Source organism: Capsicum annuum, chromosome 4, assembly GCF_002878395.1.
Source record: "Capsicum annuum cultivar UCD-10X-F1 chromosome 4, UCD10Xv1.1, whole genome shotgun sequence".
Classification (NCBI taxonomy): domain Eukaryota; kingdom Viridiplantae; phylum Streptophyta; class Magnoliopsida; order Solanales; family Solanaceae; genus Capsicum; species Capsicum annuum.
The window spans coordinates 86,571,233-86,643,321 of NC_061114.1; the positions used below are offsets into that span (position 1 = coordinate 86,571,233).

The 72,089-nt window shown below is 36.8% G+C and overlaps 1 protein-coding gene and 1 long non-coding RNA gene across 4 annotated transcripts; both read left to right on the forward strand.

Moving 5' to 3' along the window:
- Positions 1-6,600: 6,600 nt before the first annotated feature.
- Positions 6,601-9,681, forward strand: LOC107867892. Of its 2 annotated transcripts, none has more exons than XR_001673426.2 (2): positions 6,601-7,450; positions 9,219-9,681. It is a non-coding gene; the product is annotated as an uncharacterized LOC107867892 (long non-coding RNA). The 2 variants fall into 2 exon arrangements; XR_001673427.2 differs by having other exon boundaries at positions 9,224-9,681.
- A 15,305-nt stretch (positions 9,682-24,986) lies between these two features.
- Positions 24,987-52,470, forward strand: LOC107867891 (sister chromatid cohesion protein SCC2). Of its 2 annotated transcripts, none has more exons than XM_016714361.2 (28): positions 24,987-25,651; positions 27,389-27,498; positions 29,546-29,694; positions 29,764-29,857; positions 29,939-30,195; positions 30,522-30,629; positions 30,777-30,888; positions 37,282-37,378; positions 37,469-37,655; positions 37,750-38,178; positions 38,249-38,781; positions 38,865-39,075; positions 39,149-39,199; positions 39,301-39,459; positions 39,556-39,723; positions 42,666-42,965; positions 43,046-43,198; positions 47,614-47,783; positions 47,909-48,017; positions 48,132-48,305; positions 48,379-48,483; positions 48,548-48,781; positions 49,588-49,721; positions 49,803-50,090; positions 50,174-50,534; positions 50,738-50,830; positions 50,924-51,049; positions 51,874-52,470. In XM_016714361.2, exons 1-28 carry the CDS (start codon positions 25,404-25,406, stop codon positions 52,084-52,086), a joined length of 5,373 nt encoding a protein of 1,790 aa, XP_016569847.1. In that variant the 5' UTR covers positions 24,987-25,403; the 3' UTR covers positions 52,087-52,470. The 2 variants fall into 2 exon arrangements, with proteins under 2 accessions (XP_016569847.1, XP_016569848.1); XM_016714362.2 differs by having other exon boundaries at positions 29,567-29,694.
- Positions 52,471-72,089: the final 19,619 nt, after the last annotated feature.

A 72,089-nucleotide genomic window follows, 5' to 3' on the forward strand; every position in this document is an offset into this window, starting at 1 on the left:
ACCGTCGGTAATAACCAACCAAACCCAAGAAACTCCTAATATCTGATAGAGAGATAGGTCTGGGCTAGTTTTTCACTACCTCAGTTTTTTTAGAATCAACTCTAATGCAATCACTAGAAATAATATGGCCAAGAAAAGCTACTGATCTTAGACAAAATTTGCACTTACTGAATTTAGTGAACAACTGATGGGCTCTAAGAGTCTGTAATACTATTCTAAGGTGGTCTGCATGATCATTTTCGTTACGGGAATAGAAAAGAATGTCATCAATGAAGACTATGATAAACATGTCTAAGTATTTCTTGAACACCTGGTTCATCAAGTCCATAAAGGCTATTGGGGCATTCATGAGACCAAAGGACATGACTAGAAACTCAAAGTGAGACCAAAGGACATGACTAGAAACTCAAAGTGACCATATCGAGTTCTAAAAGTTATTTTTGGGATGTCATATTCTCTGACTCTAAGCTGATGATAGCCAGATCTGAGGTCTATCTTAGAAAAGTAACTGGCACCCTGAAGTTGATCGAACAAGTCATCAATTCTAGGAAGAGGATACTTGTTTTTTATGTGACTTTGTTCAACTGACGATAGTCGATACATATTTTAATAAAATTGTATTTCTTATGCACGAACAGAATTGGTGCGCCCCACGAGGAGATATTGGGCCTAATGAATTCCTTATCTAGGAGATTTTTCAGTTGTTCTTTCAACTCTTTGAGTTTGGCTGGAGCCATTCTGTCTGGTAAAATAGAGATAGGTTAGGTATCTGGAAGAAGGTCTATTTTGAAGTTAATTTCACTCTTGGAAGGAACTCCAAGAAGATTTTCAGGGAACACATATAGAAATTCCCTCACCACTGAAACTAACTCCAGAGTTGGAACCTCAAAATTTAAGTCTTTGACTCAGACAAGATGATAAACACACCCTTTGGATATCATTTTTCTCGCTCCAAGGTACGAAACAAGCTGACCCCTAAGTGTTGTAGTACTACCCCTCCATTCAAGGACTGGTTCATTTGGAAACTAATAATGAACTACTCAATTTCTATAATCAACTGAAGCATAGCATAAGTAGAGCCAATCCATGCCGAGAATGATATCAAAATTCGTCATCTCTAACTTCACAAGATTAACTGAAGTGACTTTCTGAGATATTTTGACCGGACAGCTCCTATATACCTGCCTAGCTATAATAGAGACACCTACTAGAGTAGACACTAAAAAGAGCTCTGTTAAGATTTTGGGACTAATTCTGAAGTTGACTGCTACATAAGTGGTTACAAAAGAAAGAAAAACTTTAGGGTTTAATGAAGCATAAACATGTAAATGAAAAACCTGCAACGTACTAGTGACTATGTCGGGAGAATTTTCCTGATCCTGTAGGGACTGAAGTGCATACAATCTATTTAGATGCTGACCACTGGTAGCACTGGAAGCGGTACCCTACCGAGTCGGGCAGCATATAGGAACTGATGATTGATGGGACTTGTCTTATTGGCGCAAATCCCTACCTTACTGAGCAACTACTCGACACTTCCAAATATGATGGCCTAGCTTGCCACACCCAAAGCATACATCTACCAGCTTTACACTTATCCTGATGGTTTCTACTAAATTTCTGGCAAAGATGATTTGTACGAGCACTGCTAATACTACCTTGGGACTTAGAGCCTGGCGCCCTATCCCAATTGTCATTCTAAATTTGGGTACTGGAGCACTAGCTGAAAATGGAGCTGGGACTGAAGATTTCTAACAAAACTGAGGATGATTACCATCTTCTGACCTGGGCTGAGTGAAATTAAAGTTACCTGTCCTAGCCCTCTTATTCTCTATCTTTCTCCTTATTCTTCTGCTCCTGAATCTGTCTAGCATGGACCATAAGCCTAGATATGTTCATCTCCTTAATTAACATCGCAGTCCTACACTCTTTAACCACACTGTCAGATACCTCAAACACGAACTTTCCTATCCTAGACCTACTATCAGCCACCACATGAGGAGCATACCTAGCTAGCTGAATAAACTTAAGGGAATACTCCTTCACACTCGTGTTGCCCTGCCTCAAGTTGAGAAACTCTAACACTTTAGCTTCTCTCAACTCCAACAAAAAGAACCTATCTAAAAAGGCAGTATCAAACTCTTCCCATTCTATAGCCCCTGCATCTGAGCCTCTATCTACCTTCACTGCTTAAACTATATATGAGCTATATATTATAACTGATAATTAGCTAACTCAGCACTCTCACTAGCAGTTACCCCCATAATATTTGTTACCTTCTACACCATGTCTAAGAATTTCTACAGATCTTCTTCAAATTTGGATCCCGAGAATAAAGGAGGATTCATTCGGGTAAAGTCCTGAATCCTAGCTGCGGCAATATTGGCTACTGGGTTGGCTGGAACAATAGCTGGCTGAGCATTCTGATCCGCTACAGAGTGCACTAGAGTAGTGAATGCAGCTCTAAATTTTACATGAGAAACATAGTCGTTCAGAGGATCTTCCTGAACGGGTGGAGGTGCTGGCTAGTTTATATTTCTTCTTCCGTTGTCTTTCTGGGAGGCATGTTCGATAAACAGAAGGAATAGATTAGACAGAGAGTTTAACATGAGCCCATGCTCAGACGCACGACATGAACAATGAAAGAAGGAAATATTTTCTAAAATACCTCATAGCCTCTTGACCATAAGTGTGGCGTGCTTCACATCCATACATAAGACTCTACTTGACACGGCTTTCAGACTTCCTAGGACACTTTAAAACCTTAGACTCTGATATCAATTTTGTAATGCCCCGAGAGTATACTCTAGGCGTCACACAGTGCTTACTGTCCCGAGAGACCACAAACTAACCCATGAGCTGGTACCTGCTGTGAGCACTAAATAATATAATAACATATGTGGAAGAACAACTGATAAGCCATAAGGTTTTAGCAACTAAAAAAAAATACTAAATCATGAATCTAAAAACGTCTGCTGGAAACAACTATCTAAAAACTAATGAAACAATAACAAAAACTGACTGAATATCTGTACTAGTCTGAAAAACCTCTACTGACTGACTGTGGAGCTGATGGGACAAAGCCCCAACTAACTCCAACCAAATAGAAATAACTAAAATTGATAAAGTAATCTAAGCTAAATAAATTATGTCCTCAAAATATGACTTACCACTGCTACGGTTGATAATCTAGAAAGTCTATGTGCGATCCGGGAACTGACCGTCTAAAACTATGATATGATACATCATAGCACAAGAAAAGAGTATGTGTTCAGTACTTTGAATGTACTGGTATGCTAAATGAGGTAGGCTGACATGAATGGTTTTATGTGCAGGAGTAGTAACTGATTGAATGAATAGTATGAAGTACCGAATAGAATGCATGAAATCTGTAAATGTTGAGGATGCATGACCAAACATAAAACATATTCTGAATATAATCTGTAAATTTAAATACTGAGTACTGATATTTGTATGCTATGGTAAAGCAAAACTAAAACTGAATTAGTGAGTTGATTACTGAACTGAAACTGTGGGAGCTATCATCTATCTGACATGTTCCAATGAGCAAGTTGGGGTCCAACCTGTGACCCCAGTTAAAAGGGTGTCAATACCGTTCCATGGGTACTGACATGCTATGTGGATCCACTAATGTACTGTCCCGAACGACTAAAGATGTCAAGCTTAAACTGACGAGTAACTCCTCATATCCTATGTTGGCTATATAGTTCTGGAATACAGGGACTGCTACTAACGACTCTGCCTATCTGACAGGGAAGCCGCCATCCCTGCACTCGCTTGGTGCTAAATCCAACTCCCAACTAAACTGACTCAGAATGTTGAATTGTTCTAAGTTTAACTAATTTTGATGACTGACTAAACTGATAATGCTCATAACATATTCTAAAACTATTCTAAAGATACTGAGACTATGTAAACAGCTTGTTTTTGGGTATTCATAACCCCCAAGACTCAATAGCAATAATAGTAAAATAGTACTAAACTTAGAGGACATAACATGAAAGCATTTATCAAAATTTTCATTCTTGTAGGCGTTTCATCAAACACTTGATATTCATAGTTTAAGCTAAGCATGAGAATAGTTTAAAGCTTAGAGAAATAGCATAATTTCCACACCAACATCACCAATTATGAGTTTAAATCAGTGAATAACAATATTAAAACATGTAGGGTTTAATAACAACAACAATTTCATGTAAACATGGTGTAGAATTACAATTCATGGACATTCATGATTAAAATCATAATTAAAAATCATGATAACTTGTAAAGATCATAACTTTGAATTTAAAATTGGATACTTGGGCTCCATGGGTGAAAGGGACCATGGATGAACACTTAACATACCTGGGTTAATAAATTCATGAGAATTGATTGTGAATTCTTGAGATTTGATCTTGAATTTTTAAAGCTAGGGTTTTTGTTCTTGAGAGAAGATTAGTTTAATTTGAGAGAATTGTGAAATAATGAGCAAATAATGCTCTATTGGGGCTTAAACCCTATGTTTGGACTAAAAAAAAAGACTTAAATACCCTTGGGAATTAAAACACGGATTTGAACTCAAAATCCCAATTTTGACACTCGGCGCGACGTGGTGCAATCGCGTCGGGCCACTGGAAAGCTGACAACTGTGAACTGGAAGATTGCGCGATGCGGCACCGTCGCGGTACCCCACTGAATGCGAATGTAACTATTGGTGCGACGCGACGCTATCGCGATGATCCACTGGAAAAAGAAGAACACGAAATAGCACATAGGCGCGATGCAATGCTTATTGCAATGGCACGCTGGAAAATGACAAACGTGAATTTGGCCATCACCATAAAGCGGCCTTATCGCCTTGGGCCACTATTCTGTTATAAAAATATCATAACTTCTCACCCGAGTATCGGATTTGGGAAAAAATGGTATTATTGGAAAGTTAATTCAATTTCCTACCATTTGGTGGGTCGTAAGCTGAGAAATTTTGAGTAGAACAAAAGATATGCTCATTTGAAATTGATTAAATTAATGTTCTTATACAAAAATTCAATCGGTAAGGATTATTTAATTCGTCTAATAGCTGGAAGTTATTTGAGACCTTAATATAAACAAACTAACTCATAAAACTATCAAAGAACCACAATGAACTATGCATGAGCTTAAAATATGACTCTAGCATTGGTTTTGATTTTCGGGGTACTACAGAAGGTATATTGGGAAGTCACCCCGTTCAAAGTGATATGTTTTATTTAAAATAGGTCATCCGTCATACAATAATACATGTTGGGTCATCGCCCCATTTAAAGTGGCATAGTACATTCAAGATAGGTCATCCACCTTTCAATGAGACACGTTGGGTCATCCTCCATTCAAAGTAGAATAATATATTCGGGATAGGTCATCCACATCTCAATGAGATACATTGGGTTGTCACCTCATTTAAAGTGGCAAAACAAATTCAAGATAGGTCATCCTTTCCATGAGACACGTTGGGCGATCACCTTGTTTAAAGTGGCATGCTATGTTGAAAATAGACCACCCAAATTGGATCATCAACTTCTTCAGCATGACATGTTCAAACAGGAGCGGACAACGTCAAAAAGGACGCAATACAACATGAAACTTTTTCTTAGCAATGAACTACGACATAGACCAAAGAGGAATATCAAACTCTTTGGACGCGAGCTAAAGGATGACTTCCACCGCCATCAAACCATACCCCTATCAAAAGGAATGAGGATGTTTGGGATATTTATAGTTTCAGTTTCACCTCTTGGTATTTCTAAACTCACATCAGAGGTAACTTTCTTTTTTTTTTCAAATCTAGGTGACAACACAGCTAGATATTTAAAAAATATGTCCATGTAGCTCTTAGTTTTGGGTGTAGGGGCCCCCATATAAGTAATTGAGATAATTACAGCCTCTTTTTCGTAACTCGATTTATCTGTCACTAATCCCAAATCAAACATTGTCTAAAATAAAAGACTACCTTTTCTACCATTGATTCAAACTACATGTAGTCTAATTTCCTAAAAATTTGGGATATGTGGAGTGGGCTTTGTGTTTAAAAACTCTGCATTCCACCTCTCCTTATTTTTCTACTCTATAGCTCTCCGATTTCTTCCAAATTCAAAACTATGATAGCCTCTAAGTTCTTTGAAAATCGTGTTCAAAATAAAGCACTACAAACTACAAAGTGATCTGAATTCTCATGAAATCCGATATAGGGGTTTGACCATAATTCTTTGAATTTTATGTGAAAGCTAACTGCCACTAAGAGACAAATTTGTGGTCAGACAAAATTAGGAATGTCAAACTCTATTTGCCCAGTGTTACTTGCATCCACCCTACCTAAAGAGGGAGAGGAGTTGTTGACACCTAATTTTTACCCTCCTCATTCCTAATTTATTTTTGAGCGTTTATTGGTTAAACAACTATGAAATAATTGCTTTTATAAAGTTAAAATGGTTTTAGAATTAATTCCAATCTAACTTGGTCATTTTCAAGTAAGAATATATCTGTTTATTTAATAATATGGAATTGTATATATTTTACTTGAGAAAAATGATTTCAGAAATTAAATTGAGCAAAATCAAGTTTAAATATACAAAATGCCCTGATTTTCCTTAATGACCCCGCCCACTCTCCTTTACTCACTAAAATGCTCCTACACCAATATACCGTAGAGACCCCACCAATATTTTATCTCCTTATAGATATATTCCTGCACCTATTGAAATATTTCCACACAATATATATGCACACACTTATAAATAAACCTCAACTTACCCAGGCACCATCACACGCCCCTAAAAGATGCACAAGCATCATTTACACATCTTACACCCTTATTTTTTTCTCTTGCTTTGAACAATCGAGAACAATAACGTTCGGTGATAAGCAAAACCAGCCCCAAAACGACCTCCAATCTCAACCAAAATGACTCCAAATTTTTCTTAAGATGACAACTCCGTTGGTTTTCCTCTTTTTTTATCCAATTTGTACATGATTAACGAGCTGTCTGATTCTAAAAAATCTAAAAACCTCCAGGTGTCTCTCTCAACGTTCTAATCTCACGATTCATGGCGAATTCATCTAACAATCGTTCAATATGTACGCAGCGTGGATCGTTGAACGATTATTCCTATTTGAATTTTGAAATTTCCCCCAAAAATATTATCCCAATTTCTAACCATTTCCCCCTCTTTTCATCTATTAATACCTCTTTTCCCTCACTAAAAGAGGTTGAATTTCTTTGGAGAAAATTGAAGATTTTGGAGGAGCTCTAATATCACGTAATCAAGAAATTCATCATGAAACCTACTCAAATCTGTTGAAATCATTCAATTCCAGCAAAAAAACATCTGAATATCGGCGCTAAACAATTCATTAGGATTTAACAAAATTATTCTTTAGCTCGTAGTCTCAGTTTGTTGCTCCAAAAAAGGTAAAACCTTCATCTTCTTGCACTTTTCCCATTTGTGATTGGGTGTTACAATGTGAGATTTCAAATCTGATTGTGAATTTTTTGTTATTGTTGAGAAGCTTCAGGATGTCAGAATTAATTGGTTATGTGGAAATTTTTTATTTTTATTTTTTATTTATATTTTTTATTTATTTTAATTTTATTTTTAGCATTTTCAGTGAGGTTTGGGATTGAGAGTTGAAATTTTTGTGTGAGGATGTGTTTAGACAAGGTTGTTTGTGTTTCTTCTTCTCCCTTATATAAAAATTTTCAATATTTCCATGTTCCTTCTCATTGTAAAATGTCTGATGGTATGAAATTTCAGTTCTTTCCGTCTAAACAGTAATGGAGAAATAGATATTTTAGTTTTGTTGTTTGGAGACTAAAGATGTTTGATGAGAAAAATCCCAACAACCTTCTTGGTCCGTAATATCGAGTAAGGTTTATTTGTGGGATGTATGAAGGCAAATCTTTTAGAAATACTTTCTAGTTCTTCCCTAAAAATTGAACTATGGAATGAAAGAGAGTTTCTCAATATTTTCATCCCAAAAGTCCACATTCAATTTGGAGATTGTAAAATTTATGTGACTATATGTGTTAAAACTCAAGTTTTTGGTCCTTTATTGTAACCTGAAACTTGTAGCATCAAGCATGAATTAGTTGTGTGATAAATAGTTATATGGCTAATCAGTTCTGCTCCCAATTTCGCAAGGAACAATGGTTAGTGTCGCAATCAACTGATTGTGTTAAATGTTTGTTATTGCGATTTAAATGTGTTTTCGAATTAAAAGAATCTTCAAAGATCCTTTTGGTTCATATTATCAGTAGAATCTAGTAAAGAGATGTTGAGGCTTTAAGAGAGCTGCCTTTGTTAAATTTGAAACTTGGTGTAAATTGTTAGTATTGGGGAGAAAAGTTGGTCATTGATTCTGGTCGATCTAAAGGAGGAGCTTTGATCAAGTCAGTTTGTCTCCTCCCTCCTAAATGCTCCTAGAATTGAAAAACCCACGTCTCTTTTGATTCATATAATTTAATGTCCTTTTACCCAACCCTTTATATTGGTTAGATACTAGTCTTTGTTGCTGTAACTATTTCAAATCATTTGAACGTTGAATAGTTATTCAATAGCTTCTTTTTAATTTGTTTGATGAGGTAGGTAGTTTATTTTTCTACCATGCTTTAAAGGTTTCTCCTTTCACTCTAATCTACAACTTGTTGGTAAGTTTTATTTTCAAAATTCAATAGCTTCTTTTTAATTTGTTTGATGAGGTAGGTAGTTTATTTTTCTACCATGCTTTAAAGGTTTCTCCTTTCACTCTAATCTACAACTTGTTGGTAAGTTTTCTTTTCAAAATTTAATATAATAGGTTGTTTGTTGCCATATTCCCCACTGATTTGGGCACTATTCAATTTGTGTTTTGGTTTTAATCTTCATGATATTTGAATGAAAAATATAGCATAAGATTGAGTTAGTTGGACTTATTTTATAGATCACATTCTTAATTTGGACACTCTTTATATTTCATCTTAAGGTGATAAGATTTTAGTGTTTTATGTGTGTTGGAAAAGTTACAGTATGGTGTCCCAAGTTGAGGCTGCTATGGTTTAATTTCCATTTTTTTCTCGACTGAAATCGCCTGATTGATACTAATTTTCTTTCTTTTTCCTATTTAAAAAGAATATCCGACTTCTTTACTAAAAGAAATTGATTTCAAACTCACTTCATTCCTCTTGTTTACTGCTTTTCAAGATTAGATTGGAATCTTCACTCCCCTTCCTGAAGATCATTCGCCGAGTCCATTTGGACTCCCGTCTCCTTGAATTTTCCTACTGGTCTCAAGAGGTCCAAATTCTCGAGTCAAGGAACTGACTAATATACAGCTGATTATACAGGACTGAGATTGATATACAACGATAAATAGGTGAAGAAGCAGGAAGTATACAGGCCTGCAGCTGATATACTATGATATACAATCATAGACGAGCCGATATACAAAGTATATACACCCAAAAAAAGCTTTTGATATATTAACTGATATACATCGGGAAAATGGGCTGAAAGTCCATGAAACTCAGGGTCCAAGATCTGGACAGTGAAATGGGCTGAAAGTCACAATCTCTATCTTTTTCTTTGTTTGTAATTATTTAATTCATTTGCTTATATGACCAATTTAACTAATCTCAATAAATTTTCTAAGATGTTGCCATTTTTATTTTATCTTCATTTTTCATTATGTATTCAGATTTCCTTACTTAATTTGTCTTGTTAAAAAAAATTGAGGAAAAAAAGATTTATTTTATTTAATTTTCCTAATAACGACTTTTCTCTTTATGATAATGATTCTGTATCCATTCATGTGACAATTAGTTTCCTTTAAGATAAAAAGAAACTTTTTTGGAAAATAATATATGTATTTCGTTAAACTTGTTTCTTTAAATTATCTTTGTAACTCGAATACAAGATGATTTCCTAATTTCTTTCATTCATTTTGATTTGGTTACATCTTCAAAGTTCATATAATTATATTCTTATCAACTTTTTATCTAGTATATTGTCTTCTTTAAAAAGAAATCTCCTTTCTCACAAACAATTTATTTTCCATATAATGTTATAACAGAAATTTTGTTCAAATATTTTTCTCTCAAATGATTTTTCTTATAGCTTAAGGGGCTAGTTTGACTTGGATGAAATAATGTCATTTTTGAATACTAAAGTGCTTTCCATGAAATTTATCTTATTCTTAGAATTAGCCATTTTTATAAAGTCAGTCACCGTCTATTGGTCAATTGTTTTTACGAACGCTTCTTGAGTGCAAGCTTTTCAAGGCGTTACCAGAATTTTTACTTATTTTTTTTCTAATTTTAAGGGTTTGTTTTGTTTTCAAATATTTAAAATATTTTTTAAGTTTTTACTTGATACTTTATATAGAAAATCAAGTGGTAACTCAGTGATTTCTTAATTTTTTTTTCATTTTTTAAGTCTCAAAATAATTTTTGTTTTTAAAACCATTTTCATTATAATAATTAAGTTCCTTTTTTTAATAAACTAGACAAGTTCAGGTTGTCTTGATAGATAGAACCAGAATGAAGAAAACGCAAGTAATATAAAACAATAACTTCATATTTGAACATGTTGTCCACTGCTGCAAACAATAAAAATTTTAAAAGTGATTTTTATTTGAAAATTTTAAAATGAATATAGTATTATAGACTTTTAGGTTGTGGGCTTTTTTTGACCTTTTGTAGAATATTAATTTGGACTCGTGGCCGATGGAGTATAGACTATGGTCAGTTAACAATAATTTGGTATTCGGTAAATACCAAATACCAAATGGTAGTAATTTCTTTTACCAATTCCGAACCCAAATACCGTAATTTTAAAATTTTACTCCCAATTACCATATCAAATACTGAATTACCAAATACTGAATACCAAATTCTTCGATTCGGTTCGGTAATTTGGTTTCTGGTATTTTATGCCCAGCCCTAATCCCCAAGTTATACCACGTAAAAATTGGCCATTTTGGTCACAATTAAGGTGATTATAAGTTCAAGAAATGTTAGAATTTAAATATACATAAGACAGAATAAAAGTGTAAATCGTGTTAAATATTTAAGATGCACTTAAATATTCTCTAAAACACACTGAAAACATAGGATAAACAACAACATCCCCGTGTAAAGCCATGAAGTAGTTGTCCGACAATGTTATCACTTTCATTAGTTAAAGCTTAGATAGATCTTGAATGATGTCTAGAACGGGATAAAACAACATTGGTCCAGTTATATGGATTCTAATTTTTTAAGAGTTACATAATTTCTGCCTATCATAAAAATTTTATAATTTAATAATATTGATAGGAAAAAAATATCAAATGCATTCTAAAGTTATCCTGAGAAATTGATTTCACACATGATTTTTTTTTATTTTTCATCCGATGTTTGGTACCCATTGGGGAAAGTGCTCTCTATCAAGGATCATGAGGAGTAGCCCCATCCGTTGTACCACATTCTTTATAGGCTACCTATCAATCCCCTACACATATTAAAAGTGAATTTATTTCCCCTTTGAAAGGTGGTATGACAAAGAAAATGAATTTGCCTTCTTAAAGGTGCGTGAAAAGATTTTTTTAATTTAAAATAATAAAATTAAACATGTGTTACTATTTTATTTGTTATTATATGACTAAAGTATTCTTCATCTTCTTCTTTAACATATGTTATTGTCATTAGGACAATTAATTATTTCAGATTTTCTTCATAATTTTGATTTATTTATTTGTGGTTGTCACTTCATCTTTAAAACTTTTTTCGCTTTTTCTTATTTTTGGTATATTCTTTAGTAGCCCTTCGTCTTCTTCACTTTGTTCTCGTAGAAAACTCCGACGGAAAGATGCTCTTCATTTAAATTTTGAAAGAGAAGCTTAAAAACAGAAAGTTCAAAAGTAATGAAGAAAATGGGGACTTATATAAAAAATTTATGACTTTTCTCCATAAAATATATTTTTTTGCCCAAACTCCACTGAAGAAAATCATTGAAAAGACGACTCTTACGAAAACCTGCAAAATCTCTGCATAAAACTCATGATTGCTTTGTCCATAATCATCAAAAATTCATCGAAGAACACGACTACTTCCCTAAAAAATTTACTATTCTGTGCACACAAATGATCACAATTATTATGGATGGATTTTAGTCGTTAATTAGGATTAATTAATGTAAAAATATGATTAAAAGGAAAAATTATGAAAGAAAAAAGAACAAGAATTAAAAAAATAGTAGACTTCTAACATAATATTAATATGACAATAATGAAGCAATGCGTGCAAAACACTTATGCGAGAAGCTTGATTTTAACATTTTGAGGTGGTAATATATTTATTGGACAATAAAATTTTCAAGAACGAAAATAATAATAGAGACAAGAAAATATTACAACAATCAATTTATTGATTTCAATATGTGAGTGTAACAATCTCTATTAATCCTCTGATTTGTCTTTTCAAATATAAATTCAAGGGCTTAAAGCTTGATCTTGAATTTGAACTTGATTTGTTGATTTGAGGGACTTGACCATGACTTGTGCTTGAATTCAAGAGTTTTTGAGCTTGTTCTTGAATATTGCGGTCTTGATCTTGAATTTCGATGAACTTTATTTGAATGCCTGAGCTTTTTAGGGAAATTGTATTGTTTGATCCACGAGCTTTCTCTTGCTTCTTGTTAGAGTTTTGAGGGTCCCTCGTTCTAAATTATGAGACCCCTATTTATAGTTGTGGAAAAGGAAGAGTCATGATGAAGATGGATTTTCTTTGACTAATCAAATTCAAGTGACGTGGTGCTTTTTATGGGCTTTGATTTTATTAGGCCTGCTACATTATTTTGACATGTGGCATGGTCCATTGGTTCCTTCACTTGAATTGGCATGCCACGTCATTTAACACGTGACGTTTATTTAGGCCTGTAGAATATGACAATATCTTGGCCTTAGCAAAGTGGGCTTATCATTTGTAACCCAAATCAATGGGCTAGCCCAATAAAAAAATGGACTTTAATTAAATCCATATGTGTTTGGACTTAAATAATTAATTCAATTATATTAATCCGCAATATTTATTTTGGTCTAATATATTTTGAATTTAATATAATCTAAATTTTGTACGGGTTTAAATCTTCAAAAATGCATCGCCCACAAATGCCCCCTACTTCAAGACTTGTCGAGACATTTAATATTTTGGAGACTAGTCTTGAAGTATGATTATTTAAACATGTTTCCTTCATGCTTCAACGATTTTCATACATATGAATACCTCATTCAAAAAAACTAAAGTCAAACCATATTGATATTGCCTCTCAAAACTCTCTTATTTTTTTTCACGAATCTCTATACTTGAGACCCGTTAGTAAGGCATGATATCCAATTTCAAACAGATTTTGGAAAACTTTTCCATTGCCTTACTTAATCAGGAATAAAACTCTTCCGATTTGAACTTAAATTGGAGAAATGAAGAACCTCCAATTTGAATTTGTATGGGAGAAGGAAACAACCTCCAATTTGAATTTTGTATAAGAGAAGAAAATCAACCTCCAATGTGAATTTGTATGGGAGAAGAAGATAACCTCCAATTTGATTTTGTATGGGAGAAGGAAACAATCTTCAATTTGAATTTGTATGTGAGAGGGAAACAATCTCCAATTTGAATTTGGAAATAGAAGTTATTCCAATCTGAACTTATATTGGAGAAGGAAACATCCATCCTACAACTCTATAAAAGAAGGTAGTTTTTCCACTTTCTCAATATCAATTTTGGGGTTTTCAAGCCATCAACAATATTAAGGTAATTTCTTTCCCTCCTACTTTTCTCTTATTTTCGTTATTTTTTTCAGCACGACATTTTTGTGGTGAAAAATTCATATCTAATTGTAGGAATATTGAAATCATGAATCGTTTGATATTCCAGAAACTAGACTTCGAGATCTATAACATATCAAAAATTTAGTTTTAAATTCCTTCAATACAATTCTCGATAATTTTTTGAAGTTAGCCCAGAATTTTATCATGCTGAAAATTTTAGATCTACGTGTCTTTACTAAAACTTTCATATCTTGAAGTGGGAAGGATGAAATCACATGCTGCTTGATTATTGTGAAACTAAACACAAAGATCTATAACATATCCAAAATTTATAATTTAATAAAATCAAGATATTTCTAGCTGTTATCCGAAATTAACATCGAGTTTTGATGCATCAACAATTCAGATTTATGCAACATCACAAAAAAAATTATATCTCAATTATGATCTGTTTGATCCTATAGATACCGAAAACATGCATGTATAACATATCCAAAATTTGGATTTTAACACTTTTGGATTGTTCTAGATGATTTTTTGAAGTCGATCTTTATATGTTGTCCGATAAAGAATTCCAAATTTGCACTACCTCACCAAATAATTTATATCTTGATGTGGGACCATCACCATCAAAGGGAGTTTTGATTGCTTCAAACTCAATTTTGAGGGCTTTATTCTCATCAAGGCATCTTGTCTCAATCCAAGTTGGTGATATATAACTTTTAAGATCACAGAGCTCTGACAGTAACATTCTTTCTATTTGTGTTTTTTTACTTTCTTTCTTGTTCCCCCTCCTCTTTTTGCAGGGTTGAAGCAAATAGAAATATGAAACAATTGGCCGGCTTAAGGTGGCAAGAGTTTAACTTCGCCTCTGTCACCTTAAGACCGAAAGACTTATGTAATAATTGGCTGGCTTAAGGTGGAGAGAGTTTAACTTCGCCTCTGTCACCTTAAAACCGAAAGGCTTATGCGATAATTGGCCGACTTAAGGAGGCGAGAGTTTAACTTCGCCTCTGTCACCTTAAGACTGAAAGACTTTGCTTGAAGAGTGTGGACACCGGCTTAAGGTGCGAGATTTTAACTTTGCCTCCGTCAACTTAAGACCGAAAGACTTTGCTTGAAGATGGAATGATTTTCTTTAAGTATGGGCCCTTTACTAATGCATTTATTCAATGGTCTTCTTTAAGTATGGGCCCTTTACTAATGCATTTATGTAATAGTCTTCTCTAAGTATGGACCCTTTCATAGATGCACTTATGCAATGATCTTCTTTAAGTACGGGCCCTTTACTAATGCATTTATGCAATGATCTTCTTTAAGTATGGGCCTGTTACTAATGCATTTATGCAATGGTCTTCTCTAAGTATGAGCCCTTTTATCGATGCATATATGCAACGGTCTTCTTTAAGTATGGGCTCTTTTCACCGATGCACTTATGCAATGGTCTTCTTTAAGTATGGGCCCTTTTAAGGATAAACTTAAGGTGCAAAGAGACAAATCTTGTCCACCTTAAGTCATGGAAATTTTAATATACTTTAAGGATAAACTCGTTAGAGGCCAGCTTAAGGTGCAAAGGGACAAATCTTGACCACCTTAAGGCATGGAAATTTCGATATCCTTTTAAGGATAAACCCGTGACAGGCCAACTTAAGGTGCAAATGGACAAATTTTGTCCACCTTAAGGCATGAAAATTTTGAGATCCTTTTAAGAATAAACCCGTGAGGGGCCAGTTTAAGGTGCAAAGGGACAAATTTTGTCCACCTTAAGGCATGGAAATTTTTAGGTCCTTTTAAGGATAAACCCGCGAGAGGCCTTGATTTGAAGACTTGGAAATTTTGTCAACTTTCACTCCTAAATTTGGCATTTTAAGCAGTTCAACTTCCAAATTTGGGAATTTTGGAGACTTCATCTTATGTGAATGAAGCTCATATTTCATTGGAGTTTGCCCCCATTGAGCCACCAATACGTAGAGTGAGTCCGAAATTTAATTAGAATATTTTCATACTTGGTATCGATATGATAGATACTGCAGGAACATATTTTTTTTGACACTCATGCAACTGAACTCAGAATGAAATTCCAAGCACCTACATACCTCAATGAAGAGGATCAAGTCACAACGTAGTTCTAGGTGAGTGTTTTTTGTGTGTGTGTCCTAACTTTGCCTAGGCCACCTCTTTTGAGGTTTTCAATCTAGTGAACTTTCATTTTTTTTTAGTCATACACAGTTTATACTCTTGCGAGCCAGGAGTGGACATGCAGTTTATACTCGTGCCTTAAGGAGTGTACATGTAGTTTATACTCGTGCCATAAAAAGTGTACATGCAGTTTATACTCGTGTCTTAAGGAGTGTACATGCAGTTTATACTCGTGCCTTAAGGAGTGTACATGTAGCTTATACTCGTGCCTTAAGGAGTGTACATGCAACTTATACTCGTTCCTTAAGGAGTGTACGTGCAGTTTATACTCGTGCCTTAAGAAGTGTACATGCAGTTTATACTCGTGCCTTAAGGAGTGTACATGCAGTTTATACTCGTACCTTAAGGAGTGTCATCTTTCTTCAAGGATAGTACTTCTTCAAGAACTTGGCATTGATGGGGCCAACCCTCACTCCATCTGCATTGACAAATTTGTAAGCACCATTTGAATATGTCTCTTGTACGATATATGGTGCATCCCACTTTGTGGTGAATTTGCCCCCAGACTTATGAGAAGTGATAATGGGCCTTCTTACTACAAGAACTTGATCTCCAACTTGGAAGCACCTCAAGCAAACCCTTCTATTGAAAGAACGAGATAACCAGGCTTGATAACATTTAAGATTTTATTGAGCCTCCAGCCTCTTCTCATCAAGAGCTTCTAACTCCGCAAAATGCAACTTAGCATTTTCTTCATCAATGATCCCTTCTTGAATAGTCAGTCTCAAAGAAGGTATTTGACGCTTAAGTGGTAGGACTGCTTCAACTCCAAAAGCAAGTGAGTATGGGGTTGCTTGCGTCGGCGTACGGTAAGTTATCCTATACGCCTATAAAGCTTCGTCCATTCGCTCATGACAGTCTTATTTGGATTTAGAGACGACTTTCTTCAACAAGTTACATAAAGTATTATTGAAGGTTTCAGCTAGACCGTTGGCGGCAACATGGTACATTGAAGACTTGCGTTGCTTGAAGCCAAAGAGATCAAAAATCTTATTCATCAGTTTGTTGTCAAATGGCTTGCCATTATTAGTTATTATATATTGAGAGATTCCAAAGCGGTAGACGATATTCACTCGGATGAAGTTTGCAACATTTTCTTTCTTTACTTCCTTAAGAGCAACAGCTTCGGCCCACTTTGAGAAGTAATCTGTCGAGGTCAAGATGTATAAGTGTCCACCAGAAAATTTTGGTAATGGACCAACAACATCCATTCCCTAAGCATTGAACGGGCAAGATGATACAGATAGGTGTAGTACTTCAGGAGGTTGATGAATGAAATTCGCATGGAATTGACAAGCTTTACATCTTCTAGCATATCCAAGCAATCTTTCACCATTGTTGGCCAATAGTATCCCATCTTTTTAATGTGAAAATGAAGCTTCGGTCCAGATTGATGTGATCCATACACTCTCGAGTGTGCTTATTTCAAAGCTTGAATTGCTTCTTCCTTTCCTAGACATCGTAAGAGTACTCCTTCAAATGATCTTATGTACAGTTTATCCTTATAGTAAAGGAAGCGAGGTGCACGACAACGAATGTCTTTTCTTCTCCTTGGTTCCTTTGGAAGTATCCCATAACATAATTAATCAATGATAAGTTGTCGCCAATCTTCTTTTTTCAACTTCAGATACGACAACAAGGTATTCAACTTTATTTTCTTCATCTTCAGTTGCTGGCGGTACTTCCCATTCTTGGGCGGATAGTGACTTGCGTCTGATTTGGAAAAGTCAGGGTTGAGGCCAAAGCAGCTAGGGCATCAGCTTGCTTATTTTCTTTCCATGGCATATGTTGGAGGGTTACTTCTCCAAGCCACCCCATCAACTTCTGTGCATAATTATGATGTGGTCATAGCTCAAGATTTTTGACTTCATAGCTTTTCAAAAACTTCTTGATCACTAACTGAAAGTCACCAAAGACTTGTAATTGCAGTTGTTTCATGTCAAATGCCATCTCAAGTCCACGTATTAAAACTTGATATTTAGCAATATTATTAGAGCAATGATTTGTTAGGGTAAAAGAGTATGGGATGACCTCTTCTTGTGGAGTTACGAACACCACACCGACAATAGCTCTATCTCGATGTGCGACACCATCAAAGTACATCTTTCATGGGGGTCTTGCTTCAATAACTATTACATCTTCATCAGGAAGTTCATCGCTCAGTTCCCAATCATCAGGTATCGGGTGGTCCGCTAAGAAGTCAGCCAATGCTTGTCCCTTTACATCCTTTTGGGGAACGTACACAATCTTAAACTGCTGAAATTAGAGGTACCATCTTGCAAGTCGATCACTAAAGACTGGTTTTAACATTACAGACTTGATGGAATTTGGCCTAGACACAAGACGGACAACATGAGCTTGAAAGTAGTGTTTCATCTTTTGAATTGAGAAGGTCAATGCCAAACATAACTTTTTAAATGGAGAATACTTTAGCTCGTTCGGCGTCATCATTCTGCTCAAACAATAAAGAGAGTTTTCTTTGCCTTCACTATTCTATTGAGCTAGTAGTGCTCTAACTGACCTTTCTTGTGTCGCGATGTAGAGTATGAATGGTTTTCCAGGTATGGGTGCCGCAAGGACTGGTGGCTTCATTAAGTATGATTTAATACTCTCAAAGGCATTAATACAAGATTGGTCCCATTCAAAGAGAGTATCCTTCTTCATGAGACGACTAAATGGTTGACATTTCCCGGTCAGGTTTGAGATGAACCTCCTTAATATGCTAGACTTCCTTGAAGGTTTTTTAACTCATGAATATTTTGAGGCTCGGGCATCTTTAAAATTGCATCGACCTTGGCTTGATCGATTTCAATTCCTCGGTATCGCACAATGAAGCCAAGAAACTTTCCATAAGTAACTCCAAAGGCATACTTCAATGGATTCATCCTAAGTTGATATCTTCAAAGTAACTCGAATACCATTCTTAGGTCTTTTAAGTGGTCGTCTCTCTTTCTTGACTTCACCACTAAATCATCCACGTAGCATTCAACATTTTTATGGAGCAGGTCATCAAAGATGTTCTGCACAGCCCTTTGATAAGTGGCGCCAACGTTTTTCAAACTAAAAAGTATCACCTTATAGCAATAAATACATTTGGGCGTATGGAATGCAACGAGTTCTTTATCCTTTAGCGCCATATAAATTTGATTATAGCCGGATGAACCATCCATGAAGGACATTGCCTCATAACCAGTGGTGACATCAATCATCAACTCTGGTATGGGGATTGGAAAGTCATCCTTAGGGCAAACGTTATTGAGATCCCAAAAGTTGACACAAACTCGAATTTGGCCATTCTTCTTCTGCACTGGAACAATACTTGAAATCCATGTGGGATATTTGAATTCACGAATAAAGCCAGCTTTAATGAGTTTGTTAACTTTATTCTCAATCAAAGGAACTAACTCTGGCCTAAAGTGTCTCTGGACTTGCTTAATAGGACGGGCACCATTCTTGACCGCCAACTGATGGACTGCTACTTTTGGATCTAAGTTAGACATTTCCTTATAGCTCCAAGTGAAGATATCCATATATTCCTTGAGTATGTCCATATAAGCAATTTTCTTCTCAATTTCTAAAAATGCACTCAGGTAAGTTGGTCTTAGGTCTTCATTGGTTCCAAGATTAACTTTCTTCAAAGGATCTATTATAGACTTTATTCCTTCTTCTAGTTGTGATGGATCATCTCCAGTATCTTCCTCCTCTTGAGGATCATCATCGTTGATGGATATATGATAACACCAAAAAACATCTTCTATCTCTTTATCAACCTTCATTTGAGATGAGACATCTTTCTTGTTCTAGGTCATAACATGATATGAGGAGCCAACACTCTCTCCATCTTCTTCACATTGCTTGGTATAAACCACAGTATGCGCATTTGCTTTTAGCACCTTGTTGCATAAAACTACCAGTTCCGTCTGTCTCTTTATTCTAAAAGGAATCAAACTTTGGAAGTCCTTCTGTATTTTAAGTGAAGAGTGTATCATCATGCTTTGACGACTTCTCTCACGTTTGTTGTTTTTCTTCTTATTTAGAAGTCCCAACCTTTCAAACACAAAAGTTCTTGCAGTTGATTCTCCAAGTCAGTCAAAGACAGAAGGCCTTTTGTTAGATGCAGTAGACTCTTCTTCTACAGTGATGTAGCTACTAACTGTCCTTATTATGGAGATGCGAATTGAAGGTGGCTTTGTGTATCCTAGGCCTTCACGTGCCTTCCTGGTTGTACCTTTCAATGAAAGTTTGCCCAACCTTGATGGCTCATTAGGATTGTATCCAGCTTTTATAAATAGCTTGTATGCATTGTTGGGTCGAAGCTTTCTTTCGTACGCTTCATAGGGAGTGTCATATCTTGTGGCAAATTTTGAGCCACAAACTCTTTAAGTAGTCTTGAGGATGGATTTATTGCATCAATCTTCCTGATAGGTAAAGTTAGCCCCTTCAGCACATTATCTTGGGAATACAATGGGTGATCTTTCTCTTTTTTTACCTTCGATACGTAGCAAAAAACAGGAGTTGCCTTTTTTTCGTATGAGCAACACTTTCTTTATTTGAAGTGGAGAGAGGCTTCTTGGTGGCGACTTTTTCGATAGTCATAACGAACTTCTTAGATGTAAGATCATCATACTTGGTCTTGGTGACATCTTCAACCCTTTTCTCATTCACAACATAATTCTTTAAGTAGAATTTTGCATCGGCAAAATGTGACTCAACTTCAGTGAATAGCTTATCATCAGCTACTATCTTTCTTTCCACTCCACCTTCGAGGAACTTCAAGCATTTATAATAGAAGGACGAGATAATTTTGTCTCGTGCACCCAAGGCCTACCCAACAATATATTATATGAAGTTTTGGCATCAATCACATACATCAATGCATTTGATTGAAAATCATACATACGAATCCACAACTTGATAGATCCCATGGCCCTATGGCCCCATTGGTTGAAGCCTTGGATTATTATATGACTCTCATCCAGTTCATCAGTAGTGATGCCAAGTTCCTTCATCATGTAGATAGGCAGGATGTTGACTCCAGATCCCTCATCTATCAAGATTCTATTGATCTTCTTTCCTAGAATTTGACCTATCATGTATATGGGATGGTTATGTAGGGCCTCACTAAGCAGAAGATCGTTATTTGTGAATGTGGTTTTTGTATCACATATATGTGCCTCTTCGTTAAGAGTTTCAGCAAGCTTTTCGGAAGGTAAAGGACTTCCATAGGTAGATTCTCACCCTTTTCCCTCTCTTTTGCAATATTAAAATGCCTCAAGGTTGACTCGAGCAGTCTTCGCACAAAACCAACTTGGTAAGAATTCCTCCAACGTTACTGGACACCATGGTTTTTGAAGGTGAAGCTCTGTGACGGTCGTTCTTTTTAGAAGTGCAACCAGCTTCTGTTTCCTTGGTTTCTTCACCATTCTCCTTCTGGTTGGCTGCTCAGCCGACTCCTTTCGCAAACTTGTCCTCCTGTATCTGCACCTGGTCACCGGAGTCCAACCTTCATCATCGTCTTTGTCAACTGAAGACCGGTCAGGCTCTAATATTTTCTCATTATGCTTTTCGACACATATTTGGACTAGATTGAGCGAGCCAAATGTGATAGATATTTGATGAGAACTGGTAGTCTCATCGTCGAAGAAGATCTTCTTTTCCCTTGCCAGTTGCATGACTTTATTTTTAAAGACAAAACACTTTTTCAGAGGGTGACTTATGAGCCTATGATATTTGCAATAATTATGGTCATTGGTCCTCCCAGCTTCGTTGGAATGCTTCATCTCTGGGAGTTCAATGAGCTTATGCTCAAGGAGTTCATAAAAAATCTCAACAACATCAGAATCAAGGAAGGGATATTCCTTTTCTTGTATCTCATTTAAATTTTTTTTATTTGGACGTGCTCCAGAAGTTGTCTTCACATTTTACTTATTGCTCACCTTTGTGGTGACTTTTACAAAAGACACATCAACATTCATGGACTCCTTGTTATCATTTTTGGGGACAAACTTGCCCCATCTTTTGGGGTCTTGTTTATTCTTTCACCTTCGAGGGCCATGGATAGGCGTTGATCCTTTTTCAGCGAAAAACATGCTCAACTCCATATCGTGAGCACGGGTAGCTAGATCTTCAAAGGATTTAGGCTTAATGCCTTGCAAGATATAGAGAAGTTCCTAGTGCATTCCTTGGACGCACATCTCTATTGCAGAAGCTTCGCTGAGCCTATCTTTGGAGTTTAGGCTAGCATTTCTTCATCGATTAATGAAGTCAATGACTGGTTCATCCTTTCTTTGCTGAGTATTCATGAGCTTTACCATGTTAACTATATGCCTTGTTCTATAAAAGTGATTTAGGAACTCGTGCTCCAATTGCTCCTAGTTATCGATGAAATTAGGCTCAAGGTTCGTATACCAAGCAAAGGCGTTTCCCTTTAGGAAACGAACAAACTTTTTGACAAGATAGTCACCATAAGTTCCACCATAATTACATGTCTCAACAAAGTGTGCGACATATTGTCTTGGGTTCTCTTTGCCCTTAAATTGTTGAAATTTGGGCGGTTGATAGCCGACAGACATTTGGCTATTAATACTTGCCGTGTAAGGCTTGGCATAAGCAAGGGAAGACTTAACGACAACATCATACTTGTCTTTGAGGGTCCCTTCAATGAATTCTCTCAATTGCCCAATCGGGATCATTCCCTCATAAGAAATTTGCACCTCTTTAATCGATGGTGTTTGTTTCATAGGATTTTCTATCTTATGAACCTCTGGAGATTTTCCAAGTGCATGGCTATACTCTCTATCTATCAGACCTTCCACCCTATCCACTATCTTATCAATTCGAGCATCTTGATTCTGAACATATTTGGTTAGGCCATCATTTGCCTTTGCCAAATTCACTAGCTGCTCCTCCGTAGACGAGGCATCAGTTGCCATCGCTTGCATAATCACTAGAGATGTTGGAGAGTAGCACGGATTATCGCATAAGTTGATCTTTCAAGTGCTTAACTTATGCGGTGTAGTCGAAGATGATGAGTTGTTTGAATGATCATCGCTCTTTGCGACAGAGTATTTGGAACCGGAATGCTCAAGTAGAGCTAGAGTCTTCTTAAGAGATTCCGCCACATTGCTTCCTCCTTCCGAAGCACTTGCATTGGACTTCTTTCCTTTTAGGATTGAAGAAAAAAATTTGAAGTTGGTGCGGACGACACTGAATGTGTTTGTTGTCTTAGCAAGCCTGCCTTGCTTCTTGTGACAGCTACTAAGCTTCCGAAAGTAACACCCGGGATGTTTTCTACTTCAGCAGAGAACTTTGAGTCAACAGCCTTGGAAGCAATTGATTGAGAGTTGACCTTCTTGGAAGTCATTTCAGTATTGTTGAACTTTATAGTTGGAAAAGTTGATATGAAAGGTAGAGACTATCCTACTGGGCGTGCCAATTTGTTTGCAACATAATTTAATTCATGGAAAATAAACTTCAACCACAAATAAAAATATGAAGAAACAACAATTTTATTGATAAACGATGTGGGTACAAATCTGTTCCTCCCTTTATTCTTCTCTCATGATTTTCTCCTTAATTCGAGGGCCGTCAATGATGTATTTCCCAAACGTTGAAATTTTTGGATTTGAGATCCACAAAAGAGGATTTGTGGATCTTCTTGATGTATTTGACTATCAAAAAAAGAAGATTTTGATCCTTTTGTGATATTGCATGAGTTTATGGAATTATTGAGAGATATTTGATTTATTTATGAATATCTCATGAATTTGTGGAGATGCCTCTTTAAATGGATATTTGCCCACTTTATATAGGCGTAATTTAGGGTTTAAAGTAGAGTAGCTACCAAACTAAATTTAGGATAAATAGCCCCAAGAACTCTAACCAAAATTGAACTCTTTTTGTAGAGTCCACAAAATTTCAATGTCTACAAATACCCCTACTTCAAGACTTGTCGGAGTGTAGATTTGATGAAACTCAAAAACGAGTCTTGAAGTACCGCTTCCATCTTTATGATCCTGCGGCTACAGATTTGCATATTTAATTTATGAGAGAAGAGATGAAGGGTAGATTTGGTCCTACCGGGTGTGCCAAAATTTGTTGGACAATAAAATTTTTAAGATCGAAAATAATAATCGAGACAAGAAAATATTGCAACAATCAATTTATTGATTTTAATATGTGAGTGTTATAATCTCTATTAATCCCCTGATTCGCCTTTTCAAATATAAATTCAAGGGCTTAAAGCTTGATCTTGAATTTGAACTTGATTTGTTGATTTGAGGGACTTAATCTTGACTTGTGCTTGAATTCAAGGGCTTTTAAGGTTGTTCTTAATATTGCGATCTTGATCTTGAATTTCGACGAACTTGATTTGAATGCTTGAGCTTTTTAGAGAAATTGCGGCGTTTGATCTACGAGCTTTCTCTTGTTTCTTGTTAGAGTTCTGGGGGTCCCTCTTTCTAAATTATGAGACCGCTATTTATAGTTGTGAAAAAGAAAGAGTCCTGATGAAAATGGACTTCCTTTGACCAATCAAATTCAAGTAACGTGTCGCCTTTTATGGGTTTTGATTTTATTGGGCCTGCTGCATTATTTTGACATGTGACATGGTCCTATTGGCTCCTTCACTTGACTTGACATGCCACGTCATTTGACACGTGACATTTATTTGGGTTTATAGAATATGACAATAACTTGAATTTAGCGAAGTGGGTTCATCATTTGTAGCCTAAATCAATGGGCTAGCCAAATAAAAAAAATGGACTTTAATTAAATGCATATATATTTGAACTTAAATAATTAATCCAATTATATTAATTTATAATATTTATTTGGGACTAATATATTTTAAATTTAATATAATTCAAATTTTGTACGAATTTAAATCTTCAAAATTTCATAGTCCACAATATTCAACTTTAAGATCCATTTGATGTCGTCTCTTAATATTGATGACTAATGTTCATTGTTCACCATGTAACAAGTGTGAGTTTAATTATTTTTCAGAGCACACCTTACTTCTACTATGCATTTTGCTTGCTGTAACGGATATTATTTCGGCCTTTTGCCAACAAGTACAATACACAAGTTCCCTTGAGGAAGAAATCGGACACAACACACAACAATGTTCAGGTACGGCTGAAGGGCATTTCAGTAACTTGCCAACCTGGACTCCTTTCTTCCTTTATACTTTGAGCTGAAAAAATTCCCAAAATTTTCTACTACACTCTTTCCCCGCCATTTGTTTATCCGATTAGGGATTTACTTCCCTCAAATTTGAAAAAAAGCTTTGATTCATTCTCTCAAAATCCAATTTTCAGTACTCCATGAGTGTTAATTAACAGTCTAGAAAGCGATTTTGCGAAGCTCCGTGATTGATTTCAATGGCAGCGAATTCAAGTGGCGGCGGCAGTGGTGTTCCTCAAGGCATAAGTTTATCGAATACCGTGCACGGTGAAATTGCGCCGTCTTTGCCATTGCCTTCACTTCCTGTGTTCTGCGGCGCACTCGATCAGGACCTTCGGTTGTTCGACGAGCGGAGTGAAGAATGTAGATCGTTGAATCGGAGTGATGTACTTAGCCACGCTAGTAAAATTGCTGACCTGCTTCAGAATACTGACGTTTCTTATTTGTGAGTAATTTTTCATGAATTTTTGTTAAGTTCATTTTGTTTTTTCTAGTTTGAGAATTTTAGTTGTATTAGTATTTGGAACATTTGACTTGGTCGAATTACTCACTAGAATTGTTATAGACCACGTATACATTTTTGTTGAAAAACCGTGGTATTTGGCCAGAAACTCGATTAATTCCACCTTCTGCCTCCTTCCATCAACACGTAGCAACGGGTATGAGGTAACTCTATTCACCAGGGCTAGGATAAATGAGAAGAAATCAACTGGTGTTGTTGACTTTGCTGGTACCTGAGAGCTCATGGTTCTCAACCACTTCCAGCTAGACCACATATACTTTTGTCGTGAAGATATTTTTGCATAAATTTTACTCATGCTCGAGAATTCTTCCATTTCTCTGGCTTGAAGACTTATTTTTAGGTTTTGTTAAATTGACTCGGCAGAATTACACGTTAGATATCGTCGCTGTATTTTTTTTCTTTGGCCCGATATAGTCCTAGCGTATTCAAGTTGATTATATTCTCTGGGTTGATCAATTGCGGGCTTTTAGGTTTTTCTACATTGACTTGATAGAATTACACGCGTTTTGCAGACGATGGATATATAATAAATTGATTGCCTATCACGTACAGTCTCAGTTTGTGTGTTAAATGATAATCAAAGTGCGGATAAATCTTTTTAATCTTCGTTGTTAGTAGCTGTAAAATGATCATTGTTACACCCCTCTAGAATTAATCATCTAAATCTCCAAGTTTGAATGACTCCACCTTTTTAAGGGATTAAGTAATTTAGCTTCTTCATCTATCTTTTTGAGAGTTTCACACTTTCACATCGTAACTTACAGGGTTGCAATTAGCAAGTGATGTCAATTTTTGTGTTAAATCGATCATTTTACAATCAGAGGAAATAGGAAGTGGGGCTAACATAAATGATTAATTTAACAAATGGACCTCATGGTTAACTTCTTGATATGATTTTCTTCTACATTAATTCGCAAAATGAAAAACAAATGCCTTGTATGTTCTCTCACTTAACAGGAAATACTTCGACCCTCACTTTAGGATTCATGCATAGCAGGAAAGTTATTTGGCATGTTGGTGGTTTGTATATTTGTAAGCTTTTTCTATCTGAAGTATCAATATGGTTTTCCCTATCAATTGATATTTGTGAACAAATGATTCTAGTAAATTTTCCAAGATTGAGCAACCTCTTCTTCTTCTTTTCAAGTTTGGAAATAGTTTGGGTTGGTCAACTCAAAGTGGGTATATTTGTGAATATTTTTCTCTATTTTCCTGTCCGCTTGTTCTGTCCAGAAAGATTTCACGACCAGGCTAAGAAGTGGGAGAACTAGTTGCAGATGAGGTGTAGTTCATTTTTTTAGACCCTCTTTTTGTGGTGGATGCAATGGAATACTTTATTTACTGATTAAAAACTGCATTGTTTTAGCTGAACTGAAAATGTGAGATGTCCAAAAACTTGAAGATCCTTGACCTGGGAAAACTGAAAATGAGAGATTATATGTGAACTCAAAATTGCAGTTGCTTACTTGTTATTAGAAATTCAGAAGCACAGGGTATTTTCTAGAACGTGCCCAACCATTTAGCAGAAAAGAAGATAATGAATAGGAAGACATCATTGCAGTTGAATATGTTAGGCCTTCATCCTACTTAAAAGTAGACCATAGAAGGAAAAAAACTTTCCACTCTGCGTATTTTTGACTTATCAATTCTTTTTTGCAGGAGCCTTAGAGCTGATGCAAGTCCTCAACCTTGTGGCTTTGTGGGGCACCTTGATCTGCATAACGAAGTGCTTAGATGTAACTCTGAAGCCTTTGATCTAACAAATGCAGGTAAACAAGGTCTATAAAGCTGATTTCAGTATTTTCTATCTTATGTGTTAGATTTTTATGTGTCCAATTGGACCAACTGAATTTTGTGCAGAAGTACACGTCGTTTATGTTACAAGCATCCTTCTTCTAATCTGGTTTGTGGCAGCAACTAATATTTACCCATAGTTTCTTCATTATTTTACAAGGGATAAATCTTTGTTTCTGGGCAAGTTGTTTTAGATGATATGAGATTGTACTTGAAGGGCGTCCCGTTGCATTTGGTGACGACAATGTTTGAAATGCTAAGTTGAAATCAATTGAATACTTCTTGCGTCCTTGTTGATAATGATAGCTTAACTCCCATCTGAAGTTATGACGTTTCCATTGAATGTTAGTAGCTCATGAGAGATTGGTTTATTTTGAACGTTGTTCTTTAGGTACTTCTAAACTAAATGTATTGTTAGAGAATACACCTGTCCTTATTGGCTATGTAAGGGTTTCCAAAAGGGTTGAGCATGTCCTGCGCTAGCACCCATTGCCGTGAGGTTTTAGTTGGATGCTCAGATTCTTTTCTTCTGTAGAACCAGTTTTCACAATTGTTTTCTCCCTTCTTGTTCTATCACTCTAGGCTTCTCTGTCTCAACTCATTGATGGTCTACTTTGAAATTCTATCACTCGCAAAGACAAACCAACATGTTATTGACATTGGTCCAGGTCCACTCATTATCTTGTTGAGGCTAATCCATCTTCCTCTACTCCAGATCCTCTCCTGTTAAACCTACTCTTTTCTACTTCAAAAACAACGAAAAAGCAAAAATATCAAAACAAAGCTGTCTAAACGGAAAAATTTAACAAAAAGAAGGCCAAAAGAAAAAGAATCTTTGGTCCATGTGTAAACCATAATACGTGGTTCTTGTGCAGGAGGCTGTAAGAGGATAGACTTGTGCCTCATTGGTTGTAACTGTTTCCAAACTGATTCATGCAGATCCACCCATTGCCTTAAATTTTGGGCTCTGTTGTTCAATTTCTTTCCCAGTAACAAGATTTTTGACTTCTAATATTTACTCGTGGGATTTACTTTTTGTTCTGATCAGTAAGCAAGAGATTTCATTAACAGAAACAGGACCCTGACACCAAGATGGTGATTTACAAGAGTAGTAGACCCCTACCAAGAACAAGGAAGGGGAAAATGTCTGTAGAAAGTAGTTTCTAATCCTGTAATGAAGTAATGAAATCTAGCATGTTATATTGGTCATGCACATCATAAGAGTTTACACGATAGTGCCAGCATACATAAACATCTAAATTTCAACTCCAGTAGTGAAGTTGCTTTGCCCTCGAAGCTTCTGGAATTCCTTTCTTTCCATAGTACCCAACCTGTGCAAGTTGGTATTGTCTTCCATAATACTCTGTCATTTGTGTCTTCCTTTGAGCCGCAGCATAGCAGTAGCTCGTTTACAGTGTGAGGCATCAGAAAATTCACTTTGAACAGGCTTAGGAACATGTCCCAAAGTTGATTCGTGACCCAACAGTGCAGGCAAAAATGGCTTCCGTTTTCTTCCTGATTGCTGCATAAGTAGCGCCTTTTGCACAATGTGATTCCCCTTCTTTCATGAGGCAAGCGTCATATGCCAATTCCCACAAAAAATGCCACTTTGTGTGGTGGTGCTTTTGATTTCCAAATTTTCATCCAAGCCAATTCTGGTAATTGTTACTTTTTCTACTTAGCCATATGTAGCAAGACTTAACAGAGAAAGCTCCCTGTATTTGTCCCTCCAACAGAGAGAATCTGTAGTTTCACGATTCAGAGACACTTCCTCCAAAATATGAAGCAGCTTGGCCATCCTAGGTATTACTAATCAAAGCATTGTCTTCTGAAGTTTACATTCCAATTGCAGTTGTTCCACCACTGGTAAACAGATATTTCCAGCTTCCAAAGTAAAGCTATTCATGCGATTTACTTTAGAATATGTAAATGCCTTGGGTTCTGTCAAAACGTTTCTCTGGTTATGCATTTGAGTGATATGTTTTATTAAGTATTTGATGTTAGTTGGATTTACTTATACAGCACATTGTTCAAGTTTCTCAGGCCCCATTAAGGAGACTGCACAGAGTCGCAATGTTGATTCAAATCCCCTTGGGAGTGTACCTGCTGTCCAACTTGCACAACAAGGCACTGCAGAGATCCAAAATTATCAGCATGACCATGTTATTAGTGTAAGTTCGAAAACGACCAATCCCATGGCTAAGTCATTTTGTTTACTAAAATTAAGCAATTGATTGCAGGATGTTACTGCATCTTCTAGAAAACCAAAGGTCAAGAAGAAAGGAAGGGAGAACACCTTACGATCAACTGGTTCTGATGCTTCTGAATGTCAAGGTTCCTTTTCGGTCCCTGCACTTATTTTTTCTTGCCTCTAGATGGCTATTCAATGAAACTGGGAATATTTCCTGTCATCAGATGCAGTTGCAGCAGCTTTTTGTGAGATGTTGGAAGATTTTTGTGGAAGGGCAGAAATTTTTAGTGATGAACGGGATGATAGAGAATTTTTACCAATGTCTGCGGCAGATATTAAGGTTGTCTTGAAGGAGATCACATCTATCCGAGCAAAGAAAGCACTGCAATTGGTTCCAGTTGATAATCTAGTGAAATTACTCAGGGTTTTAGATTACCAGATTCATCGAGCAGAAGGTTTATCAATTAATGATTGTGAACATGTTAGTAATTATGCACTTCATGTTGTTCTTTTAAACTTTCGGTACAGATAATTGTCTATTTAGTTTCTCACTTTATTGTAGAATTTCCTGTCTCCAGTTAAAGATTGTAAGTATCGTCTTTGGCTCCCACTTTTTTCTTGTAACTCTCTCAGAAACAACTGTTTCTGACCTTTTTCTGTTCATTATCTATGGAAGGATCGTGGGTCATGCTACTGTGGAAATCTTTGCTCTTGTCAACATGCCACATTTTTTAATTTGTTAATGATTGTAATAACATTTTCATGGCCATAGTCAATAGTAATGTTTTGGTTTCCCATGTTATGCAGATGGATACAGAGGTTGTGTCATCGATTTTCTGTGCTTTAGAGTCCATTCATGCAGCTTTAGCGGTAATGGCTTATAATGGGATGCCTAAGCAATTATATAAAGAAGAAGTATGCTCTGAACTCTTTTTATTTTTTCCTTTTACTGAATATATCTTGTAAATTACAAATACAAATTTCATTTGATTCTTTTGTTGGCATCTTTTCTTGTCTCTTTTGAGATTTAACTTTCCAGCTGACCATGGTCTTTGGTACCAGATTATTGAAAGAATCACAGAGTTCTCTCGGCACCAAGTTATGGATGTTATCTTTGGTAGTGATCCCGTATACCGTGCGCTGCACAAACCAACCGAGATAGGGATTCCTGAAGGTAGAATTCTGAGTACTAGATTATTGATTATCAGTATACCAGGACCTCATTTGAACATTTACTGAAGTCATTAGAAAATTGACTTTTCTATGACTGAAGTCAGGCAAAAGGAACGAGTCAGATTGAATTAAAATATGTCATGTAGAGAAATTCTATAGCTTGCAGAATTTATAGGAAGTAAATTTAAAAAATGTTTACCTTTACCCAAGATGTTCTTGTGAACAAAATACTAAATGTAGGAAAGTTAAAGTCTTTGCACGTGTAATGGTCTCTAAGGATTGTAAACTTCTTGGTAGTGTGTAGAATTGAATTGTCTGTCCGTGTGTTTCTTGGAGATTGTTGAAAAAATCTTTCTGCAGAGCTGAAAACAGGTTGAGAACCCTATAAAATAGTTTTGAATCACTACTAACTAAAAAAAGATGGAGAGTATTTTAAATTAGAGCACCCAAGAGTGTGGCCTAGTGGTTCAATGAAGTTGGGTTGAGCACCATGAGGTCTCAAGTTCAATTTCCAACAGAGACAAACATTAAGTGATTTCTTCCCATCTGTTCTAGCCTTGGTGGACTGAGTTACCTAGTACCTGTGGCTGGTGGGAGATGACAAGTATCCCGTGGAATTAGTCGAGGTTGCGCACAAGCTGGCCCGGACATCACGGTTATTAAATAAAAGTATTTTAAATTAGATCTAACCATCAATCCTTAGTGGCTGAATTATTTTTTTTATCTCTTTCAGCCTATATTCTGAACTTCTATTCTGCCCATAGCTATTGCCGGTCTATTTTTCTCATCACATTTCCTTTCCAATCTTCGCTATCTCTATTCACTATCCTTCTATTATTTTGCACGTAATGGAGATCTGTATATTAATGCCTCAGATCTTAGGTTATTAAGTGCATCTGTTTATACTTTATATTAAGACTAGTTTTGGACACGTGCGTTCCATGTGATTTCTTATAGAAGTAGATCTGCTAGAATGATAAAAATTCGATGCAAACATGCAACAATTACAAATAGATATTTAAAAGTGTGTCATGAAACACCAACTGAAGGGTGTATTTTAATGTTTAAAATTAATTCCTTTTAAGCAACAAACTGTAAATTTTGAACTTTGGCGTAGTTAGCAACTTTCAGTAAAGTCACAAATGGCTAACTTGCCCAAATAAAAATATGGACGTATGACAATCAGAAACTAATAGAAAATTTATTCAAGAAGTCTATAGAGACAAAACAAAAAAATAAAAAAGAAGGAAAAAACACAACATACCATCCTTCGTAAGACTTTAATCATAACAATATCGATGGAAAAAAATACAAAATCAGTTCATAATTATCTGAGTTTTTGTCAACACTTTCTTCCATAACCAATCAAAATTCAAGAGCCTTCATCGAGACAAACTAAAGCATGTTACAAATAGTACATCAAAGATATAAATGCTTCACTACTTTAGCTAAAAAATGAAAAGGATAACCTTGGGCAAAGGTCTCATGAAACAAAAAAGATGTAGTTATATAGATAAAAATGGTGCCTTGCACATTCCATTGTACTCAACGTTCAACTATATTGTAGGTTTTATTAAATGATGCCTTGCACATTCCATAGGAGACTACCATCCCATGCTCCTATTAGAGCAAGCAACAATGCGGAAGAACAATAAAGGAGAAATATTGCTTTAGTGTAAACTCATGTGAAAATGAAGAAAAGAGTTGGGAAGAGAAAAAGTTTCGGATATGCTCCCAATTTAACAATATGTGAAATGAGAATAAGAAGCTTTTGGTTCTTATTTGGCAACGAAAAGATTATGAGAATTTCATAATTAGAGAATAATAATTATTGACATAAAATGTGATAAGATATAATTATTGTTCATGCACCGAAGGATCATCTCATCTTTCCAAATTACTAATGTATGTTCATAATCAATGCTGAGTAGGTTTTAAGTCCTGGCTTGTTTGTTCAAAAACTTTTCCTAATTAATGACACAATTATTAGATAAGGGAAGGGGAAGGAACTAAAATGTTTGAAATGTGTTTTAACACATTTGTAACGTAAAGGGAAAGGGCCAAAAAAATGCATGCTCTTATCTAATAAAAGTAGTAATATTCATTAGAATTAAAAAGTTGGCTTACATTTTGTACATAAATACTATAGGAATAGTAATATTAAAGCATATGATTACTATTTAATTAATTAAATGTTTTATGACAATTTGATTTAGTGTAGGGGTAAAATTGTAATTCAAGTTTGCAGTTTGGAGCTTCCCACTTTTAGTATAATATGATATGATTTAAACACTTATTTGCTCTGAATAGGGCTTGATTATTAAGATCTTGGAAAAAGTCTTAATACCATTAAGAGGTATTTTTGTCTGAATAATTTTCACCTCCACATTATCCATAATCACTAACCACCACCACTAACTACCTCTGTCATCACGACCGCCACCACCATTGTCAACCACTATTATCATCGGCAACCACTAGCTACCACCACCAACCAACTCTGTCAGCACAACCTCCACTAGCAACCAACACCGTTGCCAACCACTAGTGTCAGTCGCTACCAGGCCTCCCATCTCCATCACTAAATTATATCCACTGCCACCATCACCGCCATCACCGATACTGCCACCTGCACCACTACATCCAGCCACTATCACCTTTATGGCCAATTCCTACTACCAACCACCTCCATCATAACAACTAGCACTATCTCCAATTGCCACTACACATCGTCAACCACCACACATTCTTCAATCACCAACATCAATATCACCCTCTACTAACATCAACCAACTTCACTATCCCAACCACCACCACCACCACCAACTGCCATCACGCTAGTCACGACAATACCAATCATCTCCTTCACGGCTTCACCATCCTCACAACTATCACTACCACCATTACTAGCCATTGACACCAACAGAGGCGGATTCAGGATTTTGAGGTTCCGGGTGCCACGTCCTATGAACAGTAGCACCATATTTACATAGGAGAAAAGACTAATAGCCGTTGCTCCTAAAAATTCTTTTTTCTAAAAAAAGGAGAGATGTTTGACCAAGTTTTTTTAGAAAAAATAAGTGTTTTGGAGAGTAACAAATGCAATTTTCAGAGATTAAAAAAATAGTTTTTTCCCTAGAAAATTACTTTTTAAAAAATATTTTTGAGAAAAATACACTTAAAAATACTTGATTACCCCTAATTGTTGCTCAAAAATGTTTTTAATATTTATTAATTAAAAAGTTATTTCTCATTAAAAATTTTAAAAGTGCTTTTGAAAAAGAAAGTGGTGAAAAATAAGTGGATTAAGAAAACACATATTGATTATTTGTCAAAGTACTTGTCCTGGCTCACTAGTTATTTTAATGCTTATAAAGAAGATGTCTAGGGTTCAAATCTAGGAAGCCACAATGTTTATTGAAACATTTTGAAATGTCTTCTAAAACAATTGTGCAAAATATCGTCCAATGCCGGATTCGAACTCGTGACTTTGGAAGCAAATGCTACGCCCTTTGCCATCTGCACTACATCAAACATGTTATTGCGGGTGCCATGCTTTGAATCACGGCACCCTCAAGCTACTACATAGATTCGGCCCTGGACACCAACCATCCTGACCATCACTAGTGAACAAAAAATGTTTTTTTATATCAAATAATTATTTTATATTATAAAATTTTTATATTTTTCTAATATTTAGATACTTTTATTTGAATTGTATATTTATTATGCTTACAAATAAATAAATTGTGCACATTTTAGATGTTGAAAAGCAAACAATCTTAACGCCACGACCTGTTCTCGAAACTAGCCGTGAGGCACCTGGTGCCTTACTTGACCAAGCGAACCGGCTTGATTATTTTAGCCTGTACCTTCATATCGCATACCCCACATGCATATAATATAAATAACTACTATACCCCGCATGCATATAATATAAATAACTTAACATTTGTTAGAAACTCCAATTCTAACAATTCTCAAAATAATCCAAATAAAGGTCAAAATCTATAAATACTGGAATGTACTTAGAATAATCCCAAGTAATGTGATCAACTAACCAACTAAAAACACATTTATAAAGCCTCTACTGGAGTGCTAAGAGGAATGCACATAACATAGATTCTCGCTAATCACCAAAACAAATGCTGGATAAATGAATAAATGAAATAAATTGTCTAACTGAAAGAGGAGAAACTCCATGGTCAAGGGCGAAGCTGACCAAATCAACTTCTGGAATAAAGCAATCTAGCTCGTAGTTTGCTCGTCTATGAAACATGCGTCTACATTGACATAGGTTAATGTAGGTTCCACAAAGAGGGCATCAGTACACCACTAGAGATACTTAGTGAGTCTCAACATTCTCCTTACTAAAGTCAGACCAGACTTGCAAACATTATTAAAGTTTGCAATAAAATTTTAAGATTTTAACTTTATCAAAGTAATAGCATAAGAGGGTACATTATGGTTTTCATCACTATGAATGAGAAGAGCACACAATTTTGGAGGCTCACAGTTATTGCACGGTACAAGGATGGTGTAGATTTTCTTTTCTTGGTCATGTTTCCAGTGTATATGGTCACCGTTTTGGGCTGGCAAAGTTTATGTTTTGGGGGTTGAATTTCAGAACTTGTTTTTGCACCTATAGATGTGCGGGTGGACTAGTGCACATATTAGTTTCCAATGTAAGTTGTAGTGGTGCGTGGTTATTACATTAGTCTTATAAACACTAAGAGAAAAACATAAAGAACGAGATAGAATCATGCAATGATGGGTAATGCGAGCTTACTCACTCCAATTAAACTCACATTAACATTTAGAAACATTTTATCAAACACTTTATGGGCATGGCTTCGTAAGGAAAGAACTTCAGTAAGAGCAAGTCTTAACTCACTTCAAGATTCTTCCTTTCTATTAAGGTAACTCCCATGCTTGCCAAAAACGATCAGCAACTCAATCTACATAAATAATTGGGGTTCAATTTACATCAAAACAAGCTTAAAGATCTCAACTTACAGTTTTTTTCAATCAACTAATTCCCAATAACTCAGTGACCCAATTGCAGCATTCAACTGCATTAATTCTGTATCTGACAGTACTAATTTAAACAAGGATATAACATACTAGATTACCTCTCTCTCCTTGTTGAGACCCACCGTAAGATAGATATCAATATTACCAAATAATTGGGATTTGGTCTTTTCTTCGCAATACCAGGATTGCTGTATCCTTTTTGCCCCTCATGATCAAGGTCAAATCTGAATTCCAACTCTCCTATAAAGCCAAAATTTTGCAATTTTTTTCCTCACCTTGATATCACTCTTTTTCCCTCCTTCTGCTAGAAAGCTTAGGAAGCTATCACTTTATTTCAATTGTATATTTGAGGACACGTAATGGGCGTAGCCCATTATTAATCAATTCTGTTCTCTTTCCTTTTTGTCCTTTGTTTATTTAATATTTCAAGAACTTTTAATACATACCATGTACATATTATCATATCCATTCTTCATTCGGATCATGAGAGCCTTTATACTCCTTCCACACATTAATTAATTATTAAGCCCGTAATTAATGAAATTGTAAGCCTAGGAGCTTACTGGGCTTAGACTTAATCATTCCAGGTTAAGATCTAGAGACAACATCTTAATCATTCAGATTCAGACACTTTAATGTTAAAGAAAATAAATGAGGTCTAAGAAAGTGAAAGAACTCTACGATGATTTCAGTATCATTCTATTTTGATGAATATTTAATAAAATCCGTCTAAAATTGACGTAGTTTCTTGGAATTAATGCAAACTTAGCTAAAGATAGGGCACAATTGTGGAAAAAGATCCATATAGGCAATATCTACTCGTTGAGAACAGGTTTTAGTATTGTTAGAGGGCCTCTAATATTATTATTTTTATAATCGTTACATGTATTTACGTATATTTAACTTATTCTCTTTTATTTTTATTTGGTGTAATGATGACATGAGATGAACTTAAATGGAATAGTGAGGATTCATGTTCCTGACCCCAACTTGTTTAGGACCGAAGCGTAGTTGTAGCCTAAAATTGCGAAGATGTGAAGGGGTTGACCTGTGAAAAAGTTCTATTGTTTATTGCTTGAGGATGGTTTGGATCACTGGGGTAATAAAACATTTTAGCTTTGTTACTTACAGTACACCCTCCTTATTCTATTCTTCTATGACTCTGTTCTATCTTGTAGCTTTCAAACTGTGATTTCTGATTCCCATTTGTCAGATTGTCTCAAGGGTTCTGTGATGTCTCTGTTAATTGGCTAATCTTGGAAAATCAACGTAGCTTATAATCAAACCCTATTTTTGTATATGTTAGATATAGTCCATCGTCTTTTACTTAGACTCTGTCTATGTTTTCATATTCTTCCAGGTGAAGAAGATGAAGAGTTTGATGGGAAATTTGTTTCACCAAACAGAAAGAAGAGATCTACTAGGAGTGTGAAGCCAAGGAAATCAACATCAAACAAGTAGTGTTGTATATTGTTTCCTTGATAATGAGTTTTTTGTCTCATATGAAATGGTCCTGTCACCTCATGCTGTTATTATCAACTTTGTAGGGTTTCTTCTGCTGTTAGTAATATACTTCAGAAGCTTGATGTGATTCTTGGTTTTCTTAAGGAGTTGTGCACTATAGAGCGCCTACCAGACAGTTGCATTCTCCAACTTATTAGGACCTGTTTCACAACATTTGTGGTTGATAATATCCAGCTTTTGCAAATGAAATCAATAAGCTTAATTAGTGGGGTAATGAAGCTACATTTACTAGAAGTTTGTCCTTTTATCTAAATCAATCATAACTACTTGGAACTTAATTGTGTATATGTTGTTGAGTGTCCAGATATTTTATGTGTACACACAGCATCGTGCTTCCATAATGGATGAGGCACTTCAGATTCTTTTGAAGTTACCTTCTTCTAAGCGCATGCCCAGAACTTATCCTCTACCTGATGAAGAGCAGAGGCAAATTCAGCTCATCACTGCTCTTTTGATTCAACTAGTTCAGAGCAGTTCAAACCTTCCGGATGTTTTGAGGGAGTCATCTGACAGTCCTTCACTAGAAATAGCAATTGATGCCAGTTACCCTACCAAATCCTTTGAGTCGGTCACAGAAGCTTGCTGTCTTTTCTGGAGTCGTGTTCTTCAACGTCTAACAAACACAAAGAATCAAGAGGCGGCTGAGTTGAAGACAATGATTGAGAATCTTGTCATTGATTTGTTAACTACTTTAAATTTGCCTGAATATCCTGCCTCTGCTCCTCTTCTGGAGGTATTAAAGATGCAGTTATATTTCTGAATCGTTTTTATTGGCTACATGTTAAAGATACACTTATTTGCAGGTTCTTTGTGTTTTACTCCTTCAAAATGCTGGGTTGAAATCTAAAGATATTTCTGTTCGTTCAATGGCCATTGACCTTCTTGGCACAATTGCTGCAAGGCTGAAACAAGATGCAGTCCGCTGTAGGGAGGAGAAATTCTGGATAGTAAAGGAGTTGAGAAGCGAGGACATGATTGACCAGAATCTTCCCAAGGATGCATGTTCTGTTTGTTTGGATTTCAGGATTGACAAATCACTTGATCGATGCCATGATTGTCAGAGAATGTTTCACGTTAACTGTACTGGAATCAGGGGTCATGATATGTCTAATCGTGTCTTTCAATGTCAGATGTGTTTCTCCAAGAAGCAACTTCTTGTACTGAAAACACTATCTGAGTCTCAGACCAAGGATGCTGGGCAAAATAACCGTACTAAGTCAGGAAAGACGTCACAAGTTACTGAGGCAATCACAAATTTGGAGATTGTTCAGCAGCTACTACTGAATTATCTCCATGATGCTGCAACTGTTGACGATTTACATTTATTTACTCGCTGGTTAGTGCTTCTCTGGAATTGATACTCTAATGCTGTTAGTATTTTTCTATTTTTGATAACCTTGCCAAGAAATGCAATTGCAGGTTCTATCTATGTCTTTGGTATAAAGATGACCCTAATTCAGAGCAGAAGTTCATGTATACTGTTGCACGATTAAAGTCACAAGCAATTGTGCGCGACTCTGGTTCACTTTCGTCACTAATGACAAGAGAGTCGGCAAAAAAGATAACTCTAGCGTTGGGACAGAATAGTTCTTTCTCTAGAGGATTTGACAAGATTCTGCAAGTGCTTCTGGTTGGTGAAATAGCATTTCTCACTTTTTTCTCGAGAACATAAATTTTTATACTCATTATAAGATGCTTCACAGGCAAGTTTGAGGGAGAACTCTCCAATCATTCGTGCAAAGGCATTGCGAGCAGTAAGTGGGTTGGATATGCATTCTAAAATTTATATTTCTTCTGTTCGAACATCTGGAGTACTTAATTTCTGCTCCTCTTGTTTGTGTCGTAATGAGAGCAGGTTAGTAGCATTGTTGAGGCTGATCCAGAGGTTTTGGGTGATAAGCTTGTCCAAACAGCAGTGGAAGGGAGGTTTTGTGACTCTGCTATATCTGCCCGAGAAGCTGCGTTGGAACTTGTAGGCAGGCATATTGCTTCATATCCTGATGTTGGTCTAAAGGTATTGAATTTAGATCTATGTGATCCCACATGCTCTTTTGACACCTTGTTCAGGATGGCTATATTTTTCCTCCTAATGCTACTTTTGGTTGCACAGTACTTTGAGAAGTTGGCAGAAAGAATAAAGGATACTGGAGTAAGCGTGCGAAAGCGTGCTATCAAAATCATACGGGACATGTGCACTTCAAATGCTAACTTCTCAGAGTTTACTGCTGCTTGCGTTGAAATTATTTCCCGAGTAAATGATGAGGAATCCAGTGTACAGGTAGTAGTCAAATCAATTTCCTTACCGTTTTAACATTTTAGCTGATTCTTATTTTGTCTTCTCCTTGATTAAATAGTGATACAAGCAGCATGACCATAACAATATCTACCCTAGATGAATGTAGAACTTGTAAGGTTCATGTGATGATCGACCATGATCATCGTTGCACTTTAGACTTGACAAGTGGCTGAGTTGGCCCATAAATGGTCGACTTAGAGCAAGGCACACAGTTCTTGGTGCAATTCATAGGCCAGTCCCAAGACAGTCATTCTGCAAGGGAAAGGGGCCCGGTCCAGCCTACAAAGCCTCCACTTGGGTGTACTGGGTAGTAGGCAGTGATTTTTAAAATAATTTTGAACTTTGTATTTATTTAACAAGATTTAAGTATTTAAATTATTTTTGAGTGAAAACTGAAGAAATGTAATATTGAAGATTTACTTTGGAAAAATACAGTTGAAATATTAAAAAATCTTTAATATAAAAACAGATGAAGGTTAAGTATAAGCTTGGGATACATAGTGTGAAATTAGAGCCTCAAAGATTAGTACTACCTGTTCCATTTTATATGACAACCTTTTGTTTATAGTTCTTTAAGAAAAGAATGACACCTTTCCATCTCTTGAAATTGTTTAGCTTTAAATTTTCATTTTACTCTTAATGAGTTTCCATTTATATTTTACAGCCTTAGAAATGTCATATCACAGAGTCAATATCGTAAATTCTAATGTTTTTTTGGGCATTCGATAGAAATCTTCATTTATTTTTTGAACTTTGTGCTTAGTTGAACATCATCCATATAAAATGAAATGGAGGGGCTGATTCAAAAATTTCAACTTAAAAATTACACCTTGAAACTTATGTTAAAACCATAATATGTTGTAGCTGTTTGGTTGGATCTGCTTATGGGCTGTCTAGTTTTATGGGTTATAGAAGTGCTGAATTGGTCCCAACCCATCATTAGGCATAGCCAAACTTACTATTGTGAACCTGCTTAGTTGGGTTTGCTTTTTTGCAGACTCGTGCATGCGAGTTCCCGAGCTTTATCTGGTGATCTTTCCAGGTTTACTATAGATTCACAATTTTACCTTAAATATCGTTGAATCCAGAAAAAATGTTTCTATAAGCCAAATCTACGGGACTTGCTGTTTATGCTCTACATCTTGTAGCCTTTGTAGTTTTGTGAGCTCGTGAACCACTACCCAAGAACGAATGTGGATAGTGACAGAAGATGGTGTGTAGTGTATGAACTTTTGTACAGAAGTAGTGGGGCCTAATAGTTTGATATGTACCCAAACTTACATGACTCTTAGAGTGTCACTCCGAAGTGCAACAGCCTCAACTTTTTTACTACCTTAGAAAATACTCCTCTGTCTCAGTTTGCTGGCGACTGTATTTTTTAATTGACCTAGAAAGATTAGCCCAAAAAGATTAGTAATTGATGGGCTGACCGGCTGAGGTGAGTTACCTGATAGTCTGGCACTCGTGTTGGCAGGAGGCAACAAGTATCTGGTGGAATAGTTGAGGTGAGTGCGAGCTAGCCCGGATATCACAGTAATCAAAAGAAAAAGTTATCACATTTTTATTTAGAAGCTAGGTAATTTTTTTTTATTTGCCATTGACATGACCTATTGTAGATCCCACTTAATACAACATGAATTGTTTGGTGTTGCAGTATTTCAGTATTCTATTCATATTTGGCTTTTGTATTAAATATTTCTTATTCTTTTGAACTCCATCCTGTTAAACCCTGCCAACCAAAATTTAGATAGATGAATGGAGTTGCATCTAAAAATCTAATCTCTCTGTTCCAATTTAACTGACCCAACACTTTTGCTCCCTGTCTAATTTCTTTCCCCCTTTTTCTTGGAGAAGTTTTTCATCTCCAAGAAGTAAAATAGAAAGCTAATTACTATTTCATGTTTGGTTTTGCTTTGAGTTGATGTCCTCATCACAAACTTTTTTCCCACTTTTAAACTGCTAAGATTGTTGAACTATGTGACCGCCTCATCTAAAAATTTGAATTGTTAGACAGCAGCCACATGTATTTATTTGTCAGGTCTGCATATTATTTGTTTATGTTAGGTCTGCAACACACACATGTGGGCCTGACTATTATTTTGGGAGAAAGCACATGAATGTTTTTCTTAAATAACGGGTGATGTGACAATAGTTAGGTCTAGTGCTAGCAAATGGGCCGATTGAAAAGTGGATTAAGTGATGGGTTGTGTGGGTACCCGTATGCGCCATCACTAGGTGCATTCCAAACCCAACTTCAATTTCTAGACACCCTTATTCAACTTAACTCAAATATCACTATATTCATGTCCAAATGCCTATCTAATAGAGTTCGAGAGAGGCTTTGTGGTGTGGGGGGTGGGGGGTGGGGCTTAACAAAGATAGGGAAGAGGGAGGCAAGAGATGCATTCTCCAATATGGGTCCAAGGGTTTTTTGGACTGTCACAATGAAATACTCTAAACTCATATTTAGTGCAGTTTAAAGTTGGGCTGAGCCCATATTTGATCTGCACAGATAAAATCACTCACCCAACCCGTGTATATTTGGACTGGTTAAAAAAATTCTCATTTTGCCAATACTATCTAGTTCTGCAACAAATTCGAGCACTTCGACAACTTTTGATTTAGACTTGCTTTCTTTATTACTGGATCAATTTATAACATGAGGGGGTTTATAATTTTGGACAGAGTGAGTTTGTGTCATTGCATCTAAAGCATTTGGTACATCATCACATACTAAATTGGTGGGTGGTATCATGTTTTGGGTGTAAATGCATTGGTTAGTATGCAAGATAATGTTTTGGGGTTCCCCAAACACAGGATTCTAAATTACATTGGATAACCCTGAAGTGGACAAACCTTTATTTGGCTATAGTCCAGTAGCATAGAAGCAATCCTTAGATTCTGTTTTATTTTCTTATTTTTAGGACCTGGTCTGCAAGACATTTTATGAGTTTTGGTTTGAAGAACCTTCTGGTTTACAACATCAGTATTTTGAAGATGGAAGTTCTGTTCCACTTGAGGTCGCTAAGAAAACAGAGCAAATTATTCAGATGCTGAGAAGGATGCCCAGTCTCCAACCTCTTGTAACTGTGATTAAACGCAACTTAGCCCTTGATTTCTTTTCACAATCTGCTAAAGCAGTTGGCATCAACCTTGCATCCCTTGCTTCAGTCCGTAGGCGGTGCGAGTTGATGTGCAAGTGCTTACTGGAGAAAATACTGCAGGTATTGATTTGTTGGATGGTACCTCTTAAATATTTAGACTTCGTTTTATAAATAGAATGTTCAAGTATCCTCCTGTTCAGGTGACAGAGATGAATACAGGAGACGGAGAGGTGCACATGCTACCATACATGAGGCTCTTGCATGCTTTTTGTGTTGTTGATCCTACTCTATGTGCACCAGCTTCTGATCCTTCCCAGTTTGTGATCACACTACAACCTTATTTGAAGAGTCAGGTTGAGCATCTATTATGTTTTTAAGCCACTCCACAGTAATTTGATGTTGTTCTCCCCTTCTATGTGAGTAAATTTGCTTTTCTAATTAACAACATACCCAGTTTATTCCCACAAAGTGGGGTCTGGGGATTAACCAAGAACAAAAAGTTGCTTTTCTAATTTTCATGATGGAGTTAGGTGCATCTTTTGTGTGCATGCAATACTAATTTGAGATGTCGTAAGTTTGTATATTTAGAAAACTTGAAACGGATATAGTACATAAGGCACGTTTGGGTTCTAGCACAAAATACCAGTTAGGATGCTTGTTTTTTTCTGTGTTAACTCGAAAGGGATATAGTAATACAAATAGATCTCTTGGGTTTCAACTTTCAAGCACAATACACCTGTCGAATGGTTACAAAAGAAACATCGGGGAAACCAATGTGTTATCATTTAATACCAACCATGTTTTGTATTCTACTTCTTAATACAAGATTGAATACCTTGGTTTCGGAAAGTAGTACAAAACCTTTTTTTTTGGTCAATAAATGTTTTGTGGTATTTTCTGAAATCAGGACATTTAATCTTGTGTTTTTTTTTGATAATCGTGGTGTCAGGACCAGCTTGCGCGCACCTCGACTAATTCCACGGAATACTTGCCACCTTCTACCAGCAATAGGAACTAGGTAACTTTGTCCACTAAGAAGTGGAAAACTGTCGAATGAGTGAAGACAGAACATATTGGTTCAGATAATATAAGGACACAACAGATGTTCTAAGTTATGTAAACTATAGCGTTAACGACCTTTTGAGTCATGCAAATGAATCTTGGAGAAGAATGATAGAGCGTGACCACTCTGTTATTGCAATGGTGATACAACATAAATTGGGATTTATGTGGTAAATCTGCAAGAAAGGTTACATTTTTGTTAAATGTTGATAGTACCTAAAAAGTATATGATGATAGAAGTATGAAAAACTCTTTTTTTGGGTGTTCGAGAAGAAATATTTATGAACGAAAAAAAAGAAGAAACAATTCATATGAACTATGAAAATAACATAAACAGTATGTAAATATGAGTGATCACAAGTGTGAGAATACTAGGAGAAAATACAGGGTGATCACAAGTGTGAGAATAGTAGGAGAAAATACAGGGGGTGGGTTCACGTCATCGTGGGTTACTCGAAAGATATTCTTTGAGCCATATATGTTTTCTTTAAATATTGATAACCTAACTAATAGTACATCGATTGAGCTTCACTATGCATGTCATTTGCAAATGATGTTGCACTACTAGACAATTGTAGGGAGGAGTCAATCAAAGTTGGACTCATGGAGATCATGAGAAACACTCTAGAGAATAAAGTTTTATGACAAGTAAATGTATGAGAAAATATATGCAATGCAAGCTTAGCCCTCATTGAATGAACGAAAGTGAATTGAGTTTGGATGAGATTATGGTGCCTAAATGTGAAAATATGATGATAGATGAAGATGAATTTCTTAGAATTAAGATAATTTAAATGGGAGTGTGATACAGGAGTGCTGTGCAATTGGAAAAGAAGTCTCATAGAATGGTTGTGACACCAACTATGTTATGCGGGGTGCAAAAAATCGATAAGAAGGGTGTCATGGAAATGCAATGTTGCGATGGATGTACAATCACTCAAAATTGGACTAGATTAAAAATGATTATCAACATGGTTCAATTAACACACAGAGGATAAAACGAAAGGTAGCATGAGATGGTTTGACTATGTCCTACTTGGAGCTTTGAATATATCAGTCTCGAGTGCATGCATTAGTGGGTGGAACTCAAGTTTAAATGCCACCAGACTTTTGAGAAAAGTTTAAATGCCACCTATGTGACCCTTATCCCAAAGAAGACAGAGACAGTCGAACTCAAGGACTTCAGACCCATTAGCTTGATAGGTGGTGTCTACAAGATCATAGTCAAGATTTTGGCAGAAAGGTTGAAGACTGTGATTAACAAGTTGGTTAACAAACATCAAATGGCCTTCATAAAAGGTTAGACAGATTATGGATGCTACTCTTATAGCTAGTGAATGTGTGGATACGAGAATTAGACGGGAGGTTCCTCGTTATGTGCAAACTAGATATTGAGGAGGCCTATGACCATGCCAACTGGGACTTCTTTCTCAATACTCAATACTTTACATCAGATGAGCTTCGGTGAAAGATGGTTGAAATGGATGGGAGCTTGTATTAAAACTGTTAGGTTCTCCATTTTGATTAATGGAGAACCTGCTGTTTTTTTTCCTTCCGAGATAGGACTTAGACAAGGAGATCCTTTATCCCCTTCCTATTTATTTTAGTCATGGAAGGTTTTGATAGCATGGTGATAGTGACCATTCAGAATTCTTTGCTGAAGGGGTTTGCAATTGGTAATCACTTAGGGGTGGAGAAGCAATTATGCCATTTTCTGTATGCCGATGATACCGTGATTTTTTTTGAAGCCAAAGAAGAACAAATCAAGAATATTAGAATATTATTGGTGGTTTTTGAAGCAGTTTGGGGTTTAGCTGTAAACCGGAAGAAGAGTTCCTTCTTTCTTGGAAATGAAGTGCCTCAAATGCAGAAACTTGCTAACATTCTGGGATGCAGAATTGAGAATTTCCCAACAGTGTATCTTGGCATGCCATTGGGGAACAAACAAGGATCTGGTGATTTGGGATGGTATTATTGTAAAAGCTGAAAGGAAACTAGCTAGCCGGAAGGCACAATATCTATCTTTGGGTGGGAGAACTACTTTGATAAACTCGGTCTTATATTCTCTACCTACCTATGTTATGTCTCTTTTTCCTTTGCCTGCTAAAGTGGAGGAAAGATTGGACAAGCTTCGAAGAGACTTTTTATGGTCAGGTAATAAAGAAGGCAAAAGTACACATTTGGTAAAGTGGCAAACTGCTCAACTGAGCAAAAGTAATGGAGGTCGTGGCATAAGAAATTTGAGGTTGCAAAACAATTGTTTGTTAACTAAGTGGTTGTGGAGATTTGGATATGAGGAGCAAACTCTTTTGAGGGAAGTGATTGTCAGCAAATATGGTCAGAATGAGCAGTGGTGCTCAAATCCAGTCAACACTACCTACGGGGTTTCAGTTTGGAGAACAATTAGGAGCATGTGGAGTCAGTTTGTCAGGGATAGCACTTTCAAAGTAGGCGCCGGAACCAGAATTAAGTTTTGGAAAGAACTATGGATTGGTCAGGAACCTCTAATGGCTTCCTATCCTGATCTGTTCATGCTTAGTACCAATCCAAATGCAATGGTTAATGAAATATGGTCTCTTCAAGGATGTAATCTGAGCTATAGAAGACTCTTGAATGACTGGGAAATTGGACGAGTAGCTGATCTGCCGCAGACTCTAAACGATTTTAAGGGCATAAATTTGGAAGCTGGTTCAGTAAGATGGAGGCACGGCAACGATGAAAAAATTTCAGTAAACAGGTTATAAAAAGGAAAGTGCAAGCTCTACCATGGAAAATTAGTGGCCCTTGAGGGAAGATTTGGAAGAATCAGGTACCAGTCTAGGTTAGATGTTTTTCATGGCTAGTCGCTAGAAGGGCCTGTCTCACCCATGAAAAGCTCCAAAGAAGAGGTTTCCATATAGCTCTTGGTGCTCCCTTTGTAATGAAACAAATGAGACAAATAGTCATTTGTTTCTACATTGCAAAATAACTTCCCAATTGTGGGCATTATACTTGGACTTAACACAAACTAGTTGGACCATGCCAGAACATACTGTTGATCTTCTACGCTGCTGGACTAGGAGAGGAGGGAGTAAAAGTTAGAAGAAGTGGTGGAATATGATCCCCCTTGCATATGGTGGACAATTTGGAAAGAAAGAAACAAGAGATGCTTTGAGAATATTGCTGAATCAGTTCAGAAAATTAAATGGAACTGCATGAGGACTTTCTTTTTTTGGTGTAAAGAGGAGGGCATAGAGGATGCTCGACAATTTTTAGATTTTGTAAAATCCATATAGGTTTTTTTGGTGTAGCAAGTCTTTGCTCCAGCTTTGAGCCAACTGTAAATCTGGTTTGATGGTAGCCAACATCTCCTTAATGCTGAGAATAAAACATTACCTTTATCAAAAAAATAAAATAAAAAATATTTATCCAGGATGGTTCAATTAACACACAGAGGACAAAATGAGAGGTAGCATGAGATGGTTCGACTTTGTCCAACTTGGAGCTTTGAATATATCAGTCTCGAGTGTATGCATTAGTGGGTGGATGTTCCTTTATACTAAAGATATTTATCCAGGATGTGGCTGTTCTTGTTTGTTGACTTATTATTGTCACTGCGACTGCACTGCCACCTGATTCCTCTTTTTTCTTCAATTGGTTGGTGTTCTTTTGAAAGTCAACTCTCCGAACAAGTTATGATAAACTTTGTTCTTCTGGTTTATGTTAGGCTGATAATCGAGTTGCAGCTCAGCTTTTGGAGAGTATGATCTTTGTAATTGATTCTGTTTTGCCTTTACTACGGAAGCTTCCTCAAAGTGTTGCCGATGAACTTGAACAAGATCTGAAGCAAATGATTGTTCGGCACTCTTTCTTGACAGTTGTCCATGCTTGCATCAAGTATCTACTCTCACTGACACCCTCCTCTATAAATAGGAACTAGCCATTTACCTTCATAAAATTCTCACTACTTCATATTCCAACCTTCATGTTTTCCTTATAAGCTTCTGCGTACAAAATTACAGGTGCCTCTGCTCTGTAAGTAAAGTTGCTGGAAAAGGTTCAGCTATTATTGAACACCTTATCCAGTTATTCTTCAAACGCCTAGATGCCCTAGGTTTCAGTAACAAGCAGGTATGTGAGACCCCATGAAGTTTCTGATAATTACTTGGAAAAAAAAAGCTGATTCTCTTCATGTTTTTTAATAAGATCTGTATGGCATTATTGCTTACTTTAGTTCTTTTTCAGAACTTTCAGCAAGTGGGCCGCTCTCTTTTCTGCTTGGGTTTGCTAATACGTTACAGTAGCTGTTTGTTGTATGCATCTGTTTCCAGTAACAACTTACATGTTGCTAGCAGCCTCAACCTATTTAAGAAATATCTTCAGGCCGAGGACTTTGTTATCAAGGTCCGCTCATTGCAGGTGAGTCTTGCTATTTCCTTCAAGTCCTGCATGTGTATCATAATCATCACCTGTGTAACTATGTAACTTTCAGGCACTGGGTTATGTTTTTATTGCTCGCCCCCAATGTATGCTGGAAAAGGATGTAGGAAGAATTTTGGAGGCCACACTTTCTTCTAATACTGATACACGACTCAAGGTAACTTCTTTCATGCTTGTCTCATGCTTATGATATGCTGTACACTGAATCGTTTGTCGGCCAGATGCAATCACTGCAAAACATGTATGAGTATCTTCTTGATGCTGAAAGTCAGATGGGAACAGATAATGCAAGTGAGAATGAAGTTGCTAATACAGCAGTTGGTGGCCATAGTGTGCCTGTTGCTGCAGGGGCTGGTGATACCAACATCTGTGGGGGAATAATTCAGTTGTATTGGGCTAAAATCTTAGAAAGATGTCTGGATGTGAATGAACAAGTGCGTCAGTCTGCTCTTAAGGTAATTCCGTATTTTTCTTTAATTTCTTTTCCTGTAAAAATTGATTCATTGAACTGCTCTTATGGATTGCATCCACTCCCACTTAGAGGACATTGTAGTCTTAAGAGCTGGCCAGTTCACTGCTGGTGTTCATTTCCCTTACACTATGCTCAACAACAACAACAACAACAAACCCAATTTGTTCCCACAAAGTGGGGTCTGGGGAGGGTAAGACATTTGTAGTCCATACCGCTACCTCCGAAAAAGTATAGAGGCTGTTTCTGATAGACCCGCTCCGGCTCAAGATAAAGAATCGCAGACAAGGAGATGGATTACATAACAGAAAAAGGCGTAAGGAATAATAAAAAGTGAATCAGAGCAATACGAAAATACGAGAGATAGTGCAACACGAAATAAGAAAATAGCAACTGAGAAATTATGAATGGGACACCCACGTACAAGTAACAAATACTCACAGCCAGACACCTATGAACACAGTCCTAAAATTACTAACCCGGCTACACAAGATCTCTCCTGCTGGCTAGCTACAACCCACACCCTCCCGCTAGCCTTCTACCCTTATCCGCGACCTCCACACCTTTCTATCTAGGGCCATATCCTCAGTAAGCTGCAGCTGCTCCATGTGATCACCTCCCTCCAGTATTTCTTCGGCCTACCTCTACACTATGCTCAGTTATTTGGAAATTCTATGCGATGCTATTTCTGAAGCATGGATTATTTATTCTCAAAGATATGTATAGATCCTTTTACCCATTCGAACTATGGTAGATTCCTACCCTAATCAAACTTTGATTTTGTTCAAACAGATTGTGGAAGTTGTATTGCGTCAAGGTCTTGTTCATCCTATTACCTGTGTTCCCTCATTGATAGCTCTTGAAACAGATCCTCAGGAGATGAACTCAAAGCTGGCTCATCATTTGTTGATGAACATGAATGAGAAGTACACTCTCTATATTGTTAGAATATAGATTACCTCTTGTTCTTGATGAGTTTATGTTAATTGTTACTGGCTTTTTTTCAGGTATCCATCTTTCTTTGAGAGCCGTCTTGGTGATGGTCTACAAATGTCTTTTATGTTCATACATGCCATGAATAAAGGTGGTTCTCAAAGTTTAAATCCCCAGTCTAAAGCTCCAGGTATCATGTCAGGAAAGTCAGAGCCCGGCTCATTTACCCATGCAAGGCTTGGGGTGTCTCGAATCTACAAGCTCATCCGTGGAAATCGTATTTCAAGGAACAAATTTATAGCCTCAGTTGTGCGCAAATTTGATACACCAAGCTGGAGTGATTCAGTAGTCCCATTTTTGATGTATGCACCAATCTGGATTTACTGTTTCCATATTTACCTTTTTTGGACCATTTATCCTGAATTGTATTTTCCCTCTCTTCCAGATACTGCACTGAAATTCTTGCTTCGCTTCCATTCATATCACCTGATGAGCCCCTTTATTTGATCTATTCTATAAATCGGATTATTCAAGTTAGGGCTGGCACGGTGGAGGCAAATATGAAGGGATTTTTACAATTTTTTCAAGCAGGTTGTCAAAAAATTAATGCAAGTGAGAGCATTCAAACAGAGCCTAATCAAGCTATTAGGCGTGAGACTGAAACAATGGTTGCCAACAAAAAAATTGAGGAAGGCTTGGAAGGTGATCATGTTGGTATAGATTATGGATCAGTGGATTCATATATGCCCCATCAGGCATCATTAAATACACATAGCATATCAAATGCTGATTTGCAGATAATCCAGGTATGCTCTCTCCATCAAACTCAGTCATATAGCATGGTGTGGTGTGGCATGCAGAGCACATGAGAAACATCATGAGCTTAGCTGTTCGTCTTTTTTTGTAGTTCACATGTTCCTCCTAACTTTCAAAACTGATAGATTATGAGTTGTTTTTTGGTTAGTCTGTTTTTCTATTCTTCTGTTTAGCAAATATGAGTATTATACAGGTGGAATGTCTGGCAGCTGGTGCTTTACAGCTGCTTCTGCGACTAAAGAGGCACCTCAAGATTGTGTATGATCTAAATGATGCCCGTTGCCAGGTTGGCTTTCTGAATTGGCTATTAGCTTTGCATGAGACTCTAAAAAATTGGCACCATCTCTGATACTTATCTCATCTTGGTTGGTTACATCAGGTATATTCTCCAAATGAATCCCTAAAACCGGGGGAAGGTCTTTCAAGGCAAAGTCTTCCTTTCAATGTGAACGAAATTAACATTGAGCACCCAAAGAATTATGAAGATTTTTTCCGTAGATATCAGGTAGTTTAAGTGCAGGAACACGTGCTATGTATGTTTCCACCAACTTTTATGTTTGATTCTCTCTGATAATTTTCTGGTCCTGAGGGCATCCCGGTACACTAAAGATCCCACGATGTGGGGGGTTCAGGGAAGGGCCCAACCACAAGGGTCTATTGTATGCAACCTTATCTTGCATTTCTGCAAGAGACTGTTTCTACTTTCTGCGGCTTGGACCCATTACCTCTTGATCACATATTACCCTTATGTGTTGCTATATTATGCCTTGACAAATTGTTCACACTTATGGTTTGTAAGCTTATAGTTTTTAGTATCTGCTGAATGATTTGCCACCCTATCCTTTTGACACTGTCATGGTTAAATGTGTAACACTTCTCTTTCATTTCTTCCCTCTACTTGCATATGCATTTTTTGTTTCTTGCAGGTGTTGTGTTGTGATTGCTTATCTAGGGCATTCAGTTTGTAATTTAGCTTATTTAAATTGACTAGCTGGAGTTGACGTTTAATGAACATGTGACTTTGATCGCCCCTTTCTAAGAATGGATATTTCCTTTATATTTTAACCATGGTCATAAGGCATTTCTTTTGCATTTCAGTTTTATGGTTCTTCAGGATGATAGTGATAATAAAAAATTCTCGACTTAAAAAAAAAAGTAATAGTTTTGCACTTGTAGGAAGAAACAGAGATAAATAGACGAGTCTAAGTTATTGCTTGTTTATCTATTATGACTTTTCATGCTGGAAAGTAGTCTACTTTGCAGCAAAACTCAAGTGCCTGCTTTCCCATTTTTGGCCTTTACTTCATCTTCATTACTTCTTTTTGGCAGGATTTCAAGAATGCCTTGAAGGAAGATGCAGTGGACTATGCAATCTACACGGCGAACATTAAAAGGAAACGCCCTCCTCCAAGAAGAAGCAGGAAATCTGGTCGAATGATGGGTGGTGATGATGAAGATGATGAAGACGATGAAGATTGGGGTAGTGGAATGAGGACTAGTAATAGTGCCAGAAGAAGCAGTAGCAGGTTAAGGCAGCAGTAAATGTAAATACTTATAGGCAGCACTAACATGTACAGTATGCAGGAAGTAGCAAGAACCAAAACAGATTTGTAACAGTATCTATAGAAGTTGAGAGATCATACCTGAGATGCCAGCACTAGAAGTTAATTCTGTATTGGAGCTTCAGTACAAAGCGATGTGATCCATTTAGAATTCATGATGCTTGGAGGCATGAGTTTTGGTGTAGTCCTCCAACAGTAACAAAATTTAGACTCGATGGTTTCCTGTTGATAGATATTGTTGGGGGGTTTTAAAAGGAGGGAGATAGGGGAAGATTGTTTAGGTTTTAGACTTCTAGTACATTTTATGTACATTCTAATAGATTCTGATCTCATCTAGAAATGAAATCACACCATTGTTTCTGTACAGCTTTCTTGGAACGTGTGAACTGCAAGTAAAATTTAGATTTATAGACGTGAAAGATCAGACTAGTTGTAACACAGCCCTTGAAGATACAGGTAATGAAGGGGTAGATAAGAGGTGGCTTTTCACGCGAGATGGGTTAGTAATATTCTGTACGTTAGAATGCTATCTTGGGAACGGTAAGTTGTGTGATAGTATATGCTGAAGTTGATGAGAAACAGGATGATATCTTTGATGCGATCTAGGAAGATGTTGCCGTAATCGTCAATGTGGACAATGTCACTGCACATCATCAATGTAGATAATGGGACAATCTCCCGTCAATGTGAACTATTGATTCTAATAGGTTATTGACTGAGCTCGATGTGTCTAAGGTGCTACTAGAACAAAAATCGTTTACGTGGTATAAGATGTTGACAATTTTTGCGAACTTTGCTTCCGAGGGAGGCTAAAACCTCATTTCCCCCCCCTTTTAGTAACAGGGGAGCATTGATTTGGTCTCCAGCCATGAGATATAGTACTCGGTTCTAGGCTATTCTTAATGTTGGCGGTAATAACCACCGGTTTTGACTCAATCCATGTGTTAAATAAAATGAAAAATGAAATCACTTTGAATCCCCTTGTTTGCATAAACTCAGTCCATGTGTTAAATAAAATGAAAAATGAAATCACTCTGAATCCACACTTTTTTTGTTTGCGAACTTTGAACCTATTGTTTATACTAAAGTATGCCCTACGCTTGAACCGTATGTGAATTTATACAACACTCACCTTGAAACAGCTGATTTCGCATTCGAGATCGTCTTTAATTTAATTCGTGAACAACCGTCGAAAGTAATTCAAGCGTAATCCTCGCCTGTTGGCAGGGCAAACTTTTTCGCATGTCAGCAGATTCAATTCAACTCGTTTCATGATTTTTGGCATGTGAGCTGGTAAATTTACAGCGGCCGCGATGATGTCTAGAGCAGCAGCTGCGTATTCTGCTACATTTGACAGCACAATAACCACCACTTTTCCTTATATTAGGCTAAGGGCCTGCCAAACCTTCGGAGGGCTGTGGTGGAATGTTTGATTTTTCCTTTTTTTTTTTTTTTCTGGCAAATGGTAAAATTTATCTTCTTACTTTGAAACATTGGCTAAATTATATCTTTTATCATATTTTAGAGTCAAATTTACCCTTCTTGTCATACTTTATAGTTAAATTTACCCACTTACTTTGAAAAATTAGCTAAATATATCCTTCGTCATACATTAGGGTTAAATCTACCCCCGATTTCATACTTTGGGGTCAAATTTATCTTGTTGTTTAGAAACTTTTCACATTACCTTCTTTTAACAGAAAACCACGTTAAATGACTTATTTTTTAAAAATAAAACATACTCTAATCTAACACGTCCGATCCGACCCACGAAAAATACACAAATAAATATAACTCTCCCTCTGTTTTGTTGAATGATTTTTTTCAATGAACAAATATACTTCTCTTTCAACGTGCAACACTAGCAGGTTGTTTATAAATAAACAAAAAAGTAAAATGGAATGTGATAATGCAGAAGCATAGAACTAGAGAAAATGTTTATTACAAACTCTGCTCATCTTCTGGTTATATTAAAATTTCATAATTTGGTATGTAATTATGTGCACCTAGATTCTAGAATTAGTGCATAAGTTTTCTGAGAAAAGGACATGAAAAAATTGTGTAGATCAAAATTGTATATGAAGGCATAAGAATGAAGAGATATCACGATTGGCACATAGGGAGACATTTTAACTTAATTATCCAGAGAAATATCAAGTGGTCTAATCTGTTGCATTTGACTGTTAAGTGTCATTTTTCATGAGCTCTGCACTGATGCTAATCTATGAAATGAGGGAGGGGTATATTTATTTATGTTTGCACTAATGCAAATCTATTTTTCATGAGCTATGCACTGATAAATTTCCAGTGGCTCAATCTCGTTGAAAAAATTTGATCAACAAAACTGGAGGTGTATATTTATATATCTTTTTTGTGGCTCAAATTGGATCGAGCGTGTCAGATTAAAGTGTGTTTTATTTTTAAAAATTGGGGCACATAACGTTGATTTTGAGTTTTTCTATTAAAGAAAGGGTACATGTAAAAATTTTATTAACTATGAGGGTAAATTTTTCACTACCCAAAAACGATAGGTCATGATGACACTTGTTGCGGCGAACCTTAACAAGTAAGCCTATCACACAAACCGATATACGAAGTGTAAAAAGATAGAAATAACCCAAGGTAAGGCTTCTAAAACAAAGTCGAACTATACAAGTATAATAAATACGGAAAGAAACATAACAATGCAACCATAACTTCCAAAATCAGGTGTCAATAGTATAAGAACGTGTCTAGTACAACCTAAATCCAAAAGAAATACATAAGATATCCAAATACAAGAGAAACTCTGTCTCTGAAATGAAAGTAAAGACATAGTCTGTAGAGAAAGTTACGTAGTAGAAGACATCCGAACGCCTGAAAATTATCAACTACCTTGAAAACTCCAACAATCGCTCGAGTCAAGCAACATGGGGTGCACCTGAACTTGGATCTGCACCAGAATGTTACAGTAAGAGTGAGTACAGTCCACTTGTACTCAGTAGGTGTCATAGGCCGACCAAGCAAAGTAGAAAATAAAGTACAGAAAAATACACACTAAGGTCATGTCACCAACAATCTGAAAATATCCCATAATGATAGCCTACACTGCTTGTATTCAGTCCCACAATGATAGCCTACACTGCTTGCACTAACAGTTCTAAAATATATCACAAATACAAAAACAATACAATAAGTAGAACACAAGTATACATTATATCACATGCAAGTATAAACAGGGAAGAACATGTATATACATGATAATCAAGTATAAGTAACAGGGTATGGAGCAAGTAGACATATAACAAGTCATCACGTAGATTCCATCACAACGACAACACAATAAAGCAAATGCAATATATACGATGATAATGTTGATGACGATGATAATGATGATGGTGCATGAGGTTGGCACACAACCTTGAGGTTGGAACACAACCTTGAGATTAGCACACACCCTTGGGGTTGGCATACAACCTTGAGCAATATTCAGTATTTCTAGTGTTTTCAATATTTTCAGTAATTTCAGTATTTTCAGTGTTTCCAATATTTTAAGTAATTTCAGTATTTTCAGTGTTTCCAAAGCACATACATAACAAAAGAGACAAATCAAGCACACACATATCAACAATTAAATATAAAGAAATAAAACAAACAAGTGAAATGCTGCATATGATGACATGAGAATTATGATGCAAGGTTCACAACCATTCAAAACGAGTATTTCCACAACCAATGCACATGATATATTTCCACAATCAATCCATGTGAAGTATTTCTACTACTAACCACAATGTTACAATTTCACAACCACGTGAGTCAATATCCACTCACTATTTTCACTATCCGTGAATTTTTCACATGATTCACATGCCCACAAGGATGATTATATCACAATACGCCAAAGGCATCATAATAGGCATTTCTAAAAACATGATACAATTATTCTAATGTACTCAAGGCTATCAAATTATCATATAAGACCCCGCATGGTCACACATATTACATGATGTCTCAGATTCAACAATTACATCACATTTTGTCTCCCCACACGGGCACAACATATAGATAGCCAACATATGATCTTTGAGGATCTGAAGAATAATTCAGAGGTGATTGGCATGATCCTCCTCTCTCTTAGAATAAGTCAAAATATCATTAATGAAAACTATGACAAATAGATCTAGAAACTGATGGAACACTCTATTCATTAGGTCCATAAAAGTTGTAGGGGCATTAGTCAACCTGAAGGACATGACTAAGAATTCATAATGACCATACCGGGTTCGAAAAGCTGTTTTAGGAATATCTTACTCTCTAACCTTCAACTGATGGAATCCCGAACGAAGGCCTATCTTTAAAAATTATTTACAACCCTGAAGTTGGTCAAAGAGATCCTCAATCTTAGGAAGAGGATATTTATTTTTAATAGTGACCTTATTCAGCTGACGATAATCTACACATATACGCAGGGAACCATATTTCTTTTGCACGAAGAGTATAGGTGCACCCCAGGGAGAAACACTAGGACGGATAAAACCTTTGTCTAGAAGATCTGCTAGTTGTTCTTTAAACTCTTTCAGTTTTGCAAGAGCCATTCTATATGGCAGAATAAAAATTGGACGGGTATTTGGCAACGAATCAATACCAAAATCTATCTCCCTATCAGGTGGTATTCCTGGGAGATCATCTGGGAAGACTTCTAAAAATTCATTTACCACAGGGACAGACAGAAAAAAAAGACTTTTAGTAATAGAATCTTTAACCCGAATAAGATGATACAAACTTTCTTTGGAAATAAGTCTACGGGCTATAAGATAAGATATAAATTTCCTTCTAGGTGCTAAAAAATGCCCCTCCTATTCTATCACTGGCTCATTCAGGAAAGAGAAAGTAATCTTTTGGGTTATACAATCTAGCATGGCATAACATGAATGGAGCCAGTCCATCCCTAGGATAGCATCAAAATCAACCATATCTAGGTCTACGAGGTCTCCCACAGTATCCCGACCATAAGCAGTCACCATATATTTTCTATACACCCTCTTAGCCATAACAGAATCTCCCACCAGAGTGGAAATAGAAAAAGGCTCAGTAATTACAACAAGGCTCAAACCCAAAACCAACGCTACATAAGGGGTCATATAAGACAAGGTATACCCGAGATCAAGCAACACATACACATCACGAGAGAAAATTTATAACGTATCGGTAACTACATCTGGTGAGGCCTCTTCCTCCTGGTGGTTGGTCAAGGCATACAATCGGTTGTGACCACTACCGATGGCTAAAGTAGTGCCTTTTTGAGGCGGTGGTGGTGCGGAAGAATTAGCCTTGACTTGGATCCTCCAAAATTACCTCTAGTAGAAGGGCAATCTCTCTGAAGGTGACCCACTTGGCCACGGGAATAACAATTTCTCCTCTCGAAATAATATTTCCCAGGATGATTCTTTCGTAGATACTACAACGAGGTAAAGATCTGGTGGGATGCGTCACGCTACCCTGTGAACGGCTGTCCTGCATCCTTCCTCCACTATTAGCCAAAGGATAAAAGGACCGTTGATCACGTAGAGGTCTGGGCGTGGGGACGCTGGCTGCAGGCTAAGAATTACCCCAATTCTTTCTCTTCTACCACTTGTTACCCCAATTTCTACTCTGCGGCTGACTGTGGCTCTGGTCTGCTATTTTTGTTCTCTTTGCCTGTCTGTCTTTCTCCCTAGATTCAGTGATTTTCTTTTTCTTCTCCTCAACTTACTGAATGTGGACTGGCAGTCTAAGTCCATTTCTCGGTTCAACATTGCTCCCTGGTATTCAAGTACCAAGTTATCTGAAAGGCCGAATGCAAATTTCCTCATTCAGGCTCTCATATTACCAGTTATCTCAGGAGTATAATTGGCTAGTTGATTGAACTTCAGAGTGTACTCTTAGACACTCATTTTCCCTGGTTTAGATTCATAAACTCATCAGCTTTGGCTTTCCTTAATTCTAGAGGAAAGAACCGATCAAGAAAGGCTTTCACAAACTCGCCCCAAACTGTGGGCTCAACGCTCTCACCCTTCGCATTCTCCCTCTTGTTATACCACTGATTTGCAATATCTTTAAGTTGATAAGATTCTAATTCCACACCTTCCACCTCATCTACATGCATTACTTTAAAGATCTTCTCTATTTCATTCATAAACTCCTATGGATCCTCCTCTACCTTGGTGCCAGAAAACTTATGTGGGTTCATTCTCATGAACTGACCCACCCTAGTAGCCTTAGATTTAACAAATACGGACCCAATATATTCTGACCGTTAAGTCTGTGTGGATACCAACTACACAAACATACAAATAGACTATTTGAATTCTACATTAGACACCTCTCTCTCTCGAGGTTGGGTGCGATTAGTCCCCATTCACAGAGATCTAGGTGCCCTGAGTGGGCTGGTCTGAGTAGGTGGGACTCCCAGAGTAACATCAACCTCCGAAGTTTGAGCTTTGTTTCGAGTCCACATTCCATGAGTGGGATGGACCTCATCAGTTTTGGCATTATCATTAGTATGACGGGGAGGCATGGCTATTTTTTAAAATACAAGAAATCATTGATTAGAGGACAAATTAGACTCTAAAGTACGAACTAAATCAAAAAGAGGTGAAACATTCCTAAATGCCTAGTAACCTCCTGCTTATATGTGTGGCGCACTACATACCCATAAATAAGACTCTACCCAACATGATTTTGCAGACACCCTGATACCATGAACTGTGCTCTGATACCAAGTTTGTCACGACCTAAACTAGGGCTTGGCCGTGACGGACATCCCAAACCATGAAGGCCCGGACATTATACTCTATCTGGTAGTCATGCACAATATTCATATAATAAGAGAAGGTGTGAAAATACAATCTGATATGGAAACATGGTTATACTCTGAATTCAGTTTAACAGTAAGGAATGAAATCCGAAATCAACTAAACTACATCTAGAGAAATCTGCAAAATCTCTACTACATGATCTAATGACAACTATCTGGAAACTGGTACAAGGTCCCTAGTAAACCAAAACAAAAGGAATAACATAATATGATATAATAGGCCTTCTGGAACAAAGAAGGCACACCACTGCACTGATCACTTCTCTCTGGATATCTACTGCTTAGCTAGACCCTTAGATTGAGACTTCGAACCTAGGAGGTAGGGGTCAATATAAATGTATTGGTACGCAGAGCAAATCCAAAATAATAATTTATATTCAACATATATGAGAGCGATTTAAAAAGTTCATAAATATGTCATATGGTAAAAATCACATGTGCATTTTTAAAAGACTCTGTAAAATCATCTGAACTCTGTAACACTCTTTATTTTACTTCTGCGCTAGGTTTTATACTTTTTAATTTCACAGCTTTCATCGACTACCTTATCTCAGTTGCCACCAAGAAAGGAGTACTAGTGAGGGAAGAGCATACAAGATCACACAACAGGGAGCCACAACCCCAATCAAGTCATTATATCATGGTTGGGCTCACGATCACGAAGTAGGGCTCCAAACCATAAGTCCCGATTTGGGATAAAAAAGTACTAGGTACACAATATCACATAGCAGGGTACCAAGTTCCCGTGTCGGCAAATCACAATTTCCAGCATAGAGTCATTTGACTCGGCCTTTCTTCGGGTAACCACCTAACTCACATCAACCTATTTTTTAACTCTTTAAAAAGTAGATTCTCTGAAATCAAACTCTAACTCTATCATGGCATACATTTATATCGTATCGTCATACCATTGACTTGCAAGTAACATTCTCTGAGACATTTAGCAAATTATATCTCTGTTCTCAAAATATAAAATTTAGGACCACCATATCAACAATTCTTTTCAAGCAACTAATTCTTTAAAACTCATGTAAATATATGCAAGGAAACTCTGTTTGTCAACATCTCAAGAATTCAAGGTGGTCATATCAAAGTTCTCAATTACATGCATTTCTTTCTCTTTAACATAATAACATCATAGTAACATCAAGAAACACTCTCTCATTATTTCTAAATCACGTTTCAATTACTATGACATTGAGAAAACTACTTTCAGATCACAAGGCATGTATTTCAACTCTTTTTCGACAAAACCATAATCTTTAATTCAACATACGAGAGGGGTTTCATAATATGTGCACTCAAACAATCTTCAATATCAGTTTTCATACATACACTTACAAATCAATTCACAGGGAAAAGACCTAAAGGCCAAATCAACAATATAAAAAAATATTTACAATCCATATTTAAAACATAGATTCTAAAAACCCCTTTAAAATTCATGCTTGATAATCTTTAAATCATGATCTAGTGTTTACAAGCCCATGTAGTTTTTAGGATAAACCCCATGTACCTCAAATTAGTAATTTGAGAGATGCTTCTTGAAGCCTACGGTTAGAGGATTCCGAATCTTCAATCAATTTCTAACACCCACGGTTGAATCTTGAGGGATCTTAATTCTTAGGTTGAGACCTAAGTGTTTAGTTCTTGAGGGAGTTGGAGAAAATGTCCATATTCTAGTAAATTGGGGGGCTTAATGACGTGTTTATTGCTGAATAAGGTTCGGCAAAAAGACTAAAATACCCCTAAGTAAACAAAGAAAGTCGCAGCAGTCTCTCAGTTGACAAGCTGATATGCTGAAGTAAATTGGGCATAACTTTTTACTCCGATGTTGTATTTGGATGAATTTATTTGCATTGGATAGAAAACTCAAATATATTTCATTTGATATATAGAATCACTCCCAGTTTATTATATACAAAAAGTTATGATCATTTGAAGTTGACCCTGAAATTATAGTCTGAAATGCGCCCGGTATGCTGGAGCGTTTCAAAGGCATTTCAAACCAGTGTGTTATGCCCCTAAAATACAGCCAAGACGTACCATTTACTTTCCCCATCTAGTATCAACAAGAAAATTAAGAAATCTAGGTCGGGAAGGTCGCGAAATAATTCATCAAATATTATGAGCTAAAAATGAGACTAAGTCCCTTTGACACATAGAGAAATTTTTGAGTTTTTACTCTATAAGCATGCTACTAGAAGCTAATACCTATATTTTTGTGGGGTGTTACATCAAACCCCCTTGGGATCATTCGTCCCCGAATGTTGGCGCGGAATGCAAATAAGCACGATTTCAAGCACACTAAGGCCATAAATGAATAAGACAAAGATTGTACCTTCTATTTCATCATTCACCAGATCAAATAAGTGTGGGTATCTATCTCTCATGTCATCTTCTGATTCCTAAGTTGGTTCTTCAACTTTTTGATTTTTCCATACTTTAACCGAAGTTATCTCCTTGCTTCTCAATTTCCTAACTTGGCGATCCAAGATTGCTACATGTTCTTCTTTATAAGACAAAGGGTCTGTCACTTTGATCTCTTCTACAGGCAAAACTAATGAATGGTCTCCAACACATTTCATCAACATGGATATGTGAATACCAGATGAACAGAACCCAGATTTGCAGGCAATTCTTACTCGTATGCAACCCCACTTATCCTTTTCAAAATCTGATATGGCCCTATATAGAGAGGACTCAACTTACCTTTCTTCCTAAATTTCATGACTCCCTTCATAGGGGAGACTTTTAAAAACACCCAATCACCAACCTCAAATTCCAAATCCCTCCTTCTAATATCGGCATAGGACTTCTATCAACTCTGAGCTATCTTAAGCCGTTCTCTAATGATTTTCATATCCTCCATTGCCTAATGAACAAGATCAGGCCCAAACAACCGTATCTCACCCACTTCATACCACCCTATTGGTGACCTACATCTTTTCCTATACAATACTTCAACGGAGCTATCTTAATTCTGGCATGGTTGCTATTATTGTAAGCAAACTCTATCAATGGCAAGTGATCTACCCAGCTACCTTTAAAGTCAATTACACAAGCCCTCAACATATCCTCAAGGGTCTGAATGGTGCGCTAGCTTGTCCATCAGTCTGAGGGTGAAATGCAATACCTAGGTTCACTTGGGTACCTAAACCCTTCTGAAAAGATCTCTAAAACTATGAAACAAATTACGTACCTCGATCAAATATGAAAGATACGGGTGCTCCATGCAAACGAACTATCTCCTCAATGTACAACTTGGCATAATTATCTCCCAAATAGTTGGTCCTCACAGACAGAAAATGAGCTGACTTGGTCTGCCGATCAATAATTACCCAAATAGAATCATACCGATTTCAGGACCTCGAAAGTCCCATGATGAAGTCCATATTGATCATCTCCCACTTCCATAATGGCAAAGCTATATCTTGGGAAGTACCACCTGGCCTTAAATGTTCAACTTTAACTTGTTGGCAATTCAAACACTTGTAAACAAAGTCAGCCACATCACATTTCATATTATTCTATCAGTAAATAGATTTTAGATCATGGTATATCTTAGTAGAGCCTAGGTGAACAATATACCTTGAAGTGAGAGCTTTGTCAAGGATTTTTTTTCGTAGACCATCTACATCTGTCACAGATAATCTACCCTGATATCTCAGAATACCATCACCACCAATAAACATCACCATCTATTAACCCACATCTTTAATCTACATTAAGATGGGATCTTCAACCTACTTCTCTTTAACTTCTACACAAAGGGAATATTTTGCTATCTCATGGACAATCACTCCCCCATCGTCGAAATCTAAAAGTTGCACTCCCAAGTTTTCCAGTCAGTGAATGTCCTTCACCATCTGCCCCTTTTCTTTCTCAATATGGGAAAGACTGCCCATAGATAATCTGCTAAGGGCGTCGGCTACCACATTTTCCTTGCTTGAATGATAGTGCAGACTCATGTCATAATCCTTCAACAACTCCAACCAACGCCTTTGCCTAAGGTTCAATTCTTTCTGCGAGAAAACATATTGTAAGCTCTTGTGGTCAGTAAATATATCAACATGTACCCCATAATGATAATGCCGCCAGATTTTAAGCGGGAACACCATAGTCGCTAACTCCAATTCATGGGTGGAGTGGTTTTGCTCATGCACGTTCAACTGCCTAGATGCATAAGGCATCATCTTACCACGATGCATAAGTACACACCTAAGTCCCACTCGAGATGCATCACAGTACACAACAAAACTCTCTGTACCTTTCAAAAGAGTCAAAATAGGAGCAGTTGTCAACTTGTCTTTCAACTTCTCAAAACTACCATCACAAGAGTGAGACCACAGGAACTTTACCTTTTTCTGAGTCAAATTAGTAAGTGGAGAAGCTATGGAAGAAAAATTCTCTACGAACCTTCTGTAATATCCCGCCAAGCCCAAGAAGCTTTGAATATCGGTTGGAGTCGTGGGTCTGGGCCATTTTCTCATTGTCTCAACCTTTTGGGGATCAACCTTAATCCCGTCACTAGACATAATATGCCCTAGGAAAGCAATAACATTAAGCTAGAATTCACACTTTTAAAACTTTGCATGCAACTTATGATCTTTGAGGGTCTGAAGAATAATTTGGAGGTGATTGGCATGATCCTCCTTACTCTTAGAATAAATCAAAATATCATCAATGAAAACTATGAGAAAAAGATCTAGAAACTAACGGAACACTCTATTCATTAGGTCCATAAAAGTTGTAGGGGCATTAGTCAACCTGAAGGACATGACTAAGAATTCATAATGACCGTACCGGGTTCATAAAGCTATTTTGGGAATATCTTACTCTCTCACCTTCAATTGATGGAATCCCGAATAAAGGCCTATCTTTAAAAATTATTTACAACCCTGAAGTTGGTCAAAGATATCCTCAATCCTAGGAAGAGGATATTTATTTTTAACAGTGACCTTATTCAGCTGACGATAATCTATGCACATATGCAGGGAACCATCTTTCTTTCGCACGAAGAGTATAGGTGTACCCCAAAGAGAAACACTAGGATGGATAAAACCTTTGTCTAGAAGATTTGCTAGAAGTTCTTTCAACTTTTTTAGTTCTGCAGGAGCCATTCTATATGGAAAAGTAGAAATGGGATGGGTATCTGGCAACAAATCAATACTAAAATCTATCTCCCTATCAGGTGGTATTCCTGGGAGATCATCTGGAAAGGCTTCTGGAAATTCATTTACCACAGGGATAGGCGAAAAGGAAGGATTTTTAGTATTAGAATCTTTAACCCAAATTAGATGATACAAACAACCTTTGGAAATAAGTCTACGAGCTCTAAGATAAGATATAAATTTCCCTCTAGGTGCTAAAGAATACCCCTTCCATTCTATCACTAGCTCATTCAGGAAAGAGAAATTAACCTTTTGGGTTCTACAATCTAGCATGGGATAACATGAATGGAGCCAGTCATCCCTAGGATAATATCAAAATTAACTATATCTAGGTCTACAAGGTCTGCAATAGTATCTCGACCACAATTAGTCACTACAAAATTTCTATACACCCTCTTAGCCATAACAAAATCTCCCACCGGAGTGGACATAGGAAAAGGCTCAGCAATTACATCGGTCTCAAACCCAATACCAACAGCTACATAAGGGGTCACATAGGACTAGGTAGACCCAGGATCAAGAAACACATATACATCACGAGAGAAAATTTGTAACATAATTTGTAACATACTTGTAACTACAGCTGGTGAGGCCTCTACCTCCCGGTGGTTGGTCAAGGCATACAATCGATTACGATCGCTACCGGCGGCTGAAGTGGGGCTCTTTTGAGGTGGTGGTGGTGGTGGTGCAGAAGAACTACCCTATGACTTTTCTCCTCCAAAATTATCTCCAATAGAAGGGCAATCTCTCTGAAGGTGACCCACTTGGACGCAAGAATAATAATTTCTCCTCTCGAAGTAACACTTCCCAGGATGATTCTTCCCACAGATACTACAACAGGGAAAAGATCTGGCCGGCTGCATCATGTTACCCTGTGAACGGGTGTCCTGTATTCTTCCTCCACTATTAGCCTGAGGATAAAAGGGCTATTGATCACGTAGAGGTCTGGGCTCGGGGGCGCTGGCTTCTGGCTAAGCATTGCCCCAATTTTTTCTCTTCTCTCATTTGTTACCCCAATTTCCACTATACGGCTGACTGTGGCTCTGGTCTACTATTTTGGCTCTCTTTTCCTGTCTATATTTCTCCTTAGATTTAGCGATTTTCTTTTTCTTCTCCTTAACTTGCTGCATGTGGACTGACAGTCTAGCAAAGTCCATGTCTCAGTTCAGCATTGCTCCCTGACATTTAAGTACTAAGTTATCTGAAAGGCTAGATATAAATTTCCTCATTCGGGCTCTCGTATTACTAGTTATCTCTGGAGCATAACGGTCTAGTTGATTGAACTTCAGAATGTACTCCTGGACACTCATTTTTCACTGCTTTAGATTTATAAACTCCTTAGCTTTGGCTTTCCTCAATTCTAGAGGAAAGAACCGATCAAGGAAGGCTTCCACAAACTCTCCCCAAACTGTGGGCTCAGTGCTCTCACCCTTCGCTTCCTCCCACTCATTATACCACTAATTTGCAATAACTTTAAGCTAATAAGCTGCTAATTCCACACCTTCCACCTCATCTACATGCATCACTTTAAAGATTTTCTCTATTTTATCCACAAACTCCTATGGATCCACCTCTACATTGGTTCCAAAAAACTTGTGTGGGTTCATTCTCATAAACTGACCCACCCTAGTAGCCTCAGATGTAACAAATGCAGACCCATCATCTTTTGACCATTAAATCTATGTGGCCACCAACTACGTAAGCATATGAATAGACTGTCTGAATTTTATATTTAAGACCTCTCTCTCACCAGCTTGGTGTGATTAGTCCCCGTTAGGGGAGCTCTGGGTGGGTTGGTCTGAGTAGGTAGGACTCTTGGAGTAACATCGAACTCAGAAGTCTGAGCTCTATTTTGGGTCATCTTTCCATGAGTGGGCCAGACCTCATCAGTCTGGACATTATCATTAGTGCGACGGGGAGGCATGGCTATTTTCTGAAATACACGAGATTATTGATTAAAGTACAGATTAGACTCTAAAGCACGAACTGAATCAAAAAGAGGTGAAACATTTCTAAATGCCTAGTAACCTCCTTATTATAAGTGTTGCACGCTACACATCCATAAATAAGACTCTACCCAATGCAATTTCGCAGATACCCTGGGACCACGAAACATGCTCTGATACCAAGTTTGTCACGACCTGAACTAGGGCCTGGCTATGATGGACATCCCAAACCATGAAGTCCTGGATGTCCTACTCTATCTAGTAGTCATGCACAACATTCATATAATAAGAGAAGATACGAAAATACAATTTGATACGAAAACATGGTCATAATTTAAATTTAGTTTAACAATAAGGAATGAAATCTGAAATCAACTAAACACTATCTAGAACAATCTGCGAAATCTCTACTACAGGATCAAATGACAACTGTATGAAAACTAGGACAAGGCCCCCAGTAAACCAAAACAAAAGGAATAATCTAATCTGATATAATAGTCCTTTTGGAATAAAGAAGGCTCACCACTGCACTAATCATTCTCTCTAGATACTCTACTACTTAACCAGACCCCTAGATTGAGCCTCCGAACCTAGGAGGTATGGGGTCAATATAGATGTACTGGTACGTAGAGAAAATTCAAAATAATAATTTATATTCAACATATATGAGAGCAATTTAAAATAGTTCATAAATATGTCATATGGTAAAAATCATATGGGCATTTTTAAAAGACTTTGTAAAATTATCTGAACTCTGTAACACTCTTTGTTTTACTTCTGCGGTAGGTGGTATACCTTACAATTTCATAGATTTCACCAACTACCTTATGTCAGTTTCCACTAAGATAGGATTACTCGTGAGGAAAGAGCACACAAGATCACACAGCAGGGTGCCACAACACCAACAAGTCATTATATCGTGGTTGGGCTTAAGATCATGAAACAGGGCTCCAAATCATAAGTCCCGATTTGGGATGACAAAGTACTAGGTATATAAGATAACATAGAAGGGTACCAAGTTCCCGTGTCGGCAAATTACGGTTCAATCATAGAGTCATTTGACTCGAGCTTTCTTCAGGTAACCACCTAACTCACATCAACCCAGTTTTTAACTCTTTAAAACATAGATTCTCTGAAATCAAATTGTAACTCTGTCATGGCATACATTTATATCGTATTGTCATACCATTGACTTGCAAGTAACATTCTCTAAGACATTTAGCAAATTATATATCTGTTCTCAAAACATGAAATTTAGGACCACCATATCAACAATTCTTTTCAAGCAACTAATTCTTTAAAACTCATGTAAACATGTGCAAGGAAACTCTCCTTGTCAACATCTCAGGACTTCAAGGTGGTCATGTCAAAGTTCTCAATTACATGCATTTATTTCTCTTTAACATAATAACATCATAGTAACATCAAGAAACACCCTCTTATTATTTCTAAATCATGTTTCAATTACTATGACATTGAGAAAACTACTTGTAAATCACAAGGCATGCATTTCAACTCTTTTTCGACAAAACCATAGTCTTTAATTCAACATACGAGAGGGGTTTCATAATATTTGCTCTCAAACAATCTTCAATCTCAGTTTTCATACATATACATATACTTATAAATCAATTCATGGGGGAAAGACCTAAAGGCCAAATCAACAATATAAAAAAAATATTTATAATTAAAACATAGATTCCAAAAACCCCTTTAAAATTTATGCTTGATAATCTTTAAATCATGATATAGTGTTTACAAGCCCATGTAGTTTTTAGGATAAATTCCACGTACCTTAAATTAGGAATTTGATAGATGTTTCTTGAAGCCTACGATTTGGGGATTCTGTATCTTCAATCAATTTCTAAAACCTATGGTTAAATCTTGAGAGATCTTGATTCTTAGGTTGAGACCTAAGTGTTTAGTTCTTGAGGGAGTTGGAGAAAATGACCATATTCTGGTCAATTAGGGGCTTAATCACGCGTTTATGGCTGAATAAGTGTGGGAGAAAAAACTAAAATACCCCTAAGAAAATAAAGAAAGTCTCAGCAGTCCCTCAGTTAACAGACTGATATGCGTAAGTAAATTAGGCATAACTTTTTACTTCGATGATGGATTTGGATAAAATTAGTTGCATTCGAAAGAAGACTCAAAGATATTTCATTTGATATATAGAATCCCCCCCAGTTCATTATATACAGAAAATTATGATCCTTTGAAGTTGACCTTGAAATTATGGTCTGAAATGCGCCCGAAATGCTGGAGCATTTCAAAGGCATTTCTAACCAGTGTGTTATGCCCCTAACCGCACCCAAGATATACCATTTACTTGCCCCATTGTGTATCAACAATAAAATCAAGAAATATAGGTCAAAAAGGTCACAAAATAATTCATCAAAGATTGGAAGCTAAAAATGAGACTAAGTCCCTTTGACACTTAGAGAAATTTTTGAGTTTTTACTCTATAAGCATGCTACTAGAAGCTAATACATGTACGATTTTCGTGGGGTGTTGCATAGGGATAGATTACTTGCTAGATAATTTGCATTGTTTATAAACCATAGAATTAGATCTCGAAAAGTTGCTAATATCTGCTCATCTACAAAACTATCATCAAGCTCGAGCCCATCTTCAATTTTATGTGTAGCTTTCTCCTCAAGTCTAGACAAATGATCCTTAACTTGATTCTCAATGCCTTTTTTGTCCTTGATCTCGAAGTTAAATTCTTGCAACAAGAGGACCCACCTAATCAGTCTAGGTTTTGCATCCTTTTTCACCACCAAATACCTCAATACTGCATGATCAGTGTAAAGAACTACCTTTGTCCCAATCAAATGAACCAAAATTTCTCAAAGGCAAAAACCACTTCTAACTACTCTTGTTCAGTAATAGTGTAGTTCTTTTTTAGAGGGTTTAGTGCCTTTCTGGCATACTTGATGGGATGTAGGATCTTTTCTTTTTGTTGGCCTAGTACAGCACCTAAGGCCTCTCCACTTGCATTACACATAATCTCAAATGGCAAGGACCAATCAGGGGACATGATGATAGAAGTTGTCATCATTTTCTCTTTTAGACATTAAAAATACTTTAAGCATGCTTCATCAAAATCAAACTTCACCTCTTTCTCAAAAAGCCCACAAAGAAGATTTGCTATCGTTGAGAAATCCTTGATGAATCGCTTGTAGAACCCAACATGTCCTAAAAAGCTTTGAATACCTTTCAGAAAAATTGGTGGAGGTAATTTTTTTGATCACTTCAATCTTAGCTCTATCTACCTCTATACCCCTTTTTGAAATCTTATGCCCAAGTACAATACCTTCTCTAACCATGAAATGACACTTATCCTAGTTAAGTACCAAGTTGTATTCCTCATATTTTTGTAGAGCGTTTGCCAAGTGAACCAAGCAGTCTTCAAAGAAATCACCAACTACTAAGAAATCATCTATAAATTATTCGATGGTGTCTTCTACCATATCAGAGAAGATTGACATCATACATCTCTGAAATATGGCTGGAGCATTACATAACCCACATAGAATACGTCCGAATGCAAAGTTCCCATAAGGACAAGTAAAGCTTGTTTTGACTTGGTCTTTGGGTGCAATAGTGATTTAGTTGTAACCCAAATACCCATCCAAGAAATAGTACCGTCCTCTTTCCACAAGTCTATCTAGCATCTGGTCCATGAAGGGCATGGGAAGGTGGTCCTTATGAGTCCATGCATTGAGTTTCCTGTTATCCATACATACTGTTTATCTTATGACTGGCCTAATTGTTACTAGCTCATTTTTCTCATTAAGCACAACAATAATATCGCCCTTCTTCAAAATACATTATATCAGATTAACCCACTTATAATCAACAATGGGATATACTCCACCATCATCTAGAACTTGATTATCTCTTTTTTCATCACCTCTTGCATAAGAGGATTAAGTATGCATGAATGTTTTATACTTGGAATGCAATCTAGTTCAAGTTGAATTTTATGAGTACAAAGACCAGGCGGGATTCCCACAATATCTGCAATGGACCAACTTATGGACCTCTTAAATTTCTATAGCACTGATAACAAAGCTTTCACTTTTATCTGCATCAAGTCAGCTACAATAATTACCAACAAAGTTTTGTTGTCCCCTAAAAATATATACCGAAGATGAGGTGGGAGGGGATTCAACTATAAGATAGGTGGCTCCTCAATAGATGGGCAAGCAGGTGGAGTGATTCTATTTTTTAGATTCAAATCAAGATTCATTGGTGCATAAGTATAAGAAACACTCCCATAGAGTCCACATACCATATCATCATATTCATAAATACCATCACTGTCGAAGTTTATAATCACAGTTGCTAAAGCTTCAACACCCAACCTTTCTTCAATAGGAACAATATCAGGAGTATATTCCTAAGTAGTTACTGCATCAATATCATGGAATGAGTCTATCTGTTCATCAAACACATCAATTATAGCTATCACCCTTAACTCATCCAGATGCTTCATGGATTTGAATACGTTGAATATCACTTGCTCATTATTGAGTCTCAGCTCAAATATCTTAGTTCTAAATTAGTCAATGTCCTCACTGTATCCAAGAACATTCTTCCCAAAATATTTGGGATTTGAATGTCCACTTTATAGTCTATAATCTCAAAATCAGTAGGAAAAATGAAAGAAGCCACCTTCACCAATACATTATATAGAATACCAACTGGTTTTTTCACTATCCAATTTGCCATCACTAGTCTCATAGTGGTTGGTGTGGGAGCTCTAAACCCTAACTGCTTAAACACTACTAACGACACGAGGTTGAAAGATCTAATGATACAAAGTATGGTGAAAGCACCAGGATTCTCCTTCTTTTCTGCCAATGATCTAGTAGCTACAACACTACAGTGATGATTATTGTTGACTGGCTCATAACTGATTGGCCTCTTCTTGGTAATTTTATCCTTCATGAAATTTACATATCCTGTCATTTGATCTAATGCCTCTACAAGTGGAATGTTGTCTGACAACTCTTTTAACAAAGATAAAATTTTTTATACTTACCCTTTTCTTATTTTTTAACCTTTGAGAAAAAGAAGGGTGAGGTCTCGGGATGGACTTTAAAATAGGTTCCTCAACCTTCTATTTTCCTTAGTCTTGATTTTTGCTGCTCTCCACATCAATAGAATCATCATCATTCTTTTGTTAATCTACAGTGGTTACTGGCAAATCTATGGTGGTTTTATCATTCTGTGTGGTAATGGCATGGAAGTGACCATCATCCTTTAGATTTGCCATCGTATTACTAGGAAGAGTTCCAGGTTGCCTTTGATTCAATGTGGCCGACATCTGGCCATACTACTGCGCTAGTTTTTTGATTGTGGTAGCATGTGACTCAACTTTCTAAGTCATTCCTACAGGTCTGTCTTAATCTCCTTAAGATAACTCTCTTGACTTTCTTGGCCCTTGACTAGTTTCCACAACATTTCCTCCATTCTAAACTCAGTATCTTGGCTACCTGGTGGTATGTATCTGTCAGTATCTTTGAGTCTCTAATCACCATTTCGGTCTTTGTTCCTGTCTCTGTTCCTGTCTCTATATCTATCATTGTAATAGTTCCGACTTTTCCCGTGCCCTTGACCTTGAAAATCTACCTACTTCTGATCAAAATACTTTGCTTCCTCTTCAGATTTAGTCTCAAAAGTCCCAGAAGTAGATCCTTGTTCCCCAACTGCATTCACTTTCTCAGCACACATTATTGTGAATTGTTTTATAAGTAGCCCAATATTTCTCCGCAGCTGTGCAACCTCTTGTGCTATCAAATTATGACCAACTCCATAATCATTAGCTGCTCCAATAGCATATGTACCTATACCATGATTAACGTCTCTAGTATTCCAACCTTGATTAGTCACTGAAATATCATCTAGCATCTTTTGTGCAGCATCCCACCGAAGGTGCATAAATGCACCTGCCAATATATTATCTGCCATTGCTCTTAAACTTAAATTCAATGATTTTTAAAAGATTTCTAATAGA

What these genes read in the sequence shown, in the direction of transcription:
- LOC107867891 (XM_016714361.2), top strand. Translation starts at nt 25,404, where the DNA reads ATGGCAGCGAATTCAAGTGGCGGCGGCAGTGGTGTTCCTCAAGGCATA. An exon ending in CTTTGATCTAACAAATGCAG is followed by an intron (nt 27,499 to 29,545) that starts GTAAACAAGGTC and finishes TTACTTATACAG; the next exon opens with CACATTGTTCAAGTTTCTCA. An exon ending in ATTTTTTCCGTAGATATCAG is followed by an intron (nt 51,050 to 51,873) that starts GTAGTTTAAGTG and finishes TCTTTTTGGCAG; the next exon opens with GATTTCAAGAATGCCTTGAA.